This window comes from Lepidothrix coronata, unplaced genomic scaffold, assembly GCF_001604755.1.
Source record: "Lepidothrix coronata isolate B3197 unplaced genomic scaffold, Lepidothrix_coronata-1.0 Scaffold3, whole genome shotgun sequence".
Taxonomy (NCBI): domain Eukaryota; kingdom Metazoa; phylum Chordata; class Aves; order Passeriformes; family Pipridae; genus Lepidothrix; species Lepidothrix coronata.
Window position 1 is genome coordinate 512,095 of NW_016690183.1, and position 72,089 is coordinate 584,183.

Below are 72,089 nucleotides of genomic sequence, written 5' to 3' on the forward strand. Positions count from 1 at the left end.
CACTGTATTATTTTGATAATTTATACTAATAATGAAGAATCCTTCTAATCTGCAGGCACTGCCATTGTTTTCTAGCTAACTCTCTGCCAGGATGGATGAACTTCCAGTTTCACAAAGAGGAACAGCTTTCCAAGGAGCAGACCTGCGTCACGAGTCCTGGAGCTCCTAAGAGGTCTCACGACTTTCCGCTGGTGTTTCACAGAGCTTGGGAAAGCCACTTGCTGCTCACATGCAGCCCTGCTGTACCTTGGCTCTGCTCTGTGTGGCCACCAGAGGAGTGAGCTGCAGAGCCAAAAGCAGAAGTCACAGCATCCAACCACCACTAACTCCCTCTTTGTCACAGCTGTACCCACCTCACTGCGGGAGGAAGAGAAAGGAGCTGGGGTGGGGACTCAGAAGGTGGCAGGCAGAGGGCAGAGATGGGATGTAAGAGGAATTCTTAGGGAAAGGAGGTTTAGGAGACATACAGAAAATGCCCTCACATCACATCTGTTTCACTTCTCAGGTCTGCTTCCCCTACTCCAAACTCAGAGCATCTGCCTAATCCTCATTAGCACTGGTCTGTGCAAATACACAAGTGAGGTGGTATGTCTCTACTATGTCTATTGCAAAATCATCCATCATGGACAGGGGACCTTGAAGATTGACATAACAATTATATAGTGTATTGCTCAGTACTAGAGATCAGATTTTGCAATAACAGAGATGAAAAATTCAACCCACTCTAGCTTATCTGTCTGAACCAGTGATCAATTCCTACACAAATGTGAATTCAGCGTTGCCGCTTTTGCCTAAGCAGTGTAGGAACCAGTATGGTCTGTGTTAAGAGAATGGTCCCTAGCCACAACATTTGGATCCAGTGAGATCAGTACCTTCAAACAGAGGGTTAAACTGTGGGTTATGCTAGTCTGTACTCTCTCAAATGAACACAAAAAAATGTCTGAGGGCCAAAATTTGCTGCCAACTACACATAAACAACTCCAACTGACTTCAATAGGAGTTTCCTGTGCGTATCCAGGAGCAGATTTTAGAGCTAGGAGTATTCATCAAGGTCTAAATAGCAAATGTTAGTGAATTGACATTCTGTTTATTCATTATTTTCAAATGTCAATAGAGGTTTCTCTGTCTAATATAAAATTATTTGGTTGTCACATTTTTAATGAAGGCTTTTAATTACTCTTGATATACAGTATTGTACTGGTTGTTTTGCACAGTTGCTTTTGTGCATTTAACCAAATCCTCTGTTTATAAGAAAACCTGCCTACATCAGGGGTTTGGTCAAAAATAGCCTTTGTCGTTGCTTTCGTACAGAATATGCTTTCACCCTTTAGCAGAAATCAGGAAATGGAGGACCTATATTAGACTTGTGGTATAGATAGAGGAAAAATGGACTTTGTTTTATTGGAAGATGCATCTTTAGTTACCTTTTGATAAGAGTAGAAGTGGCTATACTAAGGTCAGTATGAGTCCCTACTTAACATTTTGGGGAGGGGGCTGCAGTTTTTAAAAATTAAAAGCAGATGGGCTAATTTCTGTCATAAAATGTGGGAGTCTGTGGCTCACAGTGACTTTGGAAGGGTGGGGTTTTATTAGTCTTTTTGTTGCCCTAAAAGCTCGAGTTTTGATTTCCATGGACATGAAACAATGGAGGCTGGAAACCATGGTAGTCCCAGGTCTCACCCATGGCAGTGCCCATCCCAGAGCAGACTCAGGAGCTCTCAGGTCATGCACAGGCTTCCTGCCTGCATTTCACCTTCCTCACTGCTGGACGGGTTACGGATGTTTTCAGAAGGACATCCAAACTTGTGAGGCATTTGCATATCCATGAAAGACTGCAATGCCCATATAGTGACCTGTGGGCCCATGGAATAAATCACATTTATGGACATTTAATTTCAAACTGTTGATGTTTAACCAGAGAGTGGCGGGGACAGGACAGGCTCTGGGAAGGTACAGACCAAGTGGTGAGGTGCAGTGGAGGACACCATCTTTCTTTCTGCCCTCATCTATGACCACACAGAAAGGCTCCAACTTCGTCAGCCTTGATAATTTCAAGAGCCACTTGCATTCATGGTTCAGGTCCAAAAGAATGGAGTGACATCTCCATTCCCAAAGCCAAAATATGAGGAACATCTGTCAGTTTCTCAGCAGCTACGTGAAACAAGCAGCAAGTGGATTTCGGAAAATTAAAATAATTGTTGGGGTTTTTTTAAATTCAAAAGTGCATGGGCATATGAATGAATGCATGCACGCAAATATATACCTATACATATATTACAGGGAAAAATTAAAACAACATGCAAAATGCAGGGCCTAGAAAGTAACTTGACGCCTGTACTGGTAGATAGTTTCTTACAGCCTGGATAACATACTTCAAATATTAATCAGCTTTTATGTTTCAAATTCTAGCGCTCTTTAATTGCCTTAATACAGAAAGTCTCCTACTTTGGTATCATGGAAGGGCTCATATGTAACAAAAATAAACACATTAAATAAATAAATAAATAAACTCAATCTCCTAGGTACTAATTTGCCATGGATTGTATTTAAGTCCTCATCCATTATGTGAATTAGAAGTGAAACAAACACTGGCATCAATACTCTATTGCAGCCAGACCAGCCTGAGATCCAAGTGAGTGTGTGTCCTGGACAGTTTGTATTGATGCTGTCCTGGGTATCACACTCATCAATAATGGAAATAATTGCATTTTAATAATTAAAAAACCCCCATCATTTTCACAGAGGTAGAAATGATGACTTTGTTCCTTCCCTGCAGTTTATCTACCTTCTAATGACAGGAATGATTCACCAAGCAGCTCATTTATGAACACACAAGTGCACACAAAGAAATCTGCTTTTATTCAGGTGAAAGAGTATCAAATGTCCCTTAAATATCAACTTAGCAATACACAGCATCAGAAGCTTTGAAATGAAAGGTGAAATTTATGGAAGAGTAGCCACTGCCCTTCTGGCCCTAATTTTTTTACTGTCTTGATAATGGGCGAGACAAGCAATGAAAATTCTTATTCTGATTATTTTGGCATTGTAACACAAATATCTTTAAAATGTGAGGTTGTTTATTAAAGCAATAATATCTTGCTGTATACAGAAAGAGTCTGTATAGTACTTTAATGTGGATCTGGACAAAATGTTTTTCTGTTAGTTCTCACTTTTTTTGGTTTTGCACTTCTAAGTTCTTTATTAGTTCTCTCTCTTATTTTTCTTAATTCTTTTTCTCTCTAGGCAGAATGATCTTGAGTTTGTTTTGTAGTCTTAGGTCTGTCATGTAAAACTAACAAAATCATGATATAAACATGGTCATAATCTTGGCCTAAGTTATCTTCTCAATTTCTTTTTTTTTTTTTGCTGCTAGACAAACACTGAGTATTCGGTTCAGATTGTGGCCTCTCTCTGGGATTTTGCAGATCAAGAATACCCAAAGTTCTTGCTGAACCAAATTCCTGGAAGTGGAAAATAAATAAACTAATAAAAAGGAAACAATAGTGCCATAAAATTCACTTTACTCTCTGGAGACTTTCTTATGTTGATTTGAGAAACTGCATAATGAGGAATGAGTGGATTGCCTGGCCTCTGCAGTAGTCAGCGTAGTTTAGATTCTTGCTCACTTGCTGTCTCCTTTTTGACTTCAGCCCTGATTCAGACTTATGTGCTGAAGATAACGCTCAACAAAAAAATAAGCGCAAAACTCAAAATAAATCAGACACCAACTTTAGAAGACTCTCTTCATATTGGCCAGTATCTGAATTAATATCCAATGAAAAGTTCTTCAAAAATGGCGGGTTTTGAGATGTCTGTCACATATTTGAAGACAAATCTATCTTTTATAATATATTTGTAAATTCTTCACTACAAATCAAAAATTTTATGACAGGTCTATTCTAAAGTAATAAAACAAAAAAAGACAATGTTACTAGATCCAACAAACAGAAATAATCTACAGACTTGACTAAACTAAGTGGATGCATAAATGTTTTGCTACCTCAGACCTTTAAAAACATGTGCCTCTGGACCATTATTTATTTGTAATTTTGTATATATCCATATAATAATACATTAAGAAAAACATTAGACATGTAAAAAAAAATAAGCTGATCTTTTGTGTTAGAAAAATTTTTTTGTTAGATGCGAAAGCAAAATCTAGATGAACAAAGCCTATTCATCTAGATTGCTACAAAGCCTATGCTGTGGCTGTATAATCTATAGTAAAATTTCAAGTAGGCAGTTAAGATTTTAAATCCTTATTGAGATTAAAATTAGGAGTACCAGATATCAACATAAATATTCACGCACAAGCAAAGGATATTCTCTCCCTGAGCAAAGGATGTCCTTCCATTATGCCAAAATGAATAACCTAAACCCTTTTGTTTCTTTACACTCACTGTTTAGCTTTGTGTCATACCTATTTCTTTCCTTAAAGCTACTTAGCAGATTAATTCAGCAGAAATAAGCGCCTTATTGTTGATTATATAAATGATTCAGGATGTTTGACATATTTAATTTGACAGAATGGCACAAATTGCAGCCTGACCCTGCACTTTGGTAGTCCATATGCACCAGGACCACCTCTAGGATCATTAAAAGTTCAGTTAATTTGCACCAAAGAGTTTCACTGCAATGATTAGGTTTTCAAAGATAGCAGTAGGCCCTTCCCTCCCAGCCCAGCTTCTCTTTCAGATTGTAGTGAAAGTGAACAAATAAGGGGGGGGGAATGAAAATACCTGAAGAGAATAAAGAACAAGGGTGATGGGGTAAGATGGATTACTTGAATTTTCCACCAATCACTGAACAACACATTGGCTAAAGCATTGATTGATGAAGTATTTAAGTCGTCAATCTCACATCACAAGCCTTTTTACAAATGGCTGCAGAAAGGGGCTGACATCGAGGTGGTATCAATGGAAGTTGGCTTTGCTACAAAATATAAGAAAGACCTCTAGTCCACAATTTGCTCTCTCACAAGATGTTCAATAACCACCTTCGACGGCCACTTTGCCAGCAAATGTTTCACTTAAAATGTCAGTATTCTTTACTCAGGACTGCTGTCCACCTCTGAATTTATAGGACTTTACTGTGGGAAGATTTACTTTCCTTTAGTTTTCGGTCAGATTATTTTTCCCTCATGCAGACTGCTTTTCAATTTACATGGAGGTTTTCTTGGTGTGTACTTTTTTCTTTTTTTCCCATTCCTTAAAGAATTGCAAACAGTTGTTGTCTCTTCAGATATGTTTTAAAACAGTATATCAGTCATTGCCAGAAATCTGTGTTTGATTGAGAAATCAGCTTGTTCTGGCTTTTTATTTCATTGCGCTCCTACACCTTTCTTGTGCATCAACATTAACCTAAAAATAAATGACTGCACAGGACTTTAGTATCTGCAGAAGCTGTTGCTGCAGAGACAAGTCATCTTGGTTAGAATCAGCATCACACTATTTGTTCCCCAAATTCCCCTTCTTTCAGGGGAATATGATAAATGTAAGGAGTAACTCATATCAAGGGACAGAGAAGCAATTCAGATTCCATGAAGGGAAAAGAAAGAAAAAAAAGCAACAAAAGAGAGTACATACCCCAGCATGAAAGAGCATCTTGATTTCAAGTTTTCTTTCAGGAGTCGTTAATATTTTATGAGACCACACAGAGTGTTCCTCCAGTGACATTTTTCTAAATAATGTAATGTGCAGTAAAGTATCAGACAAAGGGGAGGAGGAGGGAAATCGCCTTGTTTAGATTAAAAAGAAAGGAAAAAAAAAGCATTTGAAACCAAACATTCTCAAGGTTGGCTGGTGTGTGACTCCAGAGCCCCAAGCTTTTGTAGGGTCAATACTTATCAAGGAAACGGTGCTCAGGAACAAGGAGAATACTCTTAGTTTTAGGGTTTTTTCTTTTTTTTTTCTTTTCCGTTGTACTTGTTTTCCTTTTTTTGTTTTTCTTTTTTTTTATTTTTAGGAGAACCTAAGTAGGTTCTACAGGCTCTCTAGGCTCCTTACTCTGTATCAATAAAAAGTGATGGGACAGGGGATGTCTTCAGAAAAAAGCAAAGAGTCTTCTATTTTCTTCTTTCCTGACCCTCTCATAGATGGGAGCTTTCTTTGGAAGCAAATTTTAATCTAAAGTTCCGGGTGCAAACACTCTTAGAGTTTAGGAAAATCTGTAGGTAACTTACAGAATGGGTCCAGGACTGGCTGTCTCCCAGCGCTGCAGTAGCTGACAGTAACTCAGAAACTGACAAAACTGAACTGCCAGATCATTGACTTTAACAACAAAGATTGTTGTTACAAAGGAGGGTCCAAACTTTCAAGACTACTCTGTTTTTAAGCTTTTGGGTCACACATCTTCCTGGCCTGTTTAGGGTCTTTCACTCCAAAGAAGTTACAGGCTTTTATTGTGAAGACGAGTGACCATTCCTCAGTTAAACCATTTTACTTTGCAAAAAGCAACAGGGTAAAATCATTTATGTAAGAACTGAATTAATAAATTGGTCATTTGATAGCTTGTAATTTCCCAACCTATGTTAGCTCATGTTGATCAGAGGTCTTGGTGACTTGTCTTGGTATCTTAGAATCTTAAATTTTAGAAGAACAAAATGAAATATTCTGCTTTTTTGTTGGTTTTGTTGTTACATTCACACTTCCAACCTTAATGGGTCTTCTGGAGGTGTCTTTCTGAAAATCTGTGTTTAGATGTACAGAGAAGTCTTTGCACGAGTTCTTTGACATCTGCACAATATAAGCAATATAAAGTATTATTATATTTTAAGTGGATCAGTATAGACCTAATTACTAAAAAATATGGCTTAGAAAAGACTTATTTTAGAATATCCTAAAATCTAAGTGACTGGGGAATTGAACAAGTAACCATCAAAAAGCACAACTTGTGCAACACAAAATTGAAAAGTTTTACTTACTTTTGCTTGAAATACACAAGAACCTAATTGACATAAAATTGTGACAGATAAACAAGATCACTCTGCAGCAAACTGTATGTGTTTCCCTCCCCCTGAATTATTTAGACAGACACATGTTAGTGGGCACCACTGCTGTACAAACATACTGTATGGGACCAAAGTGAATATAATGTACTGTAGTAGTAATGCATAGAGTGAATCAGATGACTTGTACAAAGCTGCAACTAAATTTATTGTATTAAATAAGAATCCAGTGTGCCACTGCAGTTTATATGAGCAGTAAAAATGGTTTGCCTCTTCCCGTTACATGACAGTGTAATCAATTGTATAAATCACCAGCTGGCAGAAATCCTACATGTGAAATATCTCACATTTCCTATGGCACAGCAGAAAACTTCACAGGAAAATAGAAGGCTGAGAAAGTTGATAAAAGACATTTTTGTAACTGCTGTTGTTGAGGATTACACCCAAGTAAGGAGTTAAATTGCACAAGCTTTGATCATTCAAACAAACAAAATACATGTAACCTGATCCTAAGGTATGCAGTGATATTGTATCAGATATAGCAATTACATAATTACACCCCACTCATGCAAATGTTTATACATACGGATGCTTATCTTCACTAATAGGATTAGTTAATTGATTTAATTGTTCAAACTATTCCTGGAAGTAAAGTTAGCACACACTTATATGTTTGCAAAAATAAAGCTGCTTTATTGGTACTTTTTTTTTTTTTTTAAACATGTTCATGGACAACATGCAAGGATGTGGTAACTGAAGTAGCTCTTGAACTGACAGTGTGGGTGGCAAATAATCAGAAGGGAAATTCTGGCATAATTAATGTCAGTGAGAATTTTGCCATGTTTTTATCCTATGACTCATACAGAGAATAAATGGATCAGCTGAAATATTTCTGGTAATTTATTCAAAATACCATGACAAATGTTTTGTAATATGATGCAATAAGATAGATGAAGATAGCCGTTTAGCTGGTAAGATTGTTTGCTGATGTTTAATGTCTTCACATATTACTTTATTTCATCAACAAAATAGTTGTCTTCCCTTGATGACATTCACACACATGGTTTCTCCAACATTTTCCTCCTGCTTTAGGAGGCAGTACCTGTTGCCTTTGTTCCAACACCCTCTAACACATTTCCAAGGCTGTCTGCTTTTCAACCATTACCCTCACCTTTTCTTCCTTGTTCCTAATCCTACCTTCATACTTGTTTCATTATTTTACTTTATAGCAAGTGGCCTGCCAAAATTTCATCCACTCCCACTTCTATTCATTCATGTCTGCTGTCATTCCTCATATAGTGTTAAGGGTGAAGTTTACTGCTTTCAACCTGGGCACTTTTTAGGTGTTGCTGCCATTTCCACCCCAGCACTACCAATGAGTGCATATTAATTGGTCCTGCATAACTCCACGTGAAGCCTGAATGGCTTGGGAAATATTGAATGGCTCTTTAGTCAGAGCAAGGGTAGTTTTTTAAAAACCATTTCCATTAATTTTCTCCCCTATAACTACTCAATAGTAGTGATGAAATAAATAAATATATTGAATCAGAACCTCACTTCACTGGGTCTTAATTGGTGTGCCTTAAGTGAATCTATGCCAATGTGTAATGAATTTATATTGCTCTTCACAGATCTCATCCCACCTACTGTATCTGGCATTCTTGCTGCAACACACTGCGGTGGAGTAGACTGCATGTTTGTGCAACCTTGGTTTTGTTTAGCTGGCATGTTAAAAAATAATTGACTATGTATAATAAAAGCTGTTTTCCTTTTATATGCTTGAGAGTTTGTTTAAACTCAGAAGGCCTCATCATGATAACCGAACCTGACCACTTGTGTGAAACAGGCCAGTCAATCTCTAATGTGAGAGGACACCTGCTTAAGAAAGTAGGTAGGGAAGCAAAGTAATCTTGTCTACCTTTTGCAATTCCTTTGCAGATCAAACTTGTGCACTAAAGCTGATAAGGTTGCTAGAACTAGAGAGGTTAAAATAGACAACTGAAACACTGCATTTATAGCATCGGAGTTCTTTGATCGCACAACAAAAGATACATACATTAAAAGCAATGCAGTAATTTCTTGAACACTGATTTCAGATATCTGTGACATTTTAATATTCTGCCCAATTTACTTTCCTAAAATGAATCCGACAGAGCTTTGACCAACCTCTTCCCAAAAATAAGCTCTGAATTTTACCTTAACAAGTGAAGACACAGATCCCACCTTCCTTTTCAAACTGGTGTCTTTTAGAAGAAATTATAGGAAAATCTACCTATAACAAGATAGCAAAAATTAGTGAACCATGTGTAAGTGGTTAAGTTTTCTTTGTGTTCTTAATGTCAAGGATTGCTCTAATTTTATTGCATGGACTTAAGCAGCTAGTCAATGAAGACCATATCCTGATAGTTGAGCTCAGAGCCACGCTGATGAGATGTCCAGCTAGTTAAAGTAAAATAGTTCAAATCATGTGGAATGATGTTTGGCTCTGTTCAAACCAGAGTTTTGTGAAGCGTCATAGACATATTTTTCAAAGCAATACAAATGGGATTTGAACTAGAACTTTCCTGTTTGAAGAAGTGTGGGAAAAACTGAAATTTGAATTGGAGCTTGCTGGATATTTCTTTGGGCATTGATGTTCCTATTCCACATTAAAAATTATTTTTTATACTTAATTCTGAGTTTATTTCTGTCCCTGGACAGACCTTATCTTTTGATAATGACATCAATAAAAATTTGAAGACCTAAAACCTAATTTGAAATGTGCAGCAGCTATTTTGAGATCTACTTTATTTTTAGTGAGGAATTAATGAAAGTTAGACCTGCAAATAGGCCATAAATTACCTAAATTTTTTTAATCTTATGTCCAATTTTTCCAGTTGAATGTAGTAACGTACACTGACTGGTAACTTTCAACCTATTATGCCCCATTTCTTCACCAATTATAAGAAAATGGTGATTAAGCAGTTCACAATTTGAATACAGCTGATTAGGGCATCTTTCTTTTGATTTCACTCTGAGTGTAGTAGGAAATAACAGCAAGAAATCACATAATCAAATTGTAAGCCGTAAGTCATTGACTGTGAGCAACCAGGTGAAGATTTCACATGCTCCTGAAACTTTGGTCTTTCCCTGCATCTGTCTGCTTGCTTAAGGCTGCCTTAAAGGGTAGTTCAATGTCAAAAATAATTAGCATAAAGTTACTTCCTTCACTTCACACACCTATGAGACACATTTACCAATCCTATGAGCAGACATGTATCGTTATACCTTCTCTACCTTCGCAGCCTTATTTGTCTTGCAGAACAAATATTTCAGAGGCCAACAAGCTGTATTCCAACCTCTCTTGGATACCATGAGGCACCTTTCCATAAGCTTTGGCCATAAAAACCTGATGTATCTCTGTGGCAGCTCCAGCCTATAGACTAGTGGAATAAATTGCAAAGAAAGACATTTTACTGAGTGTGTGGAAGAATGACACTGTCCTTTAGTTCCATTATAATATCGCATGAGGGAAAGAACTTCCTTCATCTAGGAACCACTTTCTTTTTTCCAGCAGATGACAACTCCAACGATCACTTTGAAAATACAGGAGGAGTATGTGGCTTAATGTATATGCCAGACCTGGATTCAACAGCCCAGTAATGGCTCTGGGCCACTTATTCTTTCTTGATGTGAAAGCACAGCACTTAAGCTTGTGTCTTTGGCAGTGGGAAGCCCCACAGGCTGGGGAGAGCTATTTTATGTGCTGTGCATATGAGGGGAGCATTATGTTTGGTACAGGGGAGCTGCTGAGGTTTTTATACTCTCATTACTAGAAATCATTTCTGTATACTTTTCTCTGTGTTTTTATTAATCCATTTCATTTCATGCTGTCTCCCCTCCCACATCTCTAACAGCTGCTCACTCAATATCTCACCTACAGTTTGGGAAGACACAGTAGGCAGATCACAGTATATATTGTGTTATAGTCCTGGATGTACCATCTGCCTTCTCCTCCTGGACATTTTTGCAACCAACTATTTACAACAACAGAGAGCCTGGCTGCTTAAGGCAGATCCTTTGCAATGAATGTCTTGTAAATAAGTGAGAGTTAAAGGAGTGAGTAGCAGAAACCATCCTGCTATAGTTAAAATGCTTCTGCATGGTTACCAAATTACTTCTACTTTGAGAAAAAAAAATAAGATGAAATGTAGTTTTTAGTGTGTTCCCAATTAATCTGGTTTTATAACCTCACCTCATCTTTTCTCTTCCTAAAACTGAGAGAAGTAGGAAGGCATATAGCTGAATGCCACAAGGAATACTGTGGAAATGTCATTTATTCTTAGACTTGCTCACAGCCAAAGCTCTCGTTCCTCCACACACACCCCAGACCTTCCTCACTCCACTCCCCCTTCCCCTTGCCATTGATAGTGAGGAGTCAATAGTAAAGGACTTGAAATGTCCATTCAGTGAGAGGAAGAACACCTGGATTGTCAGTTTAATGAGAGCTCCCTCAGGGTGTTTTGAACCCCTCAATCCTAGTAACTATCTAAATTGGCCTCAGAGTTTATCAGAGCAGCTTGGTGATGGCACCCCCATGTAAGGCTCTCTTACGTTCATGACACCACTCAGTGACCTTCTCCATACTGTCATCATTCAGAAATTGCCTCCTGTCATACACATCCTGTGTTGAGGAAAACCATACCTAGGGGAGAACAGGACCTGCTTACCTAAACATGAATGCATGTCACCACAAAGCTTTGGAACAGTAATAGCACTGAGAGGTCTGCTTTACCCCCTTCCCTCTTCATTCTCTTCCACTCAAGCAGCATTGCATGACACAGTGTTTTAATGCCTGGGTAAATGGACTGTTTGGTACATACATAATTTGCACCAGAGACCCACTAGCGGGGTCTTAGTTTCATTTTCTGACCCATACACCCCATTTTCTTTCGCATAGAGTTTGGGAAGTGAGTCACAGAAGTGGGTGCCCAGCTTATATTGGGCAAATGATGCCAAAGTACCTGTGTATGCACTGACCAGAGCCAACACGCATGAGGTGAAAGTCTACCTCAGCTCTCTCTAAACTGTTGATTCATGCAGTGAGCAGACTGAGGGAGGCATTGCTGTGCAGCTGTGCTTAGGGCTTTGTATGAAAGACTTTTGGGAAATACTAAGATTAAAACAGATGAATGCTCATAACATCTTACTCCATGTGGAAATGCAACATCTTTACACTCCCTGCATCATACTGCACAACAACTTAAAATATCAAGATCGCACCTCCATTCTTTATGACATGAGACTGTCTGGCTATCCAAGGAAGTATAGAATTTTTAATTCCTGTGCCAAGAAAATATCAATGAAATCATTATGTCTTTAGCCTGCATGGGAGGTATTTTTTGAAACATTCCCTGTCACCCCATGAAGGCATCAATAGAAGTTAAATTGCTTTATACCTGCTTGGAACACTTATTTCTGTATTTGCACTGCAACAATTGGTTGCTATAATCAATAATTTCCTATAATCCCTTTTGTGAGCAGAAGAATAGATAGGAAGTAATTTTTACAGCTGATATTTAGTCAGAGACTAGCTCACAGAAGGAATTACAGCTTTTTATTGTTTGCTGCTGAAGCGCTATAAGATTGTTGCCATTTTTTGTTTTAAGATGGATTGTGGTTGTTTTCATGAACACTCAGGGTCACAAGTATTCAGTTGATGTCCTGTGACGCCTAGCTAGTGCCATGTATCTGAAGCTGTTTGCTTGCCAATGAAGAAAGATTTATGTCTTCAGCCATGTAAAGTGAAATAGCTGCATTGTGGAGAAGAAGGCAAATGTTTGCTTGTTCAAGTTTGGCTCTTATTCATCTCCCAGCTGACTAAATCCATGAAGATAAACATGGCCTGGCTTCCCTAGTTCAGCAATGACTGCTTATTGTCTTCGAATAAATACTGCAATATTATTGCTCCATACTTTCCTGGCCACTGGCAGACTGTGAAAACAAGCTGAAGTGATGCCATAAGTCATAACATATACAGTCCCTGTTGTCATTAACCCAGGGAAGAGAAATAAAGAAGGATTTATAAGTCAACTTTGTTTTAACCCTTTGAATTGTAATCTTTTTTTTTCCTTTATTTTTTTTTTTTTTTTTTTTTTTTTACCTCCTCCAAACATGATTGACGTCTCCTAGGAGCTCACTATCCTTTCATAGGTTAGGAAGCATTAAGTAATTGCACTTTCCACTGGCTGAGTCTAATCACATTCCTATAGATGAAGTTGGCTGCCCCGGACACCCACAGCTTTCCATTTATCTTTTAAACCCCAATCCACACTTTTATGGATGAGTTCATCTTGGGGAGTGGTAAAAAGAGGAGGACAAGAATAGAGGATGGATTTTCGAAGAAACCAACGCATGATGACACTTACATTAAAAGCATCATAACAAGCTTCACTTAAGAGGTCTAGAGAGGAAATTGGAGAAACATTATATTTAAGAAGCTAATTTTACATGCAGATGAGGAAAAGCCATAATGAAGATTCTGAATTGCCAAAGTCTAACTGGCATTTATAGCCACATGATGAGAAAAAAATACTGTCCTGCAGACCCTGGAAATAAAATGTTTTCTGTGACTGGCATTCTGGACATCAATGAACAGACCTTTACAGAAGTAAACAAAACTTAATGAGAATTGGGTTTTTGAAAAAATCATGATGCTGGACAACAGTGTGACCAAGAAAGAGAGGTCTGATTGGAGATCTCATTTTAATAAGTAGGTACTGGCATTTTGGGAGCAGAAATTACAATGGCTGTCCCTGTGCCATTCCTCCTGCCTTTTGCAATTCACTTACCCACAGACAACTACTACCAGAAAGTTCACTTCTAAGCTGTTGTTCTACTGTGATTTTGAAGTTGCAGTTTATCTACTGATATGCTCAAATTTCATGACAATGTCAGTGGTATAGTGTGATACAGATCCTCCTAGAAGCTATTCTGAGGTCCATGAAGGACAGGGTGCTGATTCATGATTTCACCAAAAGCAAGTCCTGGCTGACCAACCTGGTGGCCTTCTATAATTGAGTGACTACATCAGTGGACAAGGGCAGGGCTACAGGTGTCATTTATCTGGACTTCTGCAAAGTCTTTGACATGGTCTCCCTCAACATCCTGCGCTCTAAATCGGAGAGAGCTGGAGTCAATGTGTAGGCTGTCAGAGGGACAAGAAAATAGATGGTCACATGCAGATGGTAGTGATGAACGGCCCAGAGTCCCAATGGACATCAGTGACAAGTGGTGTCCCTCAAGAGTCCTTATTGGGACCAGTGCTATTTATATTTTCATTACTGACATAGACAAAGAGCTCTAGTGCACCCTCAGCAAATTTGCAGATGACACCAAGCTGAGTGGTGCCGTTGACACACCTGAAGGACGGGATACCATCTAGAGGGACCTGGACAAGCTTGAGAAGTGGGCCTATGAGAATCTCATAGGGTTTAACAACTGCACCTGGGTCAGGGCAACCCCCAATATCAATACAGGCTGGGGGATGAATTGATCGAGAGCAGCCCGGCTGAGAAGCACTTGGGGGGTGCTGGTGGGTGAGAGGTTGGACATGACCCAGCAATGTTCACTCACAGCCTAGGCCAACTGCATCCTGGGCTGCATCAAAAGCAGTGTGGCCAGCAGGTCAAGTAGTGTGATTCTGTCCCTCTGCTCTACTCTCATGAGACCCCACCTGGAGTGCTGCATCCAGCTCTGGGGTCCCCAGCAGAGGAAAGATGTGGACCTGTTTGATTGAATCCAGAATAGGGCCACCAAGCTGATTAGGGGGATAGAGTTCCTCTCCTATGAGGAAAGGCTGAGAGAATTGGGCTTGTTCAGCCTGGAGAAGAGAAAAGAAAAGAAGAGTGACCTAATTGCTGTATTTCAGTACCTGAAGGGAGCCTACGAGAGAGATGGAGAGGGTCTGTTCACAAAAGCATGTAATGTCAGGACAAGGGGGAATGGATTCAAACTGAGAGTTGGTTTAGATTAGATATTAGAAAAAAAAATTCTTTACTGTGAGGTTGGTGGGGCACTGGAATAGTTTGGGCAGAGAAACTGTGGGTGTCCCATCCTTGGAAGTGTTAAAGGCCACATTGGATAGCGATTTGAGTACCGTGGTCCAGTAAAAGGAGTCTCTCTCCATGGCAGGGGAGTTGGAACTAGCTGATCTTTAAGGTCCCTTCCAACCCAAGCCATTCTATGATTTTATGATACACCTTGGTTTTCCTTTGGATATCATGTTGCAATGTTGAGGAAGATGATGACTATACACCAAATTCTCCTTTACACTTTTCCAGCACATGTTGCTGCTGTGGCACTAATTCCACAGAAGGAAGGCACTTTACATCCTAAAGTGAATGGAAAGATGTATTTATTTTTCTTATGTCTCTTCATAGAGTCGTAGAATATACTGAGTTGGAAGGGACCCACAAGGACCATTGAAGTCCAGATCCTGGCCATGCTCAGGACAGCCCCAAGAACCTCACCATGCTCCTGATAGCATTGTCCAAATACTTACTGAACTCTGGCAGTCTTGGTGCTGTGATCATTTCCCTGGGAAGCCTGTTCCAGTGCCTAACCACTCTCTGGGAGAAGAACCTTTTCCTAATATCCAATCTAAACCTCTCCCGACAAAGCTTCATGTAGTTCCCTTGGGTCCCCACAGAGAAGAGATCAGTGCCTGCCCTTTTGCTTCCCCTGGTGAGAAAGCTGTAGACCTCAACAAGGTCTCTTACACATTATTGGATTAACATTAACATGCCTAAACATAAATAAGAATAAGATGATGTGCATGCAGCACAGCATATATTTGTCTGTTGCAATAAGAGTTTAGTATTGCTTTCGTTATATTGGTACAGGGGATCAGTTACAGAGCTCTCCCTACTGTGGGACTTCCATAAAGGAAATGCTCCTCAACAGGTATCATACTCTAGATGGGTGAGTTGACACTCGGTTTTCTTTTAGGTGATGTAAGGGTTATTTCCTTCTATTCCTGTACAGATTACTCAGGAAAAAGGTTATTTTTTTCAGTTACAGCAAACAGGGGAAAAAATAGCAATTACATAAAAATCTGACTGTAATTGAATTGTTCCTTTCACGTCTTCAGTGCTAGAGCTGGAGTTTTGTGTCCCAGACCTGAGAAAGACCTTTGTGTTGGGAACAGATGTTCAGATGCAAGATTATTTATTTAAAAATTTAGTGTGGTTACAACAATAAATATAATTTAATAAATCAAAATATATTTAGAAATCACACAAAGGGGAAGATTGGAGGTAAAGGGAAGAGCAATGTATACAGCAAAACATTGTTGGCATAAAAACATACAGACTGAATTGTCTGTAGGAAAAAGCTTTAGCAGAAAATTTAAAGGAAGTTTCTAGGCAGATGAGTGAGAATTTACAGTGGCTTTACTGTAGAACAGAGGAGACAAATAGTCCTACTGATTATAGGTCCAAAGATGTACAATAGTTAACCCAATGAAATAGGGTAAATATTAGCATCACTGCTTGGGTGGTGATTCAGGAAAGCTCTGGGTTAAGAGTTACAAGTACATGAAATAAAATAAGAAGAAACAGCTTATAAAGGAAAAGACATCAGCAACTTCTTAAATCATCTCTGTTGTCTTGTAACTCTCCAGAGAGTTAAGATGCTCTCCTCAGTTTTTGCCAGCAGCACTGCCTGAAACCTGGATTTCTCCATCACTAGTCATTTTGGCCAGGAGAGTATCTTTCTTTCTCTCTTTTTAGGGAATATGCAATCATATCTCATTTCTCTTATAGGTCTGCCTTTGCTGAATGCCCATTTTGTAGGCATGAAGGACAACTTAATGAGCTGTCCCTGCTTTGCCATTATCTACTGACTTTTGGTATTAAGACTTTAAGCTATAGGATCCACTATCACAGGTTTTCTGCTTTTACTTATTGTAATATGAGTGACAACTTACAGTGTCCCTTGTTTTAGCATCATTGTTTATATAAGGTCTAGTTCCAGCTACATATTAACACCTGAGTAGATGAAATTATTCAGTGATATTGCAATTCAGTCATGTCATTAGAAACCTTACTGTTTTCCACAGGAACATATCTCTGAAGTATTTCCTGACTGTATTTACAGAAACAAAATCACACTCCATCCTTTGTTCCCACTTCTATTTTTCTTCCTTTTGCAATTCCTTTCCTTCTTTTTTTATATTTACCTTTTATTTCATATCTTTATTCTTCTCTCCCTCAGTATAAACTCTCTCATTAGGACTTATTTTCTGACGTGCTTTAATCCATAAAGTAGCCCTTCATTTGCAAGTTTTATATAAAAAAAAAAGAAAAGGAAAAAAAAGATGAAAAACTCATTTACATATACCATATACTCAGCATTTAACCAGAGAGGAAATTCATTCGTAAGTGTATTTTGAGATTTACTTACCAATATTAACCATGACAAGGGTTTCTTTTCAAACTCTTTGCTTCAAATTCAGCTACCACTAGATTCTAAAAGTTTTATTCTCTTTTTTGGTCAAGCTAATATTTCAGTCACTGCGTCCTGTCCTTAAAGAGTTTCTGTGACTTTTATTCTTCAGCATGCAGGTGCATAGGTCTTGATAATTATTAGCAGTGTGGTTTAGTTTTTTTCCTAAAATTATATGCTGGATGGTTTTGTCACTTACACATGTAACAAATTATATATCCAAAGCTAAGGCACCCCTAAGGCCCTGGCTAGCATCAACACTATTTTTGTGGTTCTTTAGTTAAAAACCTTCTGCATGTTTCTCTATGTTTGCTCCTATGATCTGCTGACCTCAGTCTACTTGTCTTGCTTTCTATCCAAAACTTAAAGCCTCCTCTAAGTTATGCTCTTTATCTTTGAAAATTTATTTGAATTTACTGAAGTTCAAAACAGGTTCTTCTGAGCATTTTCTCAGTCTTTATAGTTCTGGATCCTTGATCTTCAAAAACTGTGCATCTGAATTACCAGTCTAAAGTATTTAATAAATTATTTAGGAATTTCTCCAATTAGAATGATAGCATGGAAATGTTTCATTTATCTACACACACGATAAAGGTAAAAAGTGCAATAAATATGCAAAAAGTAGAGATTTATTTGCTTTGTTAGATACTTGTTTGCTTTTCCCACACAATTTTTTTTGTTATCCAGGCTGTGGCTTTACCTTACTAAAAAAACATTTTCTCTCATTTTACTTCCTTTTAGTAGCTTTCCTTCTCATCATAAAGAGATACAATTCTTTCCTGAAGCTTTTCCAATTCCTAGTTCCTATTCAGTTGGGTTTCCTGTTTTGGATGAGCTTGTTGGGTCCCCACCTCTTCATCTACAAATTTGTGCTTCATGTTGCTTACTTTCATCTAGAATACCATACAGTTTCATTAGACAGTGATTAAGATGTACTATAAACTGAGTGGTTGTGGTAGGTCTTTCATTAACAACAGATGGATTATCAAGCATTGCAAGAAGGTTCTGATGACGGATTCATGTTTGCATCTTTGACAAGGTGTTTGTAAGCTTCCTTACCCTCCTCACAAGGCCATTGCCAGCAGTATGGCACTTTGGAAAGCACACCAGGGCTCTGGGAGTGCCCCAGCTCTTCCAGCAAAGTTCCTCACACACTTGAAGGTCAAAATCACATGGGCAATTCAGTGAGCTGAGTCCAAGCATATTACCCGGATAATGTATTAGAAAATGGTTAACAAAACAGAGATAAAAAAACAGCCAATAATTTTCAGTGCTTAGTTCAAACAAGATAAGACTTAGTTTTATGTGCTGTTGCATTTTAAAAGCATATATTTAGCCCTTCAAGGTCTTGTCATGGGCTAGCAGTGCCACTGATTTCGGTTGTGGATGTGCAACTTGACATTTCTCTGTATGGCATGGTATGATACACCCTAGGATCACAAACCTCACAAGTCATAGACAAAAAACTTATTCTTAGTGACCATGGTAGTGGCTTAAGTCCTTAGAAACTCCTGCAACAGAGGCAGGAAAAAGTCTAGAACTCCAAGCAGCTCTTATATACCTTCTTCCTGTTCCCTTCTTCACCATCATAAATAAAAGACTGAATTTCTTACCTTAGGTGCACCCAAAGACAGTCACATCTCAAAACCACCTAATGCATGCGAGCCTTCCAGCTTCTGCTGTCAGTGGTGCAGGGATCCAGTTGTTAGTACCCCTACACCACGCAGCCTGACTCATTCAGCTCTATGCACTGCTTTAAGTACGGCAAAAAACCTATGGCGATGTGATGTTCGTTTGGGTAATTAAGGACTACTTCATGTAAGGGGGCTAAAATAAAATTGAAGCCATTTTCTTACCCCTTTTAACTTGGCAATGCTCAGCTTTACAGACATAATTCTCCTTTATAATGCCATTTTTTCTGCGTAATTAAAAAGTGCAATAAGTGCCACAATTTTCTAAAGCTTTGTAATGTGGAATACATCTTATTTCAGTGTTACCGAAGTTATTTGTTTACCACCACAAGAAACACAATTTAAAATGTGGATAATTCATGGTATACTATATTTTGATTTGTAAAGGAACAACCTCTAGTTTTCTCCCATATTCTCAGAATCAGTATGACATATATTTACCCTGCACCACGCTGTTGCCTTCATGAACAACAGTTGAGATAAAGTATTCTACAGAAGAAGGAACAGGTCTTTGCAGTTGAACTTAATGGAAAAGTGGACTTCAGCATTGGACCAGCTTTCTAGCAAATATAAAGTCAGCAATGCTTCATCTGTTTGATGATAGCTGTGATATCTAAGCTACTCTCAAGCATTTAAAAGGTCTATCCAATAATTTTAACAGCATCTAAAAAGACTTTTTATGTCTTATGGCAGAGGTACATCTGTTGGGGAAGAAGAGGGCTTTAATACTATTCAGTGGTGAAGATGTGAAGAATTAGGCAAGTACCTTGAGAATTGCTGACTCAGCAGCTATTAAACTGTGCAGATCTACACAAGATCCTCACCTAAGAAAGATATTAAAATGACAACTACCTGAGTTTCTCCTGAGGAAACAGGGGTCACATCACTACTTGTGCAGAGAGCCAGCAGCTTAGATTTGGTCCAAGGAGACAGCCTGCTCTGCTGGAATCCAACCCTAGATTAAGCAGTTTGCTGGAGCAAATTGTAGGTAGGTGATGGAGCATGACCACACAAAAGTCCACATTGTTTCAGATTCCAGATAGATGTCTTCACTGGCAGGAGCTGTTGACTTCCTCGAAGGCAGGGAGGCCCTGCAGAGAGACCAAGACAAATGAGAGTACTGGGTAATCACCAATCGTATGAAGTTCAACAAGGGAAAGTGCTGGATTCTGCCCTTGGGATGGGGCGATCCTGGATGTACCCACAGACTGGGGAATGAGATGCTGGAAAGCAGTGCCGTGGAAAGGGACCTGGGGTTTCTGGTCGATTGCAAGTTGAATATGAGTCAGCAGTGCCCTGGCAGCCAGGAGGGCCAACCTTGTCCTGGGGGGCATCAGGCAAAGCATTGCCAGCTGGTGGAGGGAGGGGATTGTCCCACTCTGCTCTCCACTGGTGCAGCCTCACCTTGAATATTGTGTGCAGTTTTGGGCATGCAGTATAAGAAAGATATTAAGCTCTTAGAGAGTGTCCAAAGGAGGGCAACGATGATGGTAAAGGGTCTTGAGGGGAAGCCATATGAAAAGTGGCTGAGGTCACTTGGTCTGTTCATCCTGGAGAAGAGGACACTGAGGGGAGACATCATTGCAGTCTACAACTTCCTCATTAGGAGAAGGGGAAGGGTAGGCCCTGATGTCTTCCCTGTGGTGACCAGTGATGGGACAAGAAGGAATGGCCTGAAGTTGTGTCAGAGTAGTTTTAGACTGGTTATTAGTAAACCCCAGAGGGTGGTTGGGCACTGGAACAGGCTCCCCAGGGAAGTGGTCACAGCACCAAGCCTGTCAGAGTTCAAGAAGTGTTTGGAAAATACTCTCAGGCATATGGTGTGACTCTTTGAGATGGTTCTGTGCAAGGCCAGAAGATGGATTTGATGATCTTTGTGGGTCCCTTCCAACCTGGCATATTCTGTGATTCAGCAATTCTGTGTGTTGAGATTCATATATACTTTCAAAAACATTACCCTCAGGAATGAGTCTCTGTTTCTTCAAAAGCCACAGTACAGTTCAGACACGGCACATAAAAATGTCATCCAATTATGCTCATGAAACAGCATCTCGAAGTGTAGTTGTATAAAAACATTCCTTTCTGTGGTGAATTTATATTCTGACAATAGCATGAGTATCGATGGGTAATTTGCACCTTTATAATGGTGATAAAAAAGAAAAATGTAGATGTAAGAGATTTTGTTTGTTTAAAGCATAGGAAATATTCTGTTGTATAACATGATCTCCATTCCTTTTGCCACATAAGACATAATCATTTACATGGTACTTCCATACTAAAAGCAGCATAATCTCACTCTCCCGCGATGACCTGTTTGATTACATCTCACACTAATGACTGTTCCTGTCATGTTCTCTCCTCATGCAGCAAGGAGAAGAGCAAAATAGGTAGGGCCTGGGATTAAAGGACTTGAACTCTGCAATGATTCTACTTTGTATCTGCCATTTAATCTTCTCTCTCTCTTTGCCTCTGTTTCCACAACCTTCTGGAAACTCTTTAGGAATGAGATACTGTCTCCTTCTGGTTGTTTAGGTGTTTTCGAATGCTAGAGTAATGCTATTCCAGTCTTCGGCAGGTATAATATTTGTGGGTGTTATGAGAGAACTGATTCAGACATCATTTAAAAACCCTGGAATAAATATTCAGATCCAATATGTCTTGCTTTCTGTCTTTACTTGAAAAGGCTTTTGTAACCCTTGTTCTGCAAATTACCTTTTATTTTCAGTGTTGTAAAAAGGTCTGATACTGGGAACCTGAAAGCTTGCTGAGCCATTAAGCCACATAGTACCCTGAACCTAATTGAAGCCTCTGAGTGCTATGATGAATAACAATGTAAAGATTAAATATCATAATAATTCAGCAAGTAGAAATAATTTCATAATAGGGTGACTGATGCAAAGAAAAAGTCAATCATAACCATGGAAAAAAGATATTATAGTTTCATAAATAGGAAAATATTCTGTATTTTGATTTTACATTTTTAAAGGCAGAAGAACTGTTTATGTGTGAAAAAAGTTATTTGGATTAATTATTCTAAACTATCACATTGCCATCTTTCTCTGCCAAATACTTCAGTGTTTACAGTGCAGGCTAATCAAGCTCAGCCTTGTCAAAATCCTTGTGAAAATAGACAGATCTCAGCTCTTGTGTAAAAATTTCCAAAGTAAAAGTGAATTCAGCACAAGCAAAGAAACGATTTAAAGCTCATTGGGAAAACAGGAAGTCTCTTGTTTCCTACGTCTGTCCTGAACACTCTAAGTCACTGAAGAAATGTGACTTGCCAAGGTCCAGTCAGCCTCTGGAAAAAGAGCAGTTTCGGTGATATGTTGCATCAAATATGCATGTATAGTCCTACTCCTTCTGAGTCTGTTCAAGTAAAAAACACCTCACGTACAATTGAGCATATTCCACTTGCAGAAACAAATGATATTTGTTTTATAATTGGTCTAAATCCTTTGAAGCCTCTAAACATTGCTTGCTGCTCTAAAAAAAAACCATGCTCTTCTCCATCACAGCTATCTTGTCTAGCGATGTGTTTGTCCAAATACTTTGCCAACGCCTGATGCAATACAGGAGCATACACATAAGCAGTGTATTTATCAGCCTGGCTAAGCTGAGCATATGTGTGTTTATCCAGCTTGTGGGAATTCCTGCCGAGGAGAAGCCATCATAATATTCAAAGGCATGTCCATAGTCTGAGAAAGAAATTTCATCTTTCACATCCTTTTCAATTAAATTTAATCAATTCATTTGACATTGGGAAATGAAGTTTATTGAACCTCTGTATTTATCCTTTGAAAAGCCCCTCCCAGTGTCAAAGCAATGACTTAAATGGAGACAATTTCAAAAGGTCCTTTACCAGAATTACAGTTGTTCTTGAAAGGTGAAAACCCTAATCTACTTTACTGGAGTGCCCAACACATCTTTCTTTTTTATCCTTTTTTTTTTTGTTAACCTGCAAGATTAAAATAACAAAAGGAAAATAAAGTAACTAGACTTTTTAAAGAAGGGAAAGGATCAAATGTTCTTGCTTATACTCCTGAGCTGTGCTCTTTTCTGTGGAGGTTGGGGGAGGTGTAGAAAGCTATACACTCAATTTTACACTTTTTCATGTTGCTACAAATACAAAGGTCTAATTTCTCCTATTGGTTACATCCATGTAGGCCTCCTTTACTTGAAGGAACTAAATATTGACTTAATGAAGCAGTAAGAGAATAAAGAAAAAAATTAATTTTCCAGAGCTGTGGGAATTTGGAAGGTGTTTACAGAAAGCAACCTAATAAACCTTAGTCAAAGACCAGAATCTGCTAATATGATTTTGGATAGGTAATGATTTACAGCATGTAGCATAAGTGGTCCCAAGGGAATCTGAAGTTTTACAATCCTTCACATCTGAAAAAGAAAGGATTAAAAATAACAGATAAAATTCTTGCTGGGCTACTGCATCACACACACCTACATATACTCAGAAACAAATAGTGATTTAATATTTAAGACTGGGAAAAAACAGATCTGCAAGACCACTTTCAACTATTGACTGAGAGCAAGACAATAGACATATGGTGCTGCATGAACATAATATCTGTACAACTATGTAACTACAGAAGATCTATATTTAAAACTTCCCATCTTCATCATGCACAGCAAAAACTGGGAAAAAATTAGTTGTTACCATTCTGCTATAGACACTTTCTTGAGACAGAAATAGCATAGCAAAGCCTTACCACATAACCCCATTAAGACTTGAGCTTCAAATGAAGCATCCTGCCTGTATAATACTTGCAAGAGCCATGGCTCATAGCTGGCTCCCAGGTAAGCAGGATTGTCCTAGTGAGAGCAGGGACCTCCAACCATGCCAACACTGCACTTGGCAAGGCCAACAGTCAAAGGGAGAGATACAGTTGCTGCCTGTAGGATGCTGGCATGGCATGCCAGAACAATGCACGGGTTTTGGCTCACATCAAACAATTTAATCTCAGACCAGCCTGATAGTGTGGATCAGGGATGCATAAAGGCTCCGAAAGGCTTGTGGAATGAAAATTATTTCCATAGCTATGTTTTGACTGTTGCTCAGTTTTGCAACCCTTAAAGTGTCTCCTCCACGGAGAGCATCTTGCATGGAGAGTCTCTCCCTTGCCTCCCTGTCATGACCCCATGGGGTCAGCTGATATTTCTACCTCCTTGGTCCTAAGGGTTACAATACGTGCGGTGCCGTCAGTAATGTCCCACTCTGTGTCCATATAAAGCTGCCATGGGAAACACTGGAAAGCCTAACTATTCTTTCCACTCTGGTTCTGAAGTTTCCTGTCTTCTTTCGGTTGATGCATTATCTTTAACTATATTTCACTGCCAGGTTGTTCTGGGGTTTTTTTTTGGGGGGGGGCTTTTTTTTTATATTTAATAACTATTGTGTTCCTTTTATTGTTATAGGATAATGAGTAATATTTCAGTCATTTATGTTCTAAAAGCTGTGCATCATTTAAACAAATGTATTCTGCTCTCTAAATTTCCTTTTTAGGCTTTCATTTGGTCAGATTCACAAAAGATTAATGTCAGATTATTATTTCTGGCATTCAGTCATCAGCAAAAAACATTTTACCTTACGTTTTATCTTAAGATGTGATTCTCGGATACTAAACACCAGAAATAATTGATCATCATGACATCCCTTTGTGAATTTCATCTTTCATTTTTGTTCATTTAACAACAGATTTAGTCAGTTCCTAGTACCAGTTGCTGTGTTTCATTAAAACAGTGCTGCTTTTGCTATTATGTTCCCTGATAGAAGGTTCACTCTCAATGCCTTCTGCTGGACAAAGCCAGTAAATTAGTACCGTAAGTGCCACTGTATTTTTCAGATCCCCAAATTTGAGAGTGAGGTCCCGTTTTCCCATGAATACCCTATTATGCCTAGGAGAGTTTAATCTCCTCATTCCCTTTTTGTTTGTGTGTGTTATTCAGCTTATCAAATATGCCCTTGTCTTTCCACACCTCCCGGGATGTTTCCAGTTAGAGTGTTTGCTACTATAAATTTGGAATAGACTGAACAAGTCAGCATCAGCACAGACAAACTAGCCTCAGTCAAATTAATTTTAAAAAAATCCATTAAAAAAGTGAAAGGGAAAACTCAGTTAAACACAAAACATATGTAGAGAAGGGAATTGGAAAATTTTATAAATTCAAAACTTGCAGATGCATGCTTGCATAGAGCTACAACACAAAAGCTCTTGAGCAGTCAGTGGAACAGAAGGCTGGGTTTTGCCTACTGCTGTGGTCCGTATATCAGTGCTGGAATTGGACATTAATTAGCACTTTATTTGCTGTTGTGCTCCTTTTCCTACAAATATTTCCTTTGGGGCCATGACAGCCATTTCCTGCCCTTTCATCTTCCTCCCCCTCTTCTCCCCAGTGATTGAACTATTAGCCTCACGTACCTGTGACAGGCTGAATACTAGCTACTTATGGGAGAACCAAAGGGATAAGCACATGCAGGGATAGACGATATAATGCAACTAGGGGTGCTTTTACCAGATGTGGAAAATAAAATGTATCACCAATAAATTAAAAAAGAAAAAAGAGACAAACAAACAAAAAGTAAATGCTAATAGCATGCTTCAAAATATTCAACGTAGGTAAAACTTTCAGCTCCATAATTATCTGTCTTAGGCTCAAGTAGCAGTGAACAGGGGTGCTATCAGCTGTTGGGAGAGGATATGATGAAAGGACAGGATTTGGCAGCCTTGCAGCAAAGGGATAATTTACCTTGATTCAACATGAGTTTATGGCTTAAGCATATGCTCAGATCCCAGCAACATTAATCAAAACTAAATCTTTGTTTAAATGTATTGCTGATGGAAATACATGGTGGAAGCAAAAGAATGATACAATAATATTAACTAAAGACAGAGTGCTATTATTCCTCAAGTTTAACTTCCAGCTGGCACATGTGCTTCTGAAAGCTTTCCTAAACTGCCCTTCCCCCTTGCAGTCTGCACACGAGTGAGGGATCTTCTCAAAAAGTCACATCCCTGTTTTCAGCATACTCTCCAGTGCCATCATTCTTCATTTCATTTCTGATCACTGAGATGCACCATAGCAAGTTCTGTAGTCCCTGCCCAGGCAACAATTTTGAAGTCCTAGACTGTTTGGATAGGGTCTATTCTAGCCACCTGGGCATCTATTAGTCTCCCAGATAAAAAAGGACTTTTAAAATGCTTAGATATTCCTGCATAATTATTTCCAACTGTTGTTTCATTTTGTCTATGTGTCTCACAACAGATTCTGTAGTTATTTCTGCGTGCAACTCACGTACTGTGTTGCCACAGTTCATGCAAGTAAGTCCCAAGATCTCCATCTTAGGGCAATTAACTTACTTAGTCAAACTCAAAAAAATGGAACAAAATGATCGTTCTCAGTTCCGCAGCTTCCCAGTTCAAATCTAAGTAGAACTACTAAAATAGAACAAAATGTGTATTTTGTCTTTGTTCCTGTGTATTCATACACTCTACACAAAAACCCTTGGAGGAATTTCAAGTAGGTGATTGCTGGTAATCATTTTGTTTAAATGTGCAAGGTTGCACAGGACCTCTGTCTACTAGGAAACAGAATGTTCTCACTCAATTATATTAGCAATCATTATTTCAATAGTGGAAACTTCCACAGTAAATAATACAGACTTTATGTCGTATTTAAGAAGAAAAAGTGTGCTCTTTAAAATCACCAGGGACAAAAAAGAGGCAGGCTGGGGAAGATTTTCTGTTTACTCTCAGCAAGTAAAATTAAGCTAAGGGGTTTGGACCATAATGCTGTGGTACCCTATGGAAAAAGTTGAAAAAAAAAAGAAAATTGATATTTTCAATTAGATACTGTAGGGAAAAATTTTGTGTTATTCTTTTAATTATTATACTCAAGTGCAATGTTATTTTCACACATATATTTATTTTTTGATATGAGCTTGTTTTTACTTAGCAAGAGGGTTTTTCTCATAGGCATGATGCAATATGCTTTCCAAAGAAATAGTAAGAGCATGTAAGCATTTATGTTGCAGAGAAATGTGTAGTGGGTTTTCGATGATATCACTCCTTAGCTCTCTTGAGAGCCCAAACAGTGTTATTAATAATTAAAGATATAGCTTACTTTTGTTAAATTATTTTGTTTCTTAGCAATTTAGGTGTGAAATCTTTGCAGCCACAATCTTCTTACTGTTAAACCTACATAAATCTGAAACTGAAAATTTGATTTATATGCTGATAAATCATTCAGATTTGGGCTTCTAATTTCAAATAAATAAATAACAAAAATTAATGCAGGTTCATGTTATAAATCACAGTTTCCACTGTTTTTCAGTTATTAATATCACAAACTTTTTTTAATCTTCATTTCAATGCCTGGGTATTTTTTAGACAAAAATATCATAAGTATTAGAAGGGTTATTCATTTTGTAATCCTCTTGCTCTGAAAGTCTGGTTTTGCTCTGTACAGGTTATTGTTTGACATTTTTCTCATATCAATCATCACGTATATTTTCTCAAATTGTCGAGGGAAAAAGACGAATCATCTTCAATAATAGCATACAGTTAATTGCAGTCAGCAGGCACATGCATTATTTTATGGGATCTAGCTGATTAAATAAATTCAGCAATAAACTCTTTCTATCATGAGCACAATCTCACTGCTCCGCTGCTGACCCTCAGTTTTGAGAGCATAACCTGGTCCCATTCAAAGTATTTGTTTCCTGTAAAAGAGGAAGAGAGAAAATCAGAGCAAAATAAATGAATTCCAGCAACATTCTGAAGCTTATTTAAAGCTTTTTCACTATAATTATTTTCTGTAAAGCATATAAACTTTATGCCAAAAAGAATATTTTCAAACTTGCTCAGTTGGTAAATTAAGAATAAGTGTTTTTGTTGGTCTATCTTTAAATTCACAAGCTTGTGAAAGGATCAGGCTCATTTATTTGCTTTTCTTCTGATGCTATTCCTAGAAGAACCTCTTCCTACTTGAATGTTCAGTGGATTTTCAGAGACATAGGATCAGGAGTCAAAGTTGATATAATTCTGTAGGAATAAGCGAAGTTCAGCCTTCTACCCTGGCCAGAAAAGCTGCAACAGTCTGTGGGAAGAGGCTGCCACTTGCCTGGGGAAAAAATCAGCTTTGGTAGGATCATCGCAAGAGCACTTTCCAATGTAGCTTTTTAAAAGAACGATTCACAAAAAATAGGACTAGAGTTAGTGTCTCTCCTACTGATACTTCCAAAGTCAGAGATGTGGTCTAGAATACATAAACACTCTCAAGGTGTGCTGAATACAGCAGACTTCATTTCACATAGACACTTACTACTCTTCCATTGCACTCTAGGGAAGTATTTAGTGACTGGATGTACTCCATCCAGCCCCATCGGAATATGGTCTCTTGGAATTGCTGCAATATGAATAATAAGTCATAAGTACATCACAACATCTGTTCGTTTTCTTGCTGTAATTCCTGTGCGACTATGAAACTTTTGTGAATGCCCATGCCACCTGATGGTAGAATCATAGATCCATAGAATGGTTTGGGTTGGAAGGGAATTTAAAGATCATTTGCATCCAACCCCCCTGCTATGGACAGGGATGTCACTCACTAGATTAGGTTGCTCAGGGCCCCATTCAACCTGGCCTTAAATACTCCCAGGGATGGGGCAGCCACAACCTCCCTGGGCAACCTGTTCCAGTGCCTCACCACCCTCACAATAAAGAATTTCTTTCTAACATCTAATCTACACCTGCTCTGTTCCAGTTTAAAGCATTGCTGCCCCTTGACCTGTCCCTAGCTGCCCATATATAAAGTCCCTGGGCCCAGCACTTCAGGTGGGGTCTTACCAAAGCAGAGTAGAGGTGCGGAATCACCTCCCTCGACCTGCTGGCCACACTCCTTTTGAAGCAGCCCAGATGCAGTTGGCCTTCTGGGCTGCAAGTGGATAGTGCTAGCTCACATACAGCTTTTCATCCACAAGAACCCCCAAGTCCTTCTCTGAAGGGCTGCTCTCAATGCTTTCTCCCAGTTTCTACTCATGCCTGGGGCCATTGCTGTCACTCCATGATAGAAGGCCACCAGATTGGTCAGGCACGAATTGCACTTAGTAATGCCTTGCTGGCTGCCTCGGATTACCTGCTTGTATTCACGCACCATAGCATATCTTCTAGGACAATCTGCTTCATGATTGTCTTGTAAAGAGTGACCAGTGGCTTGGGTGGTGCACAGGAGAGACCTGAGAATGCAGATTGCAATAAAACATTATGTTACTCTGATCTATTCAAATGCTTGCATTGTTCTGCCTTTGATGACTAGGTGTGGTGGAAGGACAGAAGTAGTAGAGAAAGAAAGAAGCCTGTATTTATGTGAAAGTGACCAGCATCATTGTTTAGAACTACTATTTTAGTAGAAGATCATATGTAAAATAACTCTTTTTTAATTATTAAAAAAAAAAAATTTAATCATTTGCTTAAAAATTAACAACAAAAACAACAAAAAAAACATTTTATAAACCTTAGAGCATACACTCAGGAAGTATGGCTTCCCTGATAGCAGTGAAGCAATGTCAGTGTAGATTATCAATAAATGTGCCTCAGTGTCTCAGTTTTAATTCATCCTGTAGTTTATGAGAGAGATGATTAAATTGTCAGTTCATTTGAGTACATATTGCCAATCATATGAATAAAACGATTTCAGATGTATTAGTTATCTGTCATCTAGAGATCTTTCAAGTTTTTCTATAATGTTATAGAAATCAAAGGTAGGTACAATATAAGAGGAAGAAAGAGGCAGTATTAAAGTTTTAGACCTGTCCACTATAAGGGGTGCATCTGGATGGTGTATTTATAAGAGTATCAGCATCTTGCTGCAGGAAAGATTGGTCCTTGTTGGACTCTTGTTATCAGTGAAGCTTTGAACATTTCCAATACTGAGAAAATAACGTGAATTTATGAGAGGGAAAGCTTAAAGGGAGATAATTTAGAAAAGTTCCCCTATATTTATGTTGCAATGGAGCTAAGTATCAACTTCTATCCTTCTCAATTAACAAAAATTGTTGTGCTGGAATCAGCTTTAATCAAAGTAAATTTATCATCACCAAACTGACTGTTCCTGTGCCCTTATGTCTGTAAGGTGACAGGCCTGCATAATTCATTGTAACCTATGAAAATGGAGCAATGGGTAATAGGTGTCAGTTTGTTCATCTTTCTTGAGGGACATTATTTTTGCAGCACTAAGATCAGTGATGGTTTCACAGGTATTTATGCAATTCTTCTCGTCTTCAAAAACCAACCCTTATTGACCATCACTAATCTAACAGGTCATGATAATCTCAAAAAATATATTTTTTCAACCCTCTAGGAATTGCAAAGTTCATCCAGTACAGAGTAATTTTATTTTTGACTGACATATAGGCACAATTTCTCTGTCCCTGATTCCTCCTTCATATTAGCTGTTTTCTTAAAGTGAAACCAAATAACAGGAGATATTTCACCTGAGTTACAAGGACCATGATCAGTATTCACCAAAAAAGCTTACAGGATCCTGGTCAGAAGACTGGAGTGACATACTTACTATTGCAATTTTATTTTCAGATTCCAAGAACAACTTAAAATAGTCTTCTAACAGGATTAACTGGGAAGAGTAACATACCTAGAAAATGCAGTTTTGTCTTATTTTTTCCCTGCTTGTTCTAGATAAATATAGGTAATAGAAGCATAAATAATATAAATGCATCAGGATATGAATAAATATGTACTTTAATATTCAAAAATACACAGACATATGCACATATATGTGTGTGTGTGTGTATTTTTAAATCCCCTTATCTCTTCATCTAAGCACGTGGAACCACTTTTCCATAAAATGTACCTCAGAATGTATGCTTAATAAGGTCTGTAAAAAAGTACCGCAGAATAGAACAGTGAAATGCACTGCAATACATACCATGTTTACTTTCTAATTCCCAAAGCCATCTCCTTCCCAAGCCTGCAGGAAGGCTGGAGCCTTCAGCTGCCACTGATTTGGTGACAGGGAGGACCAGCCACCATGGCCCTGAGGGCACTTGGCATCTCTTTGCATTCAGCCCTACACTTCCTGCCCACCCTCCCTACTTCTCTCCCCCACCACTCAAGCCCTTATTTTTGGGTGGCAGGAGATTGCGTTTTACCGGGCACTCGTGCTACCTCGCCACTGCTGGGGAGAACAAACGGCATCCCAGCCTATAAAACTGTACTTCCTAGCAACATGTTTGAAACTACAGCTGCCTGATATGGCTAATGAATTTTACAATCAAAAGCTAAAGTGAATTAGCTGTAGCAGATGTTTTTACTCTGGGAACTACCAGACCTTTCTGGCCGCTCATTTATCCTTCAAGAGGATAAAACTCCGCACTTCTATTATGTGTTGTCATTGGAGCATTGCACAACTTTATCAAACTTTTTATTCTGGAAACTGAATTAATTTTCTGCAAGGGGTTTTTTGTGTGGCTCTTTAATCACATTTACTGGGGAACATGTGTACTGTAAAGTTGGAGAGCCGATTATGGCTTCCAGAGAGGCCACTTTCAAAAGGAAGCTGCCCTCGCTCCTGAGGCCTCCATTTGAAGGTCCTCGGGTTTTGTGAAGAGGAAAAAATTAATTACTATTTTAATAACGAAACCAAGCCTGCTGAAAATCCTCTTAGAGAGTAGCTGGATGATGTAATGGCTAGCGGGAGGGATATTGAAAACAGTGACCACACAGCCTGCCCTTCACTCTCCTATTCACTCCCTGTAAGATGATACAGGCTGCTGGGTCACACATGAGGGAACTGAAAGCATAGTGCTGCTGCCTGGGGGAGTGGGGCCTCGGAGGCGACACAGCCATGGGAGGGCATCTGAAAATTAACATCTGCTGGCACCTGCCCTGCCAGATAACCCTTGTGCTGTGGCTGGGAGCACACTCGTGTCCGCAACCCTGCCCTGCTGTACAGACCCCAAGGGGCAGGGACCCAGGGGCCAGGCAAAGGGTACATGAAACCAGCGCTCAGGCATTCTGTAAACCCCGCTCTGTAAACAGACAAGAAGCTTGGTGTGATTCTTGTGGTGTCCTGTGCAGGGCCAGGAGTTGGACTCAATGATCCTGATGAGTTCCTTCCAACTCAGCATATTCTATGATACTTACTGAAATGAAGTAGTTTGGAGGTTCCCCCACTGCACCTGGGACAATTTTTGCATCAGGATGATTGACTCTTGATCCCCATCTCCCTCTGTCCCCCTTGCACACACCACTGACTCTCTTCAAAGATCTGAGTAGACCTGCAAAGCAACCTGGTTCACTTGGCTTCCCTAAAATGGTAGCTCCAAGTTGCATGTGGGATCACACCATGGAAGAATCAAACATGCCCAGAAAGACAGAGACCACAGCAGGAACACTGGGGGAAAGAGTGTTTCACCCAACTGAGAGCTCCTTATGAAATTTTCAAACCTCAGAGGCACAAGCAAAGAACTAAATCAAGGAAAACCCCAAACACTACTGTCTTTTGTCTGTTATTCAGCTGTGGCAGGTTTGCCAACCTGCTGCTGTCCCATCCTAAAACTATAATTTTTATATTTCTGTCCTCCTTGAAATTACCTTCAACATCAGAAAAGATTAGAAGATTATAAGGCACTGATGTGAACCTCTCAGGATTATAAATTCTGTGACAGAGTAATTCCTTTGATATCAATATGGTTTCTTTATGAATTGCAAAGAAAGGTAGGTATATAAAAATAAAACACGCATAAAATATAAATTACCATTGTGCAAGTTAATGCCAGCCCTAGGCTACCATAACTTGCATATTTTCTGTTTCTAAAAATCTTTCCAGGCTTTTTTAAAAGCAGCATAATTTCTTGCTAATATGCCAACACTGTGCTTTTGTAGGAAGCATAATAGGTTGGAGTCACAGAAGAAACTTTGAAACTTCTGCAGTAGATTTCAGTTCTTATTCTCCTCAGCTTTTCAAGCCTCTCCTTTATGATGGGATGCAGTGCAGAAATATGTGGATGACACATGTACAACTTCAAAAGATGAGGAACTTGTGTGCCACACCATCCTTTACAGGGGGCCGCACTTAATGTTGTATGTATAATTCCACTGATTACAGTGAAAAAAAAAAAGACTTAAGGGTGAGTTATTCACAGACACCACAATCTGAACTGCAAAAACTCACCAGCTGGCACAACCTTGCTTTCATTTATCTCCAAAGCCATTGTGAGCCCACTGTAGCTAGATTGTAGCTAGACAAGAGTGGTAAGAAGGTGACTGCCCATACAGCTCCAAGAGAAGATCCCAGAGGAGGATGTGTCGACTGCAATTCTGTCATCTTCTCATCCCACAGGTCCTCTTATTCATCCATGTGACAATACCTTTTGGGTTGCGGGAGTATCTCCCAGCAATCCTTGGATTGCTAGGGATTGCAGTCTTGCCTGGACTGCTATCCTGCCTGCTTCCAGGCCCAGACAACCCCACTGTCCACGAAATGTCCAACTGGATCTTCATTTTTCCCCTTGGGGTTTTCAGAGACACCAGTATGTTCATCCCAGCTCTTGGGAGAGGTTTTCTCTCTTTCTTCTACAAGCAGGAGTCACCATATATTTTGTTGGTCTCTATCAATTGTTTTTATTTCCTTTGAGTTACTAAAGTGCCATTTCCTTGTCCACTTGAAATTTTGCTCACCCCTCAGATAGAAACCTCTCCTTTCAATCTGCTGGTTCCAGATGGTCCTAGCAAGTGTACAGAGCTGCATGCATGCTCCTCTGTACAGGCACAGCCCACCAACTGGGCAGGGCTCAGGGTTATGGAGCAGTTGAAAAAGTATAATTGAAATTGTCTTTTGGGTACCGAATCTATGTTTAATTCGAGGCAATATTTTTCAGGTGTTCCTGAAGGTGACTGAATAGCTGTGTTAAGTGGGAAGCTGAAGGCATCATTCAGGTGTTTCAAAGGAGAGAAGTTTGGAATAGAAAAATAGCAAAGTACTCATCTACAAATACTTGATCTGGAAATAGTTTTGATGTTATTGAGAAAAAGTTTAAAGTTGAAAACAAAGCAAAATTTCCTGGTTTGTGCAAAACACCACATTTTCCATAATAACATGTTTTCTTTGGAAAACATAAAGCAGTGTGTCAGAACTTATCTGTTTCATCTGTTTTAGGGGAAAAAAAGTATGATGGACAAATAAGAGGGATATTTCATGAATTTTGTATTTGTAATTGAGGGGAAACCAGCATATGCTTATGCTTAAAAGAAATGGAAAGGGGAATTATTTTAATATCCACAGCTCAGAAACGTAACTTCTTCCTTGCACAATAATAGAACAATAATGGAATAATAGAACACATACTAAGCAATAAAATCATTAAACATGTAAAGGAAGATGAACCACGCATTGTAAACAGCTTAATTTTATAAAGAGCAACATTCATCAGGCAAACTTAATTCACCATTTGCTTGATTTACTACTTGTGGGTGAGTAGTGATTTTATTCTAGTTTTATTATGTAGAGAATATATGCATATAATTATGAAGTTATGAAACAGCATCTGGCACAAATCTCATCAGAATGAAGTGGAGATGCAGGAAAATAAGTCCCTCGCACCTTTTTTTTCCTCTTTTATTAAAAATAGAGTTTTGTGTCTTTCACTGTTCATGCTTAAGAGACAGGAATTTCCCTGACTAGGACTGGTAGATTTTATAGAGAAAGGGCAAGTGGTTAGAATTTAAGGAAAAGAGGCATGATGTAGGGGAGACACAGGGCTAAATTGTATTTATCTGCCGATGTAGGGACTAAATTGAAAACTATGAAAATGGTTGCAACTATTGAGCTAAACAGGGAATTTAAACGAATGTTATTTCTTTCAGTACTGATAAATAGAAACACAAACCTTAAGGTGAAAAATTCAAGTAGTCCCAGAATTAGTTGCAGTAAACTCATTCTCAGTGAAAACTGAAGGGATCGGTATAGTGGTACGTGAAACCTTTTCTCCATAAATAGATCATCTAGGTACACTCCCACTGTAATTCTCCCTAGATGGTCAGTGTTTTTTGGTGATATCCTAAAGCTTCACTAAGAGCCAGAGTTAATGCCTCCAAAGTCTCCTCAGCTTCTCTGGGGGGAAGACATAAATCATTTAGCGTCACCTCACACTAGAGGCAAGTTGGACAGAGGACATATTGAGAAAATCGCTGAGAATGTGTGCTGGTAGTGATGAAGGCATCCTTACTGCACTGTGTGCATTCAGGCTGACAAGGAGCAAATCAGAAGAGAGCATTCCTTAATCCTTACCAAAACAATCACCATAGAACCTGCTGTAAAACTGAAGAGGTTCAAACCCCCTTGATTTTGCACCCCAAACCACTTGCTGTGGTTGTGGGCCAACGCAGTGTAAGAAACTCTCTCAAGGGGAAGAGCCTCAGCTCTTGAGCTCTTGCCAGTGCCTTAGCCAGGCACTGCTTCTCTTCCCAGTCAGAGAAACATGTGCTGCGACAAGAATGAGAATGAGGGAGGAAAGCAGTTTAGGAATGAAGCTGGCCATCTAAAAGAGATGGAATTATTTATCTGGCAAAAGGCATAGAGGCAATCACTTTCTAGAACTTAATTCAGTATTTGCAAATGTGAGCAGGGTATCTCACCACATCTTTTCTGGGGGGATTTATGTCTTCCCCCCAGAGAAGCTGAGGAGACTTTGGAGGCATTAACACTGGCTCTTAGTGAAGCTTTAAGATAGCACCAAAAAGCACTGACCATCTAGGGAGAATTACAGTAGGAGTGTACCTAGATGATCTGTTTATGGAGAAAAGGTTTCATATGGTTCTTTTTCATCTATAAAATGACTTTAAGAGTAAGTTCCAGTGGTTTATTTTCAGTAATAGATGTGTAGCTTTTAGAAAATGTAAAAGGGAAATCTGTGTGACTCTTTCCTTGTGATAAGCTAGAGTATCATATAATGGCGTGTACTTTACCAATTGACTTACAAAATGATATTTGGTTGTGTGAAGGAAGGCCTCAAATAATAACTTCCTTTCTTTTGTGGCAGAGCAGCCATGCAATAGTAATTTAATCTGCTTTTGAGAAAGATCATATGAACATCTATTCTGGCCATGTAGTTCATTTTACAAAGCAAAACACAGATGAAAGAGCACAGCCCCGATAGATCGAATCTTCTCTGATGAAGAGTGAAAGGGTTTTTTTAAATCAGCGATCCCAAGCACTGGTCACAGTTATCAAACAAATTATGGAGTGAACTACATTAAATATAGGTAAAACAAGTGGCTGTCTATCCATAATCACCACCATGCTCATAACTGAAATCTAGACCATTCTTTTGCATTACCTTTACTCCCTACAGTTAACACAGAGGAGAGAAACCATTTAAAAAGCAATAAGAAATTAAACTATTTTAGTATCCTTACCAAGCCTTTATATTACAAAGCAATAATATTTTTGGAAAGCAAAATATGATGCTACATGCCATGAAAAATTCTGAAATCAGCAAGTTTCAGCAGTGCCAAGCAATGTGTTTTACAAACCTCCGGTCTTTCAGAGTAGGCGATGTGTGGATGTTTTTCAGAATAAACCATATACAGTAGTTTGGCAGTAGAATTAGGTTTTTTATGTCTTGAGAATCTTCAAAAACTTACATGCTGCTTCATAGACTAATTTATTTATTTTTAAAAAATATAGTAAAAAGTCATGTTTATGTAGTAGGCAGGTTTTATGCTTAGCTCCTCAGAGTATAGTGGAGATTTGATGCTTCGACGGTCATTGATGGTCTTTGAACACCAACAAATATTAATATATTTGGATTCTGGTCACTTCCATTCAACATGTTTGATTTTAATAAATGCACATTTTGAATGCAAGGTTTCTGTCAATGCTAAAAGATACACTTGAGGCCTGATTTTGTGCTCAACCTAAATTTCTTACTCAATAAAAAAATTAAAATTTATTTTGAGCTTAGACAGTAAAGGATGTAGATGTTGAAAGCAGTCTCTGGCTCATGCTCAGTTGCCCTATGACGCTCCTGAGGTATGCTTCTTGTCTCCACCAGTCCACTTTCACAGAGTGTCGCTGAATCCCAAAAAAAGATCCTGGGTTAGCATGAGGCATGCCTCAGGGGCACAAAAAGGGGACAAATCACCTGCAGTTGAGTGCATAATGGGTATGTCCTTACTGAACAAATTTGAACAACAAGGTTGAGATACATGGTGTCCTGTATGTGGTAGACAATTGCTTCCATCTGGCTTACTGAAGTGAATACAAACTTCTCTGCAAAACCTGTTGTAGATGATTCTATTTATCTTTTTTAAACTTTATGAAGGCAGGTGATATACCAAACATAACTGAGGTTGAGATGAAGGACGGGTTAGAAAAATTGCAAATACTGTGTTTGCAATGCTATTTGGATGGTAGGAAGAGAGCAAAAAAATAGAGTCTTTTTAAAGTCTGAGTAACCAGTTCAAATTCATCGAAGGTCAGTAGTGACTAAATAAATTTATCTTCATGAAGTGACTTGATGGCTTCAATGCATTTCCCAGTGGACATGTGCCAGGTTACAGAAACTGCCATCACAAGCAGCATCCTTAATGAGTCTCAACAGAGAGAGCGAAAGACTGAATAGAGCCTAACATTTTTAAATGGGGTGCACCTTCTAGGTCACAGCTGGGATACTGTGGGGACACTCCTACCTCTTACTGGTGTAAGAAGAAGTCCCTTAAACCATATTCTCAGCTATTTTCACTTCCGAGATTGCACAACTTCTTAAACAGGGCCTTCTTCCATAAAGTGAGAGATAAAGCTGCATCTGCAAAGCATGCTCTGAGGGTGTAGAGTCGATAATACATATGTGTTAAATATTGCTGTTTAATGATATGCCTTATGGTATAGTTAGACTTCAGTTAGCTTTAGCAACAAAAAAATGGAATAAAATATAATAAAGCCACAGTCACCAAGATGCTTATTGAAGGAGAAATTGCAGTCTGAAAATAACAAATGCCAAATAACATGGGGTTTTGGAGGAGGAAAAGAGGCAAAAGAAAGCCAGGAGAGCTCAATGGATCGGCTCCAGTGAAAAGGGGAGGGTGAAGGCAGAACAGTATGGGCTTTTCATACTCTAGATTCCACGCAATGTTTGTAAAAACCATTGCCAAAAATGCTAAGCGAGGTTTTATACATGTTTCTGATAATTAGGAGTATATGTACGCATAGGCTTATACAGTACACTGTGCATCCTTCTGATATGTTTTTTACGTGAATACATGCTGTCAAAATCACACAGATAAGAAAAATAACTAAACATATAAATTTCTTACCATAAAGATCAATATTTTGTGGACAGATACTTTAGCTATCCTTTTTTTAAAGCTTTCAAGATGCTCATGCTGATGGTGCACTGAAGAAGGTGAGTAGATGAGATGCTGCCTGAAGTGGGGGGAAAAGTGATTGCCCCATTGCCTTTTTTTATTATTTTTTTTTAAAGCCAAGGGCTAGATTCTGGATCTGCCCTAGGTGCTGGCACTGTGCAAAGATCAGTCCCTAGATGCCAAATCAGGACCAGAAGGTTTGTATGTCCTGGTGAAGAAGAATATTTCTTCTTTTTTACTTCATTTTTTCAGACTTGCACTGCAGCTGAAACAGTAATACAGCCTGAGCAACTTTGAAAACCATCAAAGCAAGTTCTGTCTCTCACAAAAGTTTTACTCTGAGGGCTGTGTAAACAGAGCACTGTCTCTTTAACTGATTTTATTTTCCTCTCTCTTTTTTTTTTAGTTTAAAGATTACATTTAATATCTATTTCCCAGCAGTGTACAAACTGACATCATCTACTCATAAAAGCGGAATGCTTTGCTTTTTTAAGCTTCAAGCTGAATAACAAATTGCCACAGATGACAGCATAAAAGAATAACAGAATGGAATCAAAAGAAAATTCATTGTCAACAGAAACCCCCTGCTGAGGAATTTCAATTTCATATATCTAATTATCCCTGTCAGTTGGAAGAACTGACAAAAAGCATTCTTTGTTCTCTCTTTCTGCCTCCCGCATCTCACTCTCAATTAATTCCGGCATACAAATATGACTAATTGTCTTTGCAGTGCTCAAGAGCTCTGTATATAAATGTTCATGAACTGAAAATGATTTGGAGGGTATTCATGCATCGATTTATGATATTTGAACACAATAGACATGCATAATTCAGGTGACCATGTTAGCACCCTCACAAGCCCTTATTACAGAGATTAGGCAGGATTCTCTTTTCACATCCTTTTTTCATATATATGCTTTGTGACAATAACTCACTTTGCACCTATTAAAAAAGGAAGCATTATATGTCTGCTGTGGCTTATTGAAATTGCCATGAACAAGATTACTAGCATTTAAATAACACAGAGGGGATGGCCAGAAAATATTAGGTACTTTCAAAAGCAAGACCAAAGCATGGTGAAGGTTAAAGTTGATGGTGGTTTTTCTAATCTTGACTTGACATTTCAAGAAACCTTTGAAGTGACAGAATTATCTTTACTCACATCCTGTATTGACAAATACTCTGAGGCTAACTTTTATATGATACTCTTTATGTAAATATATACACAGATGCATGAATGCATGTGTAGAGAGAGGGAGAAAAAAATAGTAATTTTTTATTTATTAGTCTTTCTAATTAAATTAAGGTTACTTCAAGGAAAAGGTTCCTGTATGATGACGGAATTGAGGTTGAATTAAAGTTTATAATACACATTTGGGGAATGTTATATATAACTTGTCTATCCTAGCTCATAATAAAATATCCGACATTAAGTTGATATTTTGTGCTTCCATTATTGTTCCATGTATTTGTTAAAATCATATGACAATTTTCTTTTTGGACATTGATACAGCTGTATTACGAACTCAGGCAAAGACCTTGCCCATAATATGAACTCTTCACGTACCCCAAGCATCACAACTTTTTCTGGGCAGACAGACTGACTGAGTCAGTAACGAAGCTGCAGCAGTTACTGTGGCGTTGGTTACACTGGGTTCACATGATCATGTTGGATGTTGAGATCTGTAAAGTAAAACAGTAGTGCTTAAGAACTCAGCATAAATAAGGCATCCATTTTATTCATGTTTCATTATAAGGTCTTTTTTTCCTGGCTGATTCTGAACTCTGGCATTTCCCTTGAAGAAAAAGGAGTTCGGTAAGAAGTTACAAGTGGGAGCAAAGCCTTAAGAGAATAAGACCATCTATTACAATAAGTACCAAAGGTAAAAAAATAAAGGTTGCACAAGTGGCAAGTTTGCAGTGAAAAAAAGAAAGTGAAGTCTGGTCATGTAAGAAAAATCTGCAAAAGTTCTCAGAGGAGACAGAGTTGATGGGGTTTGCAGGGCTTCAGTTCTATTTTTTATCCTGCCCTGGTTTGCACAAGGTCATGGTGGAATTTCCGTGTTCCTCATGTTTTTAGATTGTTGTGGGGGTTTGGTTTTGTTTTAAATGTTATTTTAATTTCAGATTATATTCTTTTTCAGAGAATACAATTTTAAATGACATTGAGGATGTAAAACTCAAGAGACAGAAAGAGACACTTTTTACCCAAACGTTATAAACCCAGGCTATTAAAGGTGGGGAGCTGTGCAAAGCCCAGGTCTTCATCCATGTTGCTGCTTCAAGATGAGCAATGGCTGAGGTAGAGACTTGCACAGATGCTTGTTTCCTGCATCTGTACAAAACACTTAGAAACTTACATGGAAAAGCATGTAGCCTGTGCATAAATTTTTCCATGACACCCAGCAATTTATGTGCCCTTTGTATACAGTTCTCAATGGCAGCTGGCTCCCACTGCTACACGCAGAAAATGTCATGAGCTCAGCAAATAGAGTTTTCTATGTGAAGCAGCACAATGATTTATACACAAAGTCATCATTCACTGAACACCTACAAGAAGCACATGGATTGAGGAAAGGGCTCTCAAAGAAAGTGAAGGATTGGAATAAGAACAACTGTTCAGCCTTGACTACAGGATCAGGTAAAGAACTCTGGAATATTTTCTCAAGAAATAAGTAACCACTTTTTATGACACATATACTAGTGGTAAAAATAATAGTGCCAAATTACCTGTTCTCCAGAGACTGGAAACAGGTATGAGTATTAATACGTAAACAAAGACCTTCAGATACTGTGACATTATCAAATTTGGCAATTCCCATTGAAACTGGTATGCAGTTAGTCAGCAATCAATAAATAAAGCAAGTTGGTTTGTGTTTGGGGGTTTTTTTCCTCTGCCGATACCCTCTGAAACTGTTATGTCTGTTCCTTTACAGCTGCAGGTCAGTTTCTCATATGTGTGCTGTAAACCACCTCTGCATGCTTGCATGTGACTTTGGTGGAAGTTAATGCATTTTGAGGCATATGCTTGCTTCTCCAGCTCACTTGTACTCATCACTTATGACACTGATGAATTGAGACCTATTATTTAAAGCATTGGTTTTATTGAGAGTACTTCGAGGACTTTGTGGAATCAATTCCTTTGTATACTTTCATGTTTTCAGGTAAGTCATAGAAAGACAGTTTCAGTTTAGGAAAAAATTTCTCTTTGGTTTTCAAGCCAACAACAGAAACCATAATATTTTTCAGGCTCTGTTGAAGATTGATGTTGCTTTGGTCTACCCAAGAGATAATTGATTTCTTTTTAAATCTTGGATTTGAATTTTACCCATTCCTTACAAGGCTTTCCATTTAGCCACAAAGGAACTGCCATATCACCAGTTCCACCAAGAGATCAGCACCCATGTACTTCTGTCCCCATACAGACCCTCCCTGAGGTCGGTGCACTATGCCTTCCTTGCAGTATCTTTCTCATGCAGTTATTAAGCATATAAAATCAGAACTGGTGGGCAAGCAAGGCTCTGATTAATTCAGAAGAACTGAATAGGCAACTTCTGTACCCGCCAGGGCTTTCCCAGAGGATTAGAGCCCTGGTTACCAGACAGACAACATCATTTTCTTGCCAGATTCCACAAAAGATACTTTGAGTCAAATTTTGCTCTCCAATGTACACTTTTCATTATTTGTGAAGCTGCATCATATTTGCAGCATAGAGTACTCAGTACCTGGCCCCATTATTTTACTTTTTCTCTTTTTTTTTTTTTTTCCATTTAAAGAAACCAACTAACTACAGATATTATAAAACTGGATGAATGGCATAAAGCCAAAAGTGTAAAGATTGAGAGGCTGCCTTAATTTTTAAACCATTCTGTTGGGTTTTGATTTTGGTTTAATTTAATTTTGAACCTGCAGGATACAATGAAGCCAAACCTTTGAATTCCCTGGCATTTACCACTTCTGCTCTGATTTGTATCTCTATAGACATTGCTAAGCTCTGTTTAGAAAAATGCTAAAACTAAAACACTCCAGTGTTCCTATAAAGCTCTCATTCCAAATCTCTGCTGAAAATATATCTTTTCTGACTTGCACATATCTGCTAATTTTGCTCTCCCTCTGCTATTATTTATCTCTGTAACTGTATTGTTTAACTCCTGTAAAGTGGTTTTGGGATACACTTTGGATGAAAGACGCCATACAAAATAAAGTTGTATTGTTTTGTACAAGCTGGCACATACTTGTACTCAGTTCCGCATAAGCTTGGCAGAGATCTCTCTCACAACGCAGTGCTTTATAGCTTTTCCCCAGCGTTTTTTTTTTTTTCCTTTTTTTTATCCTTCCCATCTCCTTTTGCTGGTTAGGATGGAATACATCTGTTATGATTAATAGGTAACTAGAACCTTTCCCCGGTCAAATATATTTGAAACAAGGCTAATTTTATAAGGGTGGTAAGGCTGCAACACTGACCCAACTGAAATCTAGGCACAGGAAAAAACCAAAAATTGCATTTGATATTTTAAACATAACATCTACTTTGATTTTTATAAGCAATCAGAGGTGATTAATGCTTGGGAACACTGTTCATTATATGAGCCTTTCTGTATCCCTGGTCAAATAAAGCAAGCAGGTGCGAGTCATAGGAGTTACTGATTATTTATGGCTTTTAGATACTTTGTGGGTTTAGCTGGTGAGAAAAGTTTTATTCCACTCACATGGACAAAACACAACCAACTGTCTGGACTGATTAAATTCACATTGTTGCATGAGCACATGGCAGGCAGGGGAAAAATTATAAAATCTCACCGCCTATGCCATGGCAACTGAGCAAACAGCTCATGGGAAGAATGTGAATAATAGAAAATAGCAATATTTCTCTTTGTGTTTTCACACTTGACAGTTTTATCCCCACATCTGCCTGATGTCCGGTGAACAAGTAAAGTGCTTGTAGTAGCTACTCTAGTTCTCACTGATTTGACTCATCCTTGCATAAGAGTTGCCTCAAGATGCCCCACATACATTTTAAGTTTTGCTAACATGAATAAGAAAATACTTGGGTGTTACACATGTATGTAGGGAAACCACAGAAACAGAAATGTGCTGCTTGTGAATGGCTTTTAAAATCAGCTTTCATGCACACATTTAGGACTTCAGTTTTATGGACAGAAAAATGAATGTTGAAATCATTTTTCTAAATGTATTTCACGTCAAATGCCTAACTCTCACAATGATAATTCAAAAAATATGAAGTGTGTTCAAAATGGTCTAGGCATCTACTTATTTCCCTTCAGTCCATGGTATCTGTCACTGTCTGAAAGCCAGACATCAGCTGGATTGCTAAAACCAGTTTGTTTGACAGATCCTAGTTGCACTCGTGAAACAGAGCTCAGAAGATGCTTCCTTCTATCTCTAAAATACACTCATCTGGTTTTGCAGCATTCAGCATGACTTTTGATCATTGGTTTGCTGTATGTGCAATGGGAATTTTGCTCTTCTGTAAGCGAGACTTATGTGCGAGATTTCAGTGTTTTTGTAAAACTATGTGATATGTGGGGACAGGAGAGTTTGACCTTTGGTAGGAATTCCACTCGAAATTGAAAGTTCCCCTTAATCCCACTGCAGTTTGAACTAACTACATACTCTATTTCAGGTGGCCTATTTTAGTCTTGGACAGGGGCAGGCCTGCTGACAGGATTCAGAAGTGACTGATAGGGCAGTGCTGTATTTGTCACGTCAGGTATTACACAGTTTCAGTTCTGCATTTCCAACAAGGCTGGTGTGGTAGCTGTAACGCTAGGGAACAAAACTTCTAAAAGTTTCAGTGTATATGACTGATGTAAAAGAGGATAATGAGTGCTATTTTTTTCCATCTAATGAATTTGTTTTTTAAAAAAGGCTATTTAAAATACTGTCATTCCATAAGATGAGGAACCTGATTTGTTTACCTGATTTTGCTGCTGCTGTTGCAGTAGGCAAAATTAGTGCTTTTGACAAACTCAGTATGAAAAGCACACTGAGCTTTCTTTAACACCAGTAGTGTGACTTTAATCGGATGCCTTACCCTATCACGATTGTGCAAAAATTAGTATACATTTCTTTTCCGTGACCTGCACTTTGGGCCAGAAAGTCTGGAAGAATCTGAATTTCCTCAGTGGTTGTAAAGGTCTATGGGTAGCTGGAAGTTGAGGAAAGGAAAATCAAGAAAAAAAAAGATGCATTAAAAGCAACAATGGCACATACTGAACAAATTTATTCTGTAAAGAATTATGCTCATAGAAACTGCTACTGGACTCAAGTAGCATAATTTTGATATCTAGAACATCTGATTAGAGAACCATAATTATCTATCAGATCATCTCAGGATAGATCTGTTAACATTTAACTCTCATCAGGAGTGACCTTTTAAAGTGGCTTTCCTGGTCCCCACATACCATATCTCGGATTATGTAGTAGAGTGTGCAAACTGAATTCCTCCCAGATGACATGAAGCTATGAGATGCTAATGGGCTTTTAGTCTATGGGACCAGGTTAGAGCTACTCTGCGGAAAGTCCCACAAACACAACTGCTGTGCACAAGAATTCCTCAGCATCACCCCTGTTGCTCTGCAGATCTTCTATTGCCTTGTTAATGTAGACAAAGCCCTACAGTAGCAGAGGATTCATGGGATATCAGTAGATTATTTCACAGTTTTTAAATCCATTTCTATGTCACATAGGTTTTGAGGTAATTTGTAAATAACATATAAGACTCTTTATAGCTGTATTTGATGCACTGAAAATGCGTGTTGTATGGAAAGCAAGTAAGAACAATGTAGCTTTGATGACACTTGTGTCAATATATGTTTATTTAAATGAGCTATCCTTTTGCTTTGGTTCATTTCTTTTTCTAACACATCTTTCTGGTCAACCAGAAAGACTCTACCTCTCTCATCACCACCTGTGTTGTCATCTGGATTTTATGTTTTTTCTCCCCTACTTTTTCCCTGCTTGGCAAACACATCAGAAAACTCTGACATAAGAAAAGTGGAGGTGAGACATATTTAGGAATGCCCAAAGTGTTTACAGAGGAAGTTCATACACAGTGCTAACATCTTCCCTGTGTAGCCGTTCTGTAAATTTGGAACTCTAATGGTCTTATTTACACAGGAAGAAATCTGAACTGAGAGTTAAAACATATTCAAATCTGCACCAAAAAAAACCAAACCAAACCAAAAAAAAAAACAAAACACCAAAACCAAAACCAAAACCAAAAAAAACAGGGTAAAAGACTGATAATTAGTTTTGAAAGCAAGGAATAATTCTGAAAAATTGAAAGAAAGGGTACTTCTGGACCCAGCTTGGCTTACACTGAGGCAAAACTGAGTTCTGCTATTGATTTAATGAAAACAGGACCAAACACTGTGTGCCACTTGTCCATATGAAATAATTTGAATGGGTTGAGGAGAAACACAATAGTAGAGACAGGGAATGAAAAACACCCACAACATTATACACCTTCAATTCACCAAGGAGAGCTTTTCTCATGAAGGGGTATATTATTCCCTTATGTGTATGTGGCTTCCATTACCAGTAATGGGAGTTGATCACACACAGAGAGGAGAATGGACTCCTCCGTCTGACATCTCGCTGGCTGCCTGGTATAAAGCCAATAGACAATGCCAAGTTGTTCTGATCGAGCTACTAATTGGAATCATGTTGTATATTGCTGAAGTTTGTTTATTTTTATGAGAGCATTAAAATTTCAGAAGAACTGCATTTGGATCTCTCGTAGTGCACACACACGTACTACAGGCAGTCTCCTTGTTTTACATGACATGCAGGGGTACGGCAAACATTCTGTCTCTTTTGTATTTTGCTGTAGTGGTCTAGAGATGGCAGCATGTGAAATTATAGCCCCTGCTGTGTAATGTTTTTAATATGTACAAATGCACTGGCTGAATTAAAGGAGCAGCATAGCTAGTTCAGCCCAGCACCAACTTCTTTCTATATTAATTGCAATTAAATATAATTGAAAATATAAGTATGTTGCAAAGCCTGGTGGTCTGGGCCTCCCCCTCTTTCTTCCCCTCTTTCCTCTCTTCTTCCCCCCTGCCCCCTAACATACATATCCAATGTTGCCATGGTCCCTGCTTTCCAAAAGAGACCAGTGTGTCACATTGCTGAGCTTTTATGTCTAAACTCTCAACACAGCTTAAACAATTGAATAAACAACACTTTTAAGGGACTTGTCCATACAAAATTGTGAGATACTCTATGGGCAAGTGGTAGGAATGGCCACAAAATAACAGCTCTAATAGAAAATGATGCATTGACAGTGACGAATGGTTATCCTCAGCAGGCCAATACAGCAGGGTTGAATCCAGCCTGAGAAAACAACACTGGTTTCTTTACTAAAGGATGATATTTTCTCATTTTACCGCAAAGTTTGGCAGGGAACCCAAAAACTAGGCAAGTCTCCACAAGGTGAGTGTACCCTCTGCTTATCCTTGAAAGCACCGTGCCTTATTAGAAATGAGGGGTCTATTTCATGCCCAACTGCATCAACAACATTAAATAAGTAAATTAATATGCACTTACACACCCTGTGTTTCAGGCTCTGCTGTTCACACTATTCAAATGTTAAAGGCTGTGATTGCGGCCACTGACATAGAATTTTGGCATATATTTTTTGGTCTTCCACAAGACCTGCTTGTCTCTTTTTCAGGAATGCTAAGCCTATGTATGTGAAAAGAACAGGGCTTGATCCTTTTTAATTAGCAGACTAGAAGCACAACGTGCATTTTATCTGTTTTTTAAAATGTTGATCCTATGTTAGTCTGTCTACTTTCTGTGCTTTCTTCTCTATTTCTAATAGAATGACACAGCATGACTCTAAAAATTGAAGATACTCGTGCATTTTTCTGTATTAATAGCAATTATTGATATGCAGTGGTTGTCAGCTCCTCTGTGGTGGGGGTTCTTATACTGTCAGGTTCATATCAATCCTAAAAAGGAATCACGGATGACTATAAAAGAGCTAGAGAGAGAGGGGGGGGGGAGAGTTTCCAGGGTAAGGCAGACTTGAATTCACACTTTACCATTTTACTTACATCTGGATATTTCTTAATGTTTCAGCAAAATCTTCCAAAATTGATAACATCCAAATGAGGCACTACCATGCAACTATCAGGTGATGTAGGATTACTTGAATATGTTTCTCTCTTAAAGTAACCTGTTGTTAGTGGTGGTTTGAAAGGAGCTTCTAATGATTTGTGCACTTCTCAAAAAGTTAAGCAAAAATGCTGGAATTTGTCTTCTGCTCCATCATACCATTAACCTCCACTGCTGTTAATTTTTCTGTTTGTTTTCACTCAAGGTATGTTTTTTCACAGTAAAGGAAAGCTTGTGGGTGGGAAACCTCTCTCCTGTCTCTGCCAGGTGGTTAAATTCTCCTTTTAAGGGTTCATTTCACAAAGTGATAGGCAAAGGCTTCATATGTGCTTCATTAAGGAGTTTACCTTTCAGCATTCATTTCATTAGGAAGGGTAATTCAAATCATGCCCCTCTGCAGAGTGAGACATCTTAAGGGAGGGCTGGGATGGGAGGGTAAGAACAGGACTTAAGATTTAGGAGGGTGGGGGCTAGACATGGAACCCGATGGCAGGGGGAGAAATCTCCCTAGACCTCCAGCATTCCTATTTGTAGTGGAGTATAGTAAGCCCCTATGCACCAGATACCATCTGCAAACGAAAGGACCCATTTTTCTACAAGAGAAAAGAGAAGTCAGCAAAAACCTTCTTTAAAGCAGCTTGCTAAAATGCAAACTATTAAAATATGAAGTCTCACTTCCCTAGCCTGCTCCATGGCAGCCCCTTAGTTAGCGGAGATCACATTATCCAATCCTTTGCTAGAACACTATTCAAGTTTTAGCAATTCCCTGTCAAATGTTAAATAGTTTGCCAAAGAATAATAGATGCTTTACATTTTATGCATTACTAGTTCCGAGACTAGGGCTATAAAAGTTTTCTATTAACATGTAAGCACTGAGAGAAGTTTTTTTTTGTTGTTGTGTTTTTTTTTTAACTTGATAAATATACATAACTCCTTTACAATGGGGCTCTTGTGTTGCTAATGGGGACCCTTAATGGAGAGTTATATTTCCAGGATTATATCTTTATTCAGTTGCAAATTATTTTTGGGGGGAGTTTTAATACTCTGCTTCAGTCTATGAATAATAGTATCATTTGAATGCAGCGGACACCTGGTGCAGTAGAAGGACAGTGGGAGCTCTAGACTGACCTGGTATGACTGCCAACTTTGCATTTTCCCAGCCTTTCCTATCCGCTCCATTCAGCATCTAATTTCATTCTCCCTCAGCAAAATGCTAGACACTTGTAACTTTATTCTCCCTCGGCAAAAACTTGCTCTCTTGTAAGGAGGGGGAAAAAAAACGTGAAAAAAAAATTCATCTTATCAATCTCTTCTTATACAGAGTCTAGTAATTTGAAGGTTGGGTAAAGTTTCAGGAAAAAACTTCCAATTAAATACTGTAAAAAGATAAAATAACAGTGGCCTTGCTGCTGCCCAATAGCTTTCTTGAAGCGCTCTTTTGTTGATTTATTGTACATTAGCCACTGAGCCATGCAAAGAACATTACGTTTCAGAAAGAGCTATTCGTATGCGGCCTGCATCCTCTCCAAAGACAATCAGGCCTGTATTGCATTTTGCAAATTTATACCAGGATGTTGGTTTAGAGTGTTTCCCTGAAAAGTTTTTCAAGTAAGTGTCTGCTTTCATAGGCAAGAGTGATTGAGGCACACAAACAAACCTTTGTTTCAAAACTCACAGATGTATGGCTGGAGCAGAGCTTTGTTTTCCGCTTTAAGGAGTATTCTCAGATTTTTGTTTTGAGCACAACACAGGATTGTACAAAAAATCAGCTTGAGGATGAATGTCTGGTATAATCTCAGGCTTTCCAGATTTTCCCAGGGTTAATTTTTCTACTCTGAACTTTGTGGGGAGGGAGTTGTTGTTGGGGGTTTTGTTTTGTTTTTTTTCTTTTCTTTCCTTTTCTTTTTAATTCAGGACTCCAACAAAAGAAGCTCTGGGTACTTTAGTCTTTAATGACTTTAGGAAACTTCATTTCAAAGCTATTTGGGAGTTTGTGGCCTTGATAACATACTTCTTGTGCTGAGCTCTGATCAAGTTCTTGGTCTTCTTTTACCCTTGCATCATCATTTTTGAGCATTTCTATCAAAAGGTGATTGTTGTGTCTGGGGTGGGGAGATAGCCACCTATGACCTGATCTACAAAAGAGATGAACTTTTAGATGCACCCTTTGATGGATGTAGGTCTATATGGGAACACTGACCCCCATGACCAAGCTAATGCTAAATCCCAAGATGTCCCCAGTTACAAAATCCTAGTGAAACACACCTTTCTTACAGGCTCAGGTGTGCTGCTAAGGAGTAGACTAGACACAAAACTGACCCCAGTTGCCAAAATAATGCAGTATTTCTGATAATAAACACAGCAGCAGAAGTATATGACAGGTATTACATGATAAAACATCTGACTGGGATAGGGAGGACACACACTGCCATGGGTAAAGTTGTTCTCTCTTAACTTGTGGGCTAGATGCAAAGGATGAAGTCCTGGCTAGAGTGAAGTTACTGGAATTTTGCCACTTACTTTCACAGAGCCAGAATTTCACCTTAGCAAGCAATGTACTGTGGCAACAGCCAGATTCACAAGCGCTATCAGAAAAGAAAGGCAGTTATAAAGTCCCAGCTCTGTCCTCTGGTCCTATTACATCTCTCTTCCTAGAGAGATGCTGCACCATTCAGCAAAATTGTAAGGTGCAGACAGTTGCATTCCCTGCATTCCAGGTAGGTTTTTGGAGAAAGGAAGGAAAAGGAGAGGACAAGGTCCAGACCCTGGTCCACATCTTCCTCAGATATCTAAGCTAGAAGGAATTCAGCTCTATAGTAAAGTGACCAAATCCAACCAGCTGGCAAAGATACATTGCTGCTGATTAGGATTTTGTTAGAAATTTTTCATACATGTTTTATTTTGAGGTTGAGAAATTGTTTTACCACTGGATAACTCTTCACTGGGAAACTATCTTTTTTCTGTCAAGAAATCTTGATTCTTGTGTGAAAACCAAGCACCTGGAAAGCAAAAGCTTTCAACCCTAGATCAAAACTCAATATTCAAATAACAAAAATGTCGATTTGGGAATCCCACTGTGTTACCAGCTTAACAGTAGTTTGAATGCTTTTTGCCTTCACTCTCTTCTAATAAATGAACTTCCCAGGCAAACAGTGGTGTAGCAGTTATGCAAAAGACTAATACCCTGGTGCAGTGCAGGCTAATCTCACAGCTGGTAATAAAGGACATGAGGAACCTCAACTACAGTGCCCAAAACTACGTTTTGGAAGGATGTGAGAAGAAAATCAAAATGCAAACACTTTAAACCAAAGCCGCCTTGGCTTTTCCTGCACGCAGGAGTTAGATCTAACTAGACCCTACCTTTATACCTTCTTAATGGATAATTATTGGAAAAAAATGGATATATAAGTGACATTAATATGCCATTCAATATTTACATCCTCAATAGGTTTAGTTGCGTGTCATCTCTGAAGTCCATAATGTTTAAATCATTGCGAAATTGGCATCATAATTACTGCAGGCCTTTAGTTGCTTTAGGGTGAATCTTGCCCTCTCTGTGTCATCAGGGAATTAAAAACATGGTAGAATCTGTGCTGTTTCTCTGCACAAGGAAAAGAAGACCAACTGACAAGTGCTTACAGAGCATCTTTGCCCTCTCTCTTGTATACTGTAAAAACCAAAATCTCCACCAACTATTGCTCCCTTTCAGCTAAGGAACTGATCAACAACTGGCATTGCTCCATGACTTCTCTTCTGTGACTTGGCACAGGCTGTAATCTTCTGGTCTCCAGGCCCTGGGATTCAGACTTTCCCAAAAGGGCCAAATTATATCCTGTTTTACAAACTCAGACAGATGAGACTTCACAAATAATTACATATTCAGCCATTTTTAAGTCTTGATGTGTACGACATAGTAAAAGGACTTACAAAATTGTAGAAATGAAGAAAAGCAACCTCTTCTCATTCTTGCTGGCTTCTCTGAGGCAGTTCAGCCTATATTTCTGTGAGTCCAGAGTATTCTTTGTATTTTGTGTTAATATTATACCCTCTGTGACCAAAACATGAATAGCCTTCTCCTTCAGTGCCTGTTCATAAAAGTCTTTTGGTTGATTACTAAAAATGTGCATGTCTTAAGGAAAATATGCTTAAATAAAGCTTTTTATCTTCATACCTGTGTGCTCTTCCAAGAGTGACCAGAATTGCTTTGGAGCTGCTACAGAAGGCAATCTATGACTAGATATTGTTGAGGTAACTTGTGGAAATCCTCTTCAGATATCTGAAAAACATATAAAGCATTTATTGAGAAAATTCAATCAAAACCTGTTTATTTGAAAAAAGGATAAGAATTTAAGAAGTCAAAATAAAAAATGTGCAGTGTTGAACCAGAAAAAGCAGCCTATTCTGCATTAGAACTGGTTCTAAGAATTTTCCACTCTTCACTATCAACATTTTAGTCCCATCAGTTAAAGTTCTACCTTTAGTCTTTGCAAAAGTGAGAGGTTTTCTGTAGTTCTTGCTTGAAAATATCTTTCTTTCCCTTCTTTAAACTGATAACTTATGGATAGGATGCAGCAAGTAGGAAAAAGTAAATTGAGAAGAGACAGAAGAAAGACAACCCAATAAACCTTTTAAATTCCCACTAGAAGTGATGTAGGAGGGGAGCTTGAACCTTACCAGATGTTTTGTCTGTGACTTTCAGGAAGTGAAATTCTTTTATCACATGAACTCTGAAGAGGACTGTTGCCATTGGTGTAACAAATACATTGCTGTAGTGCTGAGCACCACACACCTCTTCGGCACAGTTGTGTGTTTATTTTACTGCTCTTCCATTTAATGTTTGGCAGCACTTTCTGATTTGGTGCTTTGTGTCTTTCTGTTGCAGATGCAGGAAATAGAAAATTTTGATAGTGTGTATATAGACACTTCCCACACACCCAGCAGCAGTAATACTGTCAGCATGTTGCATATGCGTGAAGTTTTTCAAAACTATTATTATTGTCTCATGTCAAGTTTCAGCTATTATAATATTATCATGCAGGTGGATTTTACATGCATGTAGTGTTACAAAAAAAAAAAAAGACTTGAATAACTTTCATGTGGGGATGCACAGGGAAGCACCTTCCTTTCCCAAAAGAACCTTAGAGCAAATCATTTAACAGAAGTCAGAATATCATGGTATTTCAGTACTACTATACATAAAACAAGTCTCTTTGCCCAGAAATCATGCCTTTTTGGAAAGAGGAATGAATTCATGGGTCAGAACTTTTCTTGTTCATTCAGTTGTCAAATATGACTTTACCCATGGGGTAATTAAAATTTAGGAAGATGTAAGGAAGATAAAAACAGAGTAGGCAAGAAAAAACTCAATGGAAAAATATCTTCATTTAAGGGAATGTGAGCGTTGGCAATGTTATGAACTAAGGCTGTGCTCCCACAATCACAGCTGTAGAAACCCTTTTCTGCCCATTGGGCAGTCATCCCCAAGGGGATGACTGTCGGTGTAAACAACTCTCTTTTTCTCTTTTCCTGTTGTACAGCAGCAAATCCGTGACTGTTGTTGAATCCACGCAAACGGAGTAGTGTAAATGATAATTTTGCTGCACTGTTAGTTTAGCTACTTTGGATATGTTTATATGTTGAAGAATATAGGTATCCTAAAATCTTTGATCTATTATCCCCACAATAAACAAACAAACAAACAATCAAAAACACACACACACAAAAAGAAGAAACTAGTGAGGTTATAAACTGCTATCTCTGTTTCTCACAGGAAGGATAAAAGTGGGAGGAAAAGTACAACTGTTGCATCCTGGCATGAGAAAAGCTTGAGAGAGAAACAAAACAAGCTTTTGAACCTAAGGCAGTCATAGCATACCAGGTACCCATATTAGCATGGCATTACAGTCAGGAAAATAAGCCCTATAGAAATAACATGGCAGAGCTGACCTCAGGATAAAGGCAGTATTTTTGCACAGTGTTACTTTTTGTATATGTTCTAATGAAAATAGTGTGCCCAATGAAACAAAATGTGCATTTGGAAGACGAAGGAATCAGTGGGAAGAAATCTATGCAAGTTTCTTTTTGGTGGGTTAAAAATTTGTTCATTCACTAAAATAAGTGGCACAGTGCTTGAAAAGTAGAATTAAAATAGGTAAACGAAATTTTTTTTGAAAATTGAAAGTTTTCAAATGAAACAATTACAGAAAGGGTAAAGAAGAGAAACATTAAAATGAAAATATGTTTCTAACTTTATCTCTCTGAGAATTTATTGAGCTGAAGTACTCAGGAGATAAAAAGAAATCTACATTTTAAAGTCACTATAATTGTTTTCCTTTTCAGCAGCAGAAACAAACAAACGGACAACAGATAAAAACCAAGATGTCTGTTTTATGGTTGAATGAGAAAATAACTTCATGCAAGACATTTACTGAAAATTTTCATAGGAGGTTTTTCAATTAAATACATCCTTGATTCAGTTTGTAATCTTCCTCAAAGATATTTATAGCACCTTCAGGAAGATAATTATGTAACCCACCCAAAAAATCAGTCGTCAATGAACTTTTCTTCTTTTCTGAAATGGAAACAGACTACTGTAAAAAATCCAACCAGTTCTAACAAAGATAAATATGAGAAACATGTTGAGATAGGGAAAAGGAGGAAGCTCTGCTGTATCTAAACACATGTCAGTTCATTAGTTATACGTATCCATGTTAGCTATGTATAATAAGGTTAGGGCCTCTTCTCTCCTTGTTGTCTTCTGGCCACAGTTTTCCACCATGCTTAGCTGCCTTTTTTCTGCAGCAGTATGTCATTGCAGTGATTGGCAGAGAGGTACTTCTTGTTTAGTGAACTGGAAGAACGTCCAGTCCAAGAAGAGCGCCAGAAGCTCAAGTTGTATCTGCTGAGCAACTGGAAAGAGTATGGCATGAGGAAAATAGAGGAATTTAATTAATATATGTGCTTATAAGAATGTAAGGGTAAGAAGAGCTGAACAACTCTTGATATATCAGAACCATTGTGCCCGAATCAGAACAGATGTTTCCCTTTGGAATAAGCATACAAGTTTGTTAGATAAGTAAGTAAGTAAGTAGCCACTTTGTATAAGTGAGAAGAATTGATTATTGTGATTCAGTTAGAGGATGCCAGAACACAAATCAAACACAGCAGCAGATAGCCAGAGCCATAGTTAGTGAAATGGAGAAAAAGAGAAGTAAAGGCAATTGCAGAATAAAAGTGGTGTGCTCATAAGCATAACTGTCTCTTCTAGAGTGGCCTTCATAAGACACTGCAAGTGGCACTGCTGGATACACCTGAAAACTCAGTAGGAAATTAAAAAGCAATTAAGTGTGTGTTAACTTGTGGAGCAGATCCTGTGGGTGTTTATGTGACTCGGTGCTCATGTTCTATACTGTTATGCTGGGCAATTGTTTTGTTCTGTCACTTGTGCTCTCCAAACATTTAGCTGTAACCTAGCAGGGATTGAGAAGGAAATAACATTCCAATTTTCACACCAGCAACAGCTGATTTGGTTAGGCAATACACTAAATACAGTAATTTGCCATATAGCCAACAACAGTGATAGCACATCAAAAAGAGATTCTGTGACATAGCAGGGATCCCTAATGTGCTACGAATGATGGATGGGCTGTTCATGCACCTCACAGAATGATGCTGCTTTTCAAAATGGAAAGCGGCGTGTGTGACCATCAATATCTTACATTGAATTATTGGCTTCTGTCACGATGTCTGTATTTTAGCCAACTCATGTGGTGGAAAATTATTTTATTCTAGTGACATTTCTGATAAAAGAGCCATCAGTAAATATTTTCCCTGAGAAATGTGCTCTAGATGTTTACAGGTAATAGCAGCAGTCCTTTGAAGAGCCATCTGTGACTCATAATAAGTAAAATAAAACCATTATTGAACAAAGATTGAAACATGAATATGCTTGTGTTTAGTGGGTCTCTTTTTTAACATGAGTATTCTCTATGCCAAACATCTAGATGGATGGCTGTTGTACCTGTGTAATATGCTGCCTGACTAAATGTTAGTGCTGCCTTCTGTGCCTTTATTATTAGTGGGAATAAAGTGCCTCCAGTTGACAAAGATGATATAATAAAACACTACCACTCCTGCCCTTCACCCCAAGTCACCAAGAGGATTTCAGCATCATTGCTGGAATGCCTCAGCCTGTGTGGAGTGTAATGAAACACCATCTGACAGGACAGCAGCCGTGGAAGTAAGTGGGATTTCCTCTCAATAAGCCAATAAGGAAATTAAAAATGCATTGAGGTGAGGACTTGCTGTGTTCTGTGTCTCATCTTATACTATCAAGTGCTATATAATACCTTAAATACTTTCCAAACTTTATTATACTGAATTCACTTATTCAACCATACAAAATGTAGCATGTAAATTTCATATACATCCAGAAAACCACATGGGTGTTCACCATGGTGCCATCTGGGCACCGTCTTCAACTGTCTATGCACATCTGATGAAAGGAAGATATTTGGTTGAAATCAAAGCATACAGGACAGCAGTATGGAATGAAATTTATCTAAAGGCAGTGTCAACCCGTTCTTTCAGTTATATTCCATGATTGGGTTACACTAGCACATTTGCTTCAGGATAATTGCATTGTCATATTTTCTTCTGCTGTTCTGCATTGGTTCTGTACCTTCTCAGTAAGGTACAGTTTCTCCTGTTCCTTTTTCCTTTTGTGTCCACCCTGATAGACGATCCTCAACAACCCTTGGAATTTTCTGAAGCAATCCTTAACACTAGGCCTTTCCACAAAGTGACTACTGTTGGCAGACAATTTTTGATGTGGCATTATATCATCTGCTGTCTCTTCTTCCATTTCAGTACTCAGCTGAACCCCAGGATTTCCCAAAACTTGTGACTTTCCTAAAGGATTGATATCCCTACCACATACCTGCACTGCATGTAAACAAGCTATATGCCATATATAGCAGGCAACTGAAGATAGTTTACTTGCCTGCTATCCAGAAGACAATAAGATCTATAGAAATGCTATGGAATATACAGTAGTATGAAATTATATGGAATATAGTTGGCCTTGTGGCACAGATTTAATTTAACAAATCTTATTTTAAATTAATTGATAGTTGGACACTAGGACTCTGAAGTCACTGCATTAGCAGTTAAAATATTTGAAATTTAAATGAACTTTTGCATTTTGGAGCACAAAATAACTCACACTGGAAAGCGCACATCTGCGACAATACTGGGACCTGTGAGTGTCACTGAGCTTGTTTCTACTTTGGTTCTAGTATTAATTTTGAAGGTTAAAAGGTAAATAATATTTTGCTATTTTTGAAATAAGACCATTTCATAAAGTTGAAGTGGGACCCAAAGTGCTTGAATTTTTCAGGATTTTTAATTTCACTGTAAATAGCTTGACAAGCCTTACTCAAGAGCCACAAGCACTACAACCAATAGCAAGAGACAAGGTATCTATCAGCACAGCAGGAATAGAGCAATTTAACACAGCTCATTTCCTACTTTAAAAAAATAAAATTCCACTTTCACAAGTAGTAGTCAAATAGTGAATTAAGCACTTCTTACCGTACTTCTTAAAGTGTACTACAAGCAATTCTGGATCATATGTTTTGGGGTTTTTATAATTCCATGAACAGTGTTTTGTTACATTTGCAATAAAACTACAAGTTTTGTCTCCAATTTTTGTGTTATAAGCCTTCTTTCTAGAGAATCACAGATAGTGACAGTAAAGTGCAGACCTACTTGGCCACATATTCTCTAATAGTAACAAAAGCTTACACTTGTCAACCTTCATTGCACTGGACATAGATGATGACTGTAGAGACTTCTAAAAGTTAGTGACTGGAGATTTCTGTCCTTTCATCCTAAAAGAGATTTTATTCTTTCCTCTTTCATCTTTTCAATTACCAGTCCACTTTTTCCATCTTTAAAAATAACACCACTTCAGAAATTATATTCCCCATTTAACCCTGGTCCTTTTTGAACCTGTTTCTAAGATGTTACTAGTTTTTTAAGAAAAACTCAGCAGAAAAAAAAAACAAAAACTATGCTTCCTCATCAGAAAATCACCTCAGGAGAGAAGGAAATTCATCTTCAGCCTTGCACACTGAGTATATCTGTTCTGCTGAGAGGCAGAATAGGGCAGTCTTGTGGACTAGACAGGAGCTGCTGGCTGAAACCATGACATTGAATTCAAATATCGGGAAAGAAACTCAGGTTTGTCCTGAGACATCTAAAAAAGGTGATATCTCCTCTCTGGTGCTGTCTCCACTCACTCTTGTGGTGTGCTGCTTGTCCTAAAGCTCTCTGTTATTTGGGAGCTGATATTGGCAAATAACAGAGGCAATAATAGGAGTTTCAAGGGGGCAAGTGTAGACCAGCTAACAAAGGCATGAAACAATCAGTGCCTGTCTGCCACCAAGTGAAAACTGAATCATTCTTAGAATCATCAAGAATCTATATTGCATTTTACCCTATCAAATTATTAAAAAAGAAAAAAATGTGTATTTTAGGTTAGTTTAGAAAAAGAAAACCTTAATCTATCATGGAAGTAGAATGCTGTTCTTTGTTTATACTATTTTTCTTACTACTCATTATTAGGAACAGACACATATTGAGTGCCCCAGTGGACAGAAATAGTCCTCAGTTCTCTAAACTATCTTCTGATGAAGGGCTCAACTCAGTGCAAGCTAGAGTAATACAAATTCATTTCCAGACATATTTTATATATACCCATGGTTGTTTCCCTAAAGTACAGCTAGTATTGCAGTTTTTCAATTGAAAAATTCAAGATAAGTCAGGAAAGAGGGACTGTGATAAAAGCAAAGCTGATGTAACTCAGAGTAAAACTCCAGCACCCTAAGAATTAAGTGTGTGACAGTCATGCTGGACCACGATTGCTTTTGCTGTCCATGACTACCTCAGCATTACTTTGTGCTTCACCTCCCATTGTTTAGGTTACATCAGCCTATTAGGTTCTTGTTATATAGTTAGATGGTAAACTCTTTGAGGTAATGGTGGCTTTTTTCCTTTAGAATAGACTGTTTGGTACAGTGGATAATAAATACAGGAACAGCGTCTCCATGCCTCGTGATACTTCACATGCTTTGTCATATTAAAATCTCATTGCTGGTTTCGATGGTGTTACATCCACCTGTATCTTGTTTTCTTTATCTACAGTGCCAAATTTCAAAATTCTGAGGCTGAATTAACAATAATAAAACTTGGAAAATTAATAAATTTCCCTATTTATTTTATTATTTGCCTTTTGCAGGGCTCATATTTTTCAAGTTCATTTCCATAACAAATATGCAAAGCTGTTACAGAGGAAACAAAAAAGAATTTCTCCTGTGTTTTTGCATATAATTCTATAACAGAGGTTGCTAAAGGAATGTCAACTATTGCAAAATTTATTATTCATATCATAAAGATTGGCAATAGATCATCTCTCTTCTTTCATCTGAAACTCAAAATGCCATTATCATTTCTATTTATTTATGTTGCCCTCTCCATATTTTATATTTAACTGAATGAGTCATAATTGTCTTCTTTCAATTATGCTGAAATAAAAATTGCACTGATAGCACTGGTGGGTGCACTTGACAATGCTGCCCCCCACAGCTCCTCTGCCTTTTCCTGCAGATCGAGGAAACAACTGAGCTGCAGAAATCCCAAATGTGCTCTTCCTTTAGCTAAATTAAGCCTCTTGTCTCCCTTTGAAATTCAAGGCTGCATAAGAGAAGCAAATAAATCAAGAGTGGTGCTATGGCATTTAGCTATCCATCAGCACTATAAACCGTTTTTGCCTACCTGCTTAAAAAGGTTAACTCCTTATATCCCTACTATTCTCCAGTCCAGGTTGCCCTCCTTTGAATCCCTATGGAGCCTCAGACTAAAACGTTATAACTTGTGGTAAGTAGAGTTCAGCATGGTATAAGGTATGTCACTAGTTAGTTCTGAGGACCTTGGGCCACCCCTCAGCATTGTAGTGCTGAGATCAGCAATATCACTTGCTACATACATGCACTCCAGATATTCCACTATCTACATTCCCACCATCACTGGGAGATGTGTCCTACAAAGTAGGAGATGTCTGCTACAGCTCTGAATAAGAATTTCTATGTTGTCTGCTCTCTCAAGATTATTTGTGTTGATTTTCTTTTTCTCGTCAAAAGAGATGAGACACAAAAACAGTTTAAGAACAGTTTTTAGAGCAATTAAGTGCCTTTTAAGAAACAGCAATTTGCTTCTCTGTCTCAGGCATACTCATAATTTCAGTCATTTAGTATTATTTATTTATTATTAGACCACATATTTCACTCATGCCTGAAAATTCAGTGGTACATGCTGTATTACAAGGGTGGTCTGTCTCCTAGAGAAAGTAAGTCTAAGGTAATGAAGAGTAAATTTATTTTGAAATATGATTTCCTTCCAGGAGGGAGACATACCAGACTATCATTTTCATTTACTGGCAATCCTATAATCCAGTGGCTGGTACTCTCTTACTATTTCAGCTACTGTAATCATGCACTTTTGTGAGCATTGGAAGAGCAGGGCTTTCTTTGAGTTCTGCTGCAAGGAAGGGCATTCATAGAGAGACAGTGGAGTGATGCATTGAAGGCTACCTTTGCATTCTGTTTGATATCTGCAAAACCTCCAGATAGATGGTAAAACTATAGAACAAATTGCTTGCAGCTCTATATTTGAGAAGAAAGAAATTTACTAGTGATCTTTTATTTTTCTGAAGGAAATTGTTTGTTAGTCTACATATTGCACTAAGTAGCATTTCGTTGATCTTGTGCAGGTCTTTAGAAATAAAAATCTCAGCTAATATCCACCATGTGAGTTCAGAAAACTTACAAAGGAGATAGCAATTATCTTGTTTCATAGAAGAAATAATTTGCTTAAACAACAATGTGAAAGAGAACTTTATGGAGAGAGAAAGATACCAAGTGTGCACTCGCCTGCCATAGAGCTCTCTATTTGTCTCTCCCCAATTTTCCCTCTTCATATTTTCTGTCCCCTCCCCCTTTTTAAAGCTTGTTAATTCAGATCAATCATTGCGTGGTGATATTGCCTTTGGGTTACATGCCAACCTATGGAATTATATGTTTGAACACAGGGCCAAACTAGCAGTTATTCCCCTGTCACTAAAGGTGAAAAGGTTTCCAGTAAATCAGGTTACTTTTCCACAGGGTAAGCGGTGTTAAATACAGTCTCTCTGGGTACTTCATCAATATGATTAACCTATTGGCATTATAGTTATCAAATTACAGTATAACAAGTCATAAAGTTAAAAATAAATCTGTTTTCCATGGAGAAAATCTATTTAGGTGGAGACTGCTATATTAAAAGCTTACAGAGTATATGTAATAGTATCATAGTTCATGAGGAATCATTACCACAGTGGAGGTTTTCAAAATTAAACTTGTGGGAATGTCTTGCAGATAAGTAAAAAGCTCTCAAGGGATTCAAGGTACATACCATATAGGGCCATCATCTTATTAGAGTTTTACTACTAATCCTATTAGAAGTCTCCAAGCTGCGAAAGATTACAGCATGTGGATTGTAGAGATATTTTGCAGACACTTTGCAACTCACCACAAAATGTTCACCTTGGGATCTTGGTCCCTGTAGCTGAGTTAAATGGCTGCCCTAATTCCACCACCATGGCTGCAGCAGTCTCTTAATGTACCATAAATCCAGTCAAGTACTTTGACCTCTTTATTCATTGTCACTATAGCGCCTGAAATTGTCCATTTTAGCAAAGGGCCTGCAGGAGTTTGCTCTTTTGACAAATGTGGTAGGAAAGCATGTTGGTTTCCTGCAAAATGTGGCTGTGCTGTTACTGCAGAGAAAATAGAGGCAGTGGGGAGAAATTGGAACACTAATGCACATCAAATGGGATGGTCATTACTTCCTACTACATGCAAATTACTCATATACTTTAATCAAATATATTACAATTCATTAAGTGGCTGACACTTCTGTGTCACATTCAGTGATGCTCATGGATTAAATATTTCATTAATGGGAAGCGTTAAATAAAAAAGTGGTGAAAAAAGTTACTCTGGGTGAAGAAACCTGATGATGCTATAAATGTTTGTAAGCAAAAGATACATATTTATTGCAGTTCCCTTCAGATTCTACTCAGTAGGTTCTTTCAGTCTGCTTTAAAGTTAGCTCATGCTTTTTCAAGAAACCTGGCTTTTGTCTGTGGTATGCACAGCCTTCCAATAAAACACTTCTCAGTCAGTGGAGAAGCCTCAAATCACCCAGGCAATCTGAGTACTCTTATTAAATTAAGCATTCTACCTTAAAATATAGAAGAAGAGATGTCTAGCAGACCCTGATAGACATATAGCAAGTTATTTCTTAGACGTGTGAAAGCTTGTGTATCCAGTTCTGCAACTTTCCTTGCTCTTAAACAAGCCACATTTGTCAATAAACCTAAAGACATTGATAAACTCTTTGAGTCCTTCAAAATGTTGCATTGTATGATGACAATATCTAAAACATGTAAAAATAATTTCCTCTGTTACATTTAGTAGATTCAAACTATTAATTTGAAATAAAGTTATGTGCATGTATATGAAAGTAGAATGTTATGGATTTTTTGCTTTAAATTATCAGAAGTTTCTGTGAGTAGCCTGAAACTAATACATATAGGATTTTTCACTGCTCTATTTGAATACCTGTATGTTCTTTTATTAATGTTGCTAGATTTTTTTTTACAGTACTACACATAAAAAGTAAAATGTTATATTTTTGATTTCAATGTGCATAATGTTTATGGTATTATGTGATCCCAAACTGTCCTCCTAGATACGTGATACTCCCTCAGAAAAGTTGAAAAAGTTGGATTATATTAATAAGTTCTATTATTTGCATCAAATTTTAAAATATTTTAAAAGCTGTTAGGTGAATCCTGATATTGTAAGTAGTTCTGAGTAATTTTTTTTTAGTATTTTATTTGTATATTTATAAAATAAATGCTTAGTTAACATATTATATTTCATCCAGGGAATTAATGAATGGATTGGATTAATAAAATCAATCTGAAAAATGTAGCTTACTCTTTTGAGTCAGTTAGCCCGTATTATATTTCAAATTACTATGACAATAAATTTGATTACTATTACCACAATGATACACAATAAAGAAAGAAAGAGTTAGGATTAAATATTTAAAGTTAGAGTTTAAAAAAAATTACCAAATTGAAATTGCAAAATTGATAATGTTAGTACAACATAAAAATTATAAAACCTGTATTTATATCTTTCTCAAAAAGAATAGAAAATTTCTCCATCTTATCCTTCATCCTACCTCTATCTGACATCAGGTACATACAAAGAAAACTCTATACTAATATCTATCTAATTTGAACTTACACAAATTCTCATTTGTTTAACTGAGAGGCATTATTATCACTCCTTTCATGCACTGATTTACACACTAATGTTTTGCAGTACCTTGAAGTATTTGCTCAAATGTTCTAACTTTATTGAGGACTCTGTGTTGGGGTTATCCACAATCACCTTCAAGTTATCTTCCAACCATTATAAAGTGTTTGAAAACTTGTTTTTGTGCTAATAGATGTGTCACTGCATAGTATTCTGCAAAGCAAATTTTTTTTACATGGGATCCAAAGAGAAACTGCAGTGATTAGGACCATTAAAAATGAAGGAAGAGCTAAAGTAACACTGTGTTTAACTTTTCTTCCTTAATCCAAAACCTCTGGATCATAAACTATCCTATTCTTCTGCTCCAATTTTTTATTTCCTTTCTATTTGGTGGCACTCAGTGATCATTCAGGCTAAGACAAAAAGGAGCGATGCCATTTATGGTATCTATACATTTTTAGCAGAATCTGAGGATGAATGGAGTAGGAGTTTTGCAGCAACCAGCACACTAGAAACTAGTAGTCAAAAGGGAAACATAATCTCAGATCCCAGGCCTTGCCTAAAGTTTTGATGTCTTTTGATGATTTACATAAACATCTAATAAAGCACAGTAGGAGCAGTTGATTCTAAGATTTTGACATCCACATGGTAACCATTTCAGGTGCTTTTCTAGCTCTGTTTTCTTTGATTTTCAATTATTTGATCAATTCTTTGATTTTCCCCTTTTTTTTTTCCAGCATTCTGGGGAACCTAGTCATTGACAAGGCAGAAATCCGAAACTGTATGTAAGATTAATGGAAAATAAAAGTTAAAAAATTTAGAAAGTTTATTTGAAGTCCTTATTTTATCAACAAGACTTTACCAAGAATGCTGTGTTCAGTTGTTATCAACCATGTCTGAAAACAAATGAGCTCAGACTAGAAGATGTACAGGGAAGGATAATTATGTCACTGAGAGAATGGAGATTCCCACTTACGGAAAACAGATAGAAGAGCCAACTATGTTTAGCCAGGCAAAACAAAGCCAAGAAGGGAAACGATTGTCTCTGCAAATGGATCAGAAAGGTAAACACTAGCATGGGCACAGTTCTTAAAGCTTAAGGACAATGTTGACACAGAACCAGTGGGCATATCCCACCTATGAATACATTTACAACAGAAACAATCAGATGCCACAGGCATCAGAGGAGTGAGGCCATGGAATAAGTTTCTATCAGAGTAATGGGTATCCACCTTCATGGTTGCAGGATGACACGTAAGACTGGATGATGCCATCGCAGGTGCTACAGGTAGTCACCTGCACTGCCACACAATTTTGGTAGAAGCGTACCCCTTCAGCTCTGTGTGATCCAGAGGGATAGCTTGTAAAGAGAAAACACTAGATTAAATCCATCTGCCTCCTAACAGTCAGCATAGTGCTGTGGCCCTTCTGTTGTCTCAGGACTGATGTTAGGAAGGCTGATTTGCCTGGTGTTTACACTGAACCCAGGATCTGACCCTTGTTTTGTTGCTTGTTTCCCACTAATTGCATTGATATTGTTAGTCCTTCCTGAAGTATTGCATTCTGGAAGTGAACCCCTGAGCTGACTGTGCAGTGCTGTTGCATTCTCTATTAATAAAAGGACATAATTTGGCACTTGGGTAAACTCTGTAAGAGCTGTGAAAAAAATATTGTGGTTAACAATTACATATTGAATTGTATGACGTGAATGGGTTTTGGTTATGTTATACATAATAAAGAGGAGAAATAATTATGGGTAGAAGTAATTTCAAAAAAGGCTGAAATGTTACTATGTAGCACACAGTATTACCTGAAATTAATTATCCTCTTAATCTACTTAGGGTAACAAGAGAATAATTATCAATACCTTTATAAGTTCCTGGCAAAATACCGTCTTTTATGGTGTAGATTACATACATATATTAGTACTGAGGGTTACAAAGATATCTGCTGCCCAGTCTGTAGTTTTTATCTGTGGTTATGCTTTTAGATGCTTTTTATTTTATAGAACTTACTATGCTTTTTATTTTATGGAATAACTAAAACCAGATGCTAAGAGTCATTAACACTGAAGTATCTTTAACTGCAGAAAGTTTGGTCCTGCCTCTGTTTGTGCAGTCAGGTTGAGGAGACTAGCCTTGACACAGCAAGAAGGGCCAGAGCCACAAGATGCATCTGAGCTGTACAGAATGACTTCTCAGCACACCAGTGTGCTTTGTCACTCACTCACACAACTGCTAAGGTGTGGCCTATCTGGGTCTGCATGATGCTGTGCTTCCATAAAAAGTGTATTCTTGGGTATGGTAAAATAGATGGATGTGCTCCAGCTCATCAGCAGCTCTCCAGTTCTCTCCAGGTAGCCTGGACCAAAAAGAAGGACCACTGAAATCCAGCTCAAAGATCAGGAACAAGAATAAGAATTCATTTTCCTTTTTAATAGGATGTTTTATTTAGAAACAAAATTCCTGAATAATTTTGCATTTAATCATGTTTTGAGTTATATTAATTTTGAGAGTAAAGTTATTTTAATTACCTTTGACAACAAAAAAACTTGCTAGTGTATATTACATGGGTGTGTGCATGCATCTGGCATATTAAAAAATGTAGTTTGTAGAGCTGTGGACCTTCTTGTCACAAGATGCTGAGCAAACAAACTGATGTGGGGGAGAAATCCACCAGAGATTTCCAGATCAGTAGAAGTTTCTGGTATTTATCATGCCTCAAACATTCAGATTTTAGAAGGCAAACTAGGAGATGCATGGAAGAGGAATAGATGAGTACCACACATTGTGGTCTTACTTTTGTGTTCTTTCTGAGTGAAGTGTGTGCAAAATTTAGTGAAGTGAGTTCAGACCTAAGCATGACAAGGTTTTTGACTTGGGCCCTGCACTATCAAGAATTAAAAAAATTCCCTTAGGAATATCCAGGTGAAGTCAAACAGTGTTTGAGTAATGTCTTCTTCCTCACCTACAAGGCCTACTAGTTTCATTTGATTCTTACCTTACCTTCAGTCAGAGAAGAGAGCAGAGCCCAAAGAAAAAGAATTCCATCCAAAATCCATGCTGCCTTGAGAAAGTCATTTGTGGAAAGTAGATGGAAAACCAATCAAAATGTCTCATCAGCAAAATTAGTATTTATGAAATTAGTGATGGAGCAGAACTGGCAGAGTGATTGCATTATAAACACTCAAAATGTAGGGGGAGGGAACAGAGATTTTGCTCATTTTCCCTCCCACTGCTAAAGCACTGTATTTAATTGACTTACAATTTTTCCCCTAATATATTTCTTTATGAAACCTGCCTTGAGCAACGGATACATGATTGTTCACCGAGGGTTGTGCCTCATTTGTTCCTGTAGATTGTGCCTAATTAACGCTAACTTGTCTGTACATAAAAAGTACAATAGGCTGTCCTTTCCAATTTAATTCCGACAGTTTAATCGAATCTGTATTCTTTCAAAAATAATTAGATCATTTACACTTCATTAACATGTAATGTAATGTTGAGGCATTCATCATAATGATTTCTTATTTTTCTTGTGCAATATTATCTCCTCTAATGAAACTGTTAACACCATGTATGTCTTAATTAGCTTTATCATATCACTGACAATTCCAGAGCTACATTTTTACAAATGAAATTAAATTAGTTAAATAGGTATATTTGAAGAAGAATATGCTCTATCAATACAAAAATATTCGAAACAGACTTACCTTTATATACCGTCTAGCCGTTTCCATAATAATAATTTTTTTCCATCTGTGTCTCTCAGCAATGAGGGGTCTCATGCATGGGTCACTTTTCTCTTTCCTTATCCTAAACAAAGTGACGGTAGGATTCTCTCAAATATATTAAGCCATCATAGGAAACACTGATATTAAGAAAACAGAGACTGGAGCACAACCTCCCACCTCATAATAAAATCCCTTCTATTTTGGGAGGAGTTCTTGTGCAGATCTTTGCGTCCCACGTCCAAAAACGTTGTTTGTGTAATAAGGTTTGAAAGGATTTGCTGCTCTACTTCATGGAGGATGTATTCACCGTATCCATGTTTGTAAACCTTGGCTGAAAATAAGTGGTGCTACGGTCTAATCCTGCATATTGCTAAGAAGCCACTATTCCTGTGGGCCTGGAAACCTCCATGTTAGCATACATCTTTCAACAAGTATTTACAAACCATTCACATTCTGACAACATTCTTGCAACCTTGGATGTGTTCGTGAATGCTAATAGAAAACAAATTGCTATGAAGCATCTCCTGGAAGGTACTGAGTATCCACAGATTCAAAGGAAAGCCAGTGAAAGTGTCGTGCTCAGTATTTTGTAGGAAGCATTCTGCACCTCCTGGATTAAGCTTTAAACTAGATGAAGGTCCTAAAATGTTTTAGAGACAGATAAGCTTCTTTCCCTCAACTCTCACAGTCTTGCCAACACAATGAATGAGCCATATTCCTGTCTACTGCAGATGAATGAATATTGTGAAGAAAAACAAAAATTGCAGGCAATTGTTGGAATAAAATAAACAGATTTGTTCCTATCAATATTCACGTTCTCTTTAATTTTGTTCTGCATGAACACTTGTACAAACAATTATTTATTCAAAGAATTTCTCCTGAGCAGGAAAAATCTGAGGAAGTATGTGAGGAAATTCACATGACTAATCCCATATTACATCCAAAAGTAGCCAGTGGCAAGTAGTAACTAAGACAGAGCTGATACATATGGTTCACAAACAAACCATAGGTAGGAATATCAGATAACATTTTTTGTTAAACAATTTTAAAGAAGAAACAATTCTATATATACACCAGCCCATCTGAGAATGATCTAACAGCAAGCTAGAAGGCTAAATTAATCAAACTATTTGCTATAAATAGATTCACTAACACTAACTACTTCTACTTGTTTTGCAAATCTGAAACAGAGATAATTGTATTCATTTCTCTTTATTTACGTACTGTCAAAGGGTGTTGTAAAAAGTCTGTTGGACCATTACCGATAAAATTGATAATGATAGTATCTTTGAGTCCCAGAGGTCTCATCAGCATTTTAAAAGAAACTGCTACAGGTCAGTTTTAATAAATTTTAATGCACCTTACTAAAATGCATGGACATAATACAGAACAAAAATCAAATTCTGACCCTTTCATGCTAACTTGCAATAGCTTTTAATTTCCTTAGTCCTATTTTATATTTTAAGGAATTATAGTAGGTACTGAACCCTTATACAGTACATTGACTTTTTTTTATCCTCTCTTTCTAGCATTTTGAGTGTTGATTTGCAGATTTCTTGATACTTTTTCTTTTTTAAAATAGTAATTAAGGCTTATTAATGCAGCAGCAGAATGTCAGGGACTCAGTCCTTAGCCTACTTTAAGCATGTTAATAAAATTTTAAAAACAAACAAACAAAAAAAAAAAAAAAACCCTGGTCATTACAAAATTGGCAAATACTGGGTTTAGGGTTTTGTTTATGAGTTAGATTCTTTTTTCTTTTCCCCAAGAAGCTTGAGAATATGGAGTTTTGAGAAGATTGAGGAAAAAATAAGTCAAGTGGGATATTTGTTGGTGTCTTCAAATAGAACCATAATGTTACCAGAAGTGCTCCAATTTTTAAAAAATTTATCGCCACATTCTTTGATTTATCACTTTAAAGTAGCTTGAATTGTTAACACCAAATGTTATTTATTATGTTAGTTTTTATGTGATAAGTCCTCTTTATAATGTTTTAATTTGTTTCATTTTAGTACATTATTTAGGAAGGATTGATCAAAATAATCAATTCTAAGAATCTGCAAAGAACTAAGCATATACCATGAGAGGGAGAAAAAGGACTTGTAGATATTAATGTAGATACGAAGTTGAGAAAAGTTCCAGCTTGTCCCAGTTTATCACAGACAGGAAACTTCAAATGTCTTGGTGATGGTGTCACTGCCTCTTTCAGTACTGTGGGATCACTTTCTTGACATCTTTCTACATTCTCCAAAGACGCCATATCTTGAATCAGAAAATGAACAAATCTGACAGTTTTTGGAGACCCTTTTTCAAAAATTTTGTCAAGCGTTAGATAAAAAAAAGTCCTTCCCTAACCCATTCCCAAGCATGGATTGATTTTGTAGACAATTCTATTTAAATGGTTTTATGTTGATTAATCACAGGATATGCATGCAGGCATGCAAACAATTGAAACAGGTAGATAAGAGATAACATATGGCTCTTATAGCCCTTTTAAGTTACTTTTTTTTTCTTTTTCTTTAAGATCTTTATTTATAGGTTAATGTATGACTGTTTGCTAACTTATGATGGCTTTGATTTCATATACTGACCATTTGTTTGCATGCATTTTCCTGGCATGCTTTGCATTAAAAGTGTAAGTGCATGACAGGCAACAGGCTTACACTTGTAGTTATGTGCTGGCAGATTTATAGAAGCAACATTAATATAGTTGCTCCCATATTTTACCAGCCTTTCTACTTGCTGTTATGCAACTTGGTAGGCACAGCCAGCACTCTCACAAAACATCCTGGACTGCTGACCACGATGAAGAAATTTATTTTGTATTCTATTCTGGTAATGTCCACTAGAGTTATCATTCACAATTCCCATGTCAAACCACTTCACATTTTAGCAAATCATCCAATTCAAAGTGCATTAGTTTGCAGAAGTGGAGCTCACATGCATGGTACTTTTTCAAGTTTTCGTATTATTCCATGTAAATAAGTAAGAATTATGAAACCCTCAATTTACAGCAGCGAAAACTGAAACAGGTATTAAAAGCCATTTTAAGATAGAGAATTTAGGCTAATTGTAGAAAAGAATTCCCTGGACAGGCACAGTCCAGGCTGCCATTTTTCAGTAGAATATAGTTAAGCTGGAGAAATTTAGGCCATGAATATACTCTCAGAGCATGATATGCAAAATGTGGAGTATCTACAAGTGAACTGATTTGAAAAAGAATTACAAATGTTCCTGATGCCTTATAAGCTTTACCCTTACAATTGACTGGACATTAGAACTTGTCATTTGATATTCTTGGGTTTGTACCAATGTGTATTCTTTCCTAGCATAAATAATACAATATTTAAGAAAGCTAAAATAATTGCAAAAATTTTTTGTTAAGTAAAAATAAATGCATACAATTTAATGATATATTATATTAATATAGCCTTAATGGTAAGAGTCCCAAACGAAATGTACTGCCAGACTATTCCATGAATAAACAAATGATGATTTTTACCAACAATGTAGGGGTAAATTTTTTCAAAGTATTAAGGCCAAATTATTATTTTATGTACATCTGCTTCAGCTGAAGGAAAACAGAGTCTGGATCTCCTCTCTATTATAGGAAATCTTAATGTTGACTTCTCCAGAGGCATTTCTCACATAACTTATCTAAATACTGGAAATCAGATTGCAGCACTTTTTCCAAACCATAGAAAGAATCACCAGTGGAAGGCAAATAGCTAATAACATTTTATGTACACTTTTCAACAAAAATGTTAATTTATCCTGTGAGCAGATTTATTTGATTATGTAGTGTTATTTTTGGTGCTATACTTGTGTAGTTAAGGATTGATCCTCCCTTATCAAGGAGGTTATAAATGATTAGCACACCTGTAAAATAAAACTCTTATTAATATGTCTAAGTATGGATTTAGAGCTCTATATTTAGGTAATCAAGCCTAGCTTTCACCATATTATGTTGGTTTACAGGTATTTGGCATATTTGTGTTTGGATTAAAATTTCTCTTTCAGATTCATTATTCTCTTCCAATAGTTATCTTTCAGATGCTGCATTACTTGGGTATGTGCCATGTCAGGTATTCTTGCATAATGATTTCTATGGGCAGGCTAAATTAAATTCAGTTGTTTATACAGTATCTATTTGATTTATGTCTATATTTGTTTGTAATTGTCTTTATGGTTGTTAGTGCTAATTAGAGAATCAATAAAAAAGATTTTTTTAATGAAATGAATATATAGAAAAACACTCTGTTATAATATACAGTGCCATTTCTATACCCTGGTTTCAATATCTTGTATTAGTTCCTTTTCACAGTCTTACTGTGGCATACTGGAACATATTTCAAAGGTACACAAAGGAGCCTTTTACTTCTTTTCTGCAGTAACTCACCTGAGCATCTTTAGGTTTTCCAATATAATTATTATTTTTTATGGAACTAGAAGTCAAGAAAAAGAACCTGTTGCTCTGCTTTTATGTTTTTTACAAATCTCGATTCTTCTTTTTTTTCCTCCCTCTTACTCATTTCGTCTTTCATTTTTCTGGCACCATGAAGCTTCTCCCAAAGTCACCATAATAACAATGTCCTGATTCTGCATCTCCTTAATATTTACGCATTTGTGAGACCTTCTGAGTTACATGATTAATGCTATTCTTTTATTGATACACTCAGAGCTCAGCACATTTGTAAACATTTTTCTGAATGATGTCCATAAAGGTCTGAAACAGAGTGCATCTCTATTTCCTTGTACCTGATACTGCACCATCCTCCCAGGAGGCAGAGTTTTCCTTTTTGAGTCAACATTTTTGTTGGGAAAAATCATAGAATCATAAAACAATTGGAGTTAAATGGGAACTCTAGAATGACTCTGATCCGATCCCCTGCCAAAAACAGATGTAAATTCTAGGTTAGATCACATTGCTTAGGACCTTGTCCACTTCAGTTTTGAAATAAATTCAGTGATGGGAGAGACCTGAGACATACCGGGCCGTTCATGACTAACTTAATAAAAATGTAGTAGACCATCATATTAAAAATCTGTCTTTCTTTCCCCCCCACCCCAACAAAAAAAAGAGAACTTAAGAAGATACAAACTATTTGTTTTCAGGTGTTCTTGGGGGTTTGGAGGGGTTTTTTCTTTGATTTGTGTTGGGTTTTTTTTCTTTTGTTACAACCCATCTAAAATTGCTTCTGCTTTTCACTACCTGAGCCTCCATAGCCATTCTTAGCCATTTGTTGAATGCACAGGGGTCTGGAT